Source organism: Hevea brasiliensis, chromosome 8 (assembly GCF_030052815.1).
Source record: "Hevea brasiliensis isolate MT/VB/25A 57/8 chromosome 8, ASM3005281v1, whole genome shotgun sequence".
Classification (NCBI taxonomy): Eukaryota; Viridiplantae; Streptophyta; class Magnoliopsida; order Malpighiales; family Euphorbiaceae; genus Hevea; species Hevea brasiliensis.
In genome coordinates, this window is record NC_079500.1 from 6301307 (window position 1) to 6373395 (window position 72089).

Below are 72089 nucleotides of genomic sequence, written 5' to 3' on the forward strand. Positions count from 1 at the left end.
CTTGATGCTATACACACAAATTAAACTAAAAATTTGAAGTTTGCCTTACTAACCTTAGGTGAAGTCTTTGATCTTCACTTCCTCTCAATTTTCTTCAATTCTTCTCCTTCTAATCTTCCTTCCAAGATTTGCTTATAATTTTTCTTCAAAAAAATTAAAGGATTTATGGTGAAATTAATGTTTAGAAAGCTTAAAAATAAGCTTTTATAGAGGAAAAATTTGAAAGAGAACTTGGGAGAGAGAGAGGCGGCAACAAGAAGGAAGAAGATGACCCTTTTTTTTTTTTCTTTTTTTTTTCTTTTATCTTTTTATGTCTTATGAAAGACCAAAAATCAATTTAATTAAATATATTAATTATATTCTTTTGATGTCATGCATGATGTCATCACCTTTTTAACTTTTTCATTTTCTTTTTTTTTTCTATTTATTTTTCTATTAGTTCTTTAATTTAATTCTCGATTCTGAAATTTTCTTTTCTCCTATTTTATTTAACAGTTAGGTCAGGAGTCAGCTCTCGGGGTCAATTGACCAAATTGCCCCTCGCCGGTTCAATCCGATTTGCAAATAATTCAATATTTCTTTTGGCTCCCTGACCTAATTATTTGACTGGCTCAACCGTTCTTTTTCGTAATTTTCTCTTTTCTACTGTGTTCGTAAGGGTCCTAAGGATCGCGGCATCACATTTTACGGTTCGAAATTTGACTTTAAATCGACTTCACAGTCATTCCCGAGGAGGTCACCCATCGCTATGACTCTCGGCTCGTTTAACTTCTTATGTTCTGTTTTTCTTATTTATACTTAACTAATTGGCAATTACTAATTATTTGTGTTTATAGGTTATCTAGTTGTCTTAAGTGTGGTTCTAATCCCCTTAATTGTCCTGACCGACACCGGTCACCGGAACAGTGAAATATACCAGGCTATGCAAATAAGGGTGTTACAATTCTCCCCCAATTAAATAAATTTCATTTTGAAATTTTACCTGGTATCAATCTCTGAACAGCTGTGGGTGTTGTCTCCTCATGTGCTCCTCTCGTTCCCAAGTAGCCTCCTGGCCCGAATGATGGTTCCACAGCACTTTTACCAACAGTATCTGCTTATTTTGTAGCTGCTTCACCTGATAAGCCAGAATCTCTATGGGTTCTTCTTCATATGTGAGGTCTAGACTCACTTCAATTTCTTCTACTGGTAGTACATGAGATAGGTCTGATCGATACCTCCTCAACATAGACACATGGAAGACATTATGTATCTTCTCCAACTCTGGAGGTAGTGCCAACAGATATGCCAAAGGACCCACTCTTTCCAAAACCTCATATGGCCCAATGAAACGAGGACTCAGTTTCCCCTTTCTGCCGAATCTCATAATTCTCTTCCAAGGAGAAACTTTGAGGAAAACTTTCTCACCCACTGCATACTCAATATCCCTTCTTTTCAAATCAATGTAGGACTTCTGACGGTCTGATGCAGTCTTAAATCGATCTCTGATCACCCTGATTTTCTCTTCAGTTTGCTGAACAATTTCGGGTCCAATTATCTTTCTTTCACCCACGTCATCCCAACACAACGGAGTTTTACATTTTCTGCCATACAAAGCTTCATATGGAGGCATCCCAATGCTTGATTGGTAGCTGTTGTTGTAAGCAAACTCAATCAAAGGCAAGTGTGTGTCCCAACTGCCCTCAAATTCAATCACACAAGCCCGTAACATGTCCTCCAAGATCTGAATTACCCTCTCAAACTGGCCATCTGTCTGTGAGTGGAATGCAGTACTGAAGTTTAATCTAGTTCCTAGGGCTCTCTGAAGACTACCCCAGAATCTAGAAGTGAACCTAGGATCTCTGCGACACGATGGATACCGCACTCCATGTAGTCTCACAATCTCATCTATATATAACTTGGCCAATCTTTTAAATCAGAATCCATCCGAATCGACAAAATAAGCGCACTTAGTCACCACAACAATGACCCATACTGCATCATGATTCTTCTGTGTTCTCGAAAGTCCCATCACAAAATCCATCGTTATTCTTTCCCATTTTCATTATGGTACTGGCAGTGGATGTAATAACCCAGCGGGTACTTAATGCTCTGCCTTTACTTGCTGACAAGTTAGGCATTTGGAAACAAACTCTACCACATCTCTTTTCATACCCATCCACCAGTAATGCTCCTTTATCCCTCTATACATTTTCGTACCACCAGGGTGCATGGCAAAAGGAGACTCATGTGCTTCCTTCAAAATGATCTGCCTCCAATCAACATCATTAGGAACACACATTCTGCCCTGGTGTAGCAGTAGACCATCATCTCTTATAGAGAATTCTGGTTTCTTGCCCTGCCAGACTTCTTCCAATAGCTTCTGATACCTTTCATCATTCTGAGTAGCCATTCTAATATGATCAATCAATACCGGCTGTACATGCCATGCAATTGCTGTCTACCCATCATCATTAATCTCTAAACTGGCATGCAATGATCTTAACTCATGTACCATAGACAAAGGAGTAACCCATAGACTTGCCATAGTCTTGCGACTTAAGGCATCAGCCACAATATTAGCTTTCCCTGGCTGATAGTCTATCAGACAATCATAGTCTTTTATCAACTCTAACCATCTCCTTTGTCTCAAATTCAACTCTTTCTGGGTACCCAAATACTTCAAATTCTTATGATCTGTGTAGATGTAGCATTTCTCCCCATACAAATAGTGTCTCTAGATCTTAAGAGCAAACACTATAGCTGTAAGCTCTAAGTCATGTGTCGGATAATTCCTCTCATGCGGTTTTAGCTGGCGTGATGCATAGGCAATGACATTTCGATCTTGCATTAACACACAGCCTAACCCATTGTGAGAAGTATCACTATAAACTGTGTATTCTGTACCCGGAGTAGGTAAAGTAAAGACTGGAGCTTCAGTTAAACATTTCTTCAATTCATCAAAACTCTGTTGGCATTTATCCGTCCACTGAAATTTCACATCTTTTCTAAGCAGCTTGGTTAATGGAGATGCCAACATGGAGAATCCCTTCACAAATCTACGGTAGTATCCGGCTAAACTCAGAAAATTGCAAATCTTTATGACATTTCTAGGTGGCCTCCAATTAAGGACAGCTTCAATCTTACTTAGATCTACCTTGATACCCTCTTCTGATACTACATGCCCCAAGAAAGATATTTCCTTCAGCCAAAATTCACACTTCGATAATTTGGCATATAGCTATTTCTCCCTCAAAGTTTGTAGTACAATCCGTAGATGTCTATCATGCTCTTCTGCACTCTTCGAATAGACCAATATATCATCTATGAATACCACAACAAACTGATCGAGGTATGGTCTGAAGATAGTGTTCATCAGATCTATAAAAGCAGCTGGAGCATTAGTTAAACCGAATGGCATAACCAAGAACTCATAATGGCCATAGCGGGTTCTGAAGGCAGTTTTAGAAATACTCTGCTCTTGTACTTTCAGCTGATAATAACCTGATCCCATGTCAATTTTGGAGAACACAGCTTCACCCCTCAACTGATCAAACAAGTCATCAATGCGGGGCAATGAATATCTATTCTTTATTGTCACCTTATTCAACTGCCGATAATCAATACATAAGCGGAGAGTGCCATCCTTCTTCTTTACAAACAACACTGGCACTCCCCAAAGTGACACACTAGGGCGGATAAAGCCCTTGTCAACTAATTCTTGCAACTGTACTTTCAACTCCTTCAATTCTGCAGGTGCCATTCTATATGGTGTTATAGAGATTGGGTCCACACCAAGCATAACATCAATCTCGAATTGCACCTCTCTTTCTAGAAGTAATCCTAGCAATTTATCAGGAAACACATCCGGAAAGTCACATACTGTAGGGATGTCCTTCAGTGCTGGACTCCCCACTTGGGTGTCTATCACATGTGCCAAGTATGCTTCACATCCCTTTCTGATCATCCTTCTGGCTAGTGCAGCCGAAATGATGTTTGTTGGCAGTAAATGCCTCTCCCCATGTATTACCATATCACCGTACAGAGGGAGACCAAAAGTGACCGTCTTCAGTCTACAGTCAATCATGGCGTGATGCCTGGCTAACCAATCTATGCCCAAGATAATATCATAATCTCTGAAGGGTATTTCAATCAAATCTGACAGAAAAACATGTCCTTGGATCACCAAAGGATAGTCTCTATAAATTCTATTGACCTGAACCTCTTGTCCTAACGGACTAATTACTAGCACTTCAAAACCCATTTGCACACATGGAACAGCAAATGAACTGACTATGCTAGCACTAACATATGAATGGGTTGAACCTGGATCAAACAATACAAATACTTCTTGATCAGAGATAGAAAATGTACCGGCTACCACATCGAAAGTCTTAGCCTCTTCTCGCTATCTCATTATGTAGACTCTGGTTGATGCACTTCTTTGTGCTGATTGACCAACCGTACCCTGACTGCCTGAAGCAGTGCCTCTACCTCTGCCTCTTCCTCTACCAACTGATTGTGAACCTCTGGGAGTAGGACTTTGAATAGATCCCTCGGCAATAGTAGGAGCTGGACCATATCTCGGAGCACTAGTGTAGTCTTTAGCTTTATGGCCCTTGCCTCCACAGTTAAAACAGGCTCCAGTGGCCCAATAACATTCCTCCCCATGAATCTTGCCATAAGTCTCACAGGGGCAGGCAGAATGTGAACCCCTGCTCGACTGCTGACCAGACCAAATCTTTCACTACCAAATCTTCCACCTCGACCCCTGCTAGGTCCATTAAATTTCTTCTTCTTTCCAGAGGTACTACCAAAACTCGGCTCTACTGAATTTTCTCCCTTGTTTTTCTCTGATTTCTCAGCTTTCTCTGATTTTTCTTTTATTGGGGTCGCTTCTGATTCAATCCTTTCTAGCTCAAGTGCTTGAGACATGAGTTCTGAAAAATTGTTGTGCCTGAATCCCACAACTTGCATTCTCAAACTGGGCTTCAAACCCGTCTCAAATCTCTTGCATCTTGCCTTGCTGGTAGTAAGGAGACTCCCTGCATAATGACTTAAGCGGGAGAACTCCCTCTCATACTCTGCCACTGTTCTGTTGCCTTATTTTAGACTCAGAAACTCTTATAACTTCTGATCCACATATGCGTCTAGGACATATTGCCTCAACTCTCGATGAAGTCATCCTGTGTCAAGATCTTGGTGGTTCAGCCAGGCTGTGGGGGATGGTCTTCCACCAATCATACGCATCCCCTTGCAGTAGCGACACCGAATATTCAAACTTCAGTTCATCTTGGCAGTGCAACTTCTTAAATACTCTATCCATCCTTTCAAGCCATTGCTCTACCTCTAAAAGGTCCACTGTACCCTTAAATTCTGTAGCCCCATACTTCAATAACTTATCATACTGTCTGGCTGGAGGCAGTGGTTGTGCCACAGGTGTCTAGGGTGGAGCTTGAGCAGGCACACCCCCAGCTATTTGTTGAAACATCGCAGCCATCTGCTATACGAATCAGGCAGAAATCGCAGATTTACAGTGGCCGATGCATCGACCCATCGACATTCTCGTAAAGTCGGGCTTCCCCTTGTGCCTCAGCTTCAACAGATTGCTCAACTGAGCGATCTCCTTCTTCCATTGCAGTCCGAAGTTAGGGTATCTCCTGAACAAATAACACATGGAGATTTCCCTCTGTTAGTTCATATTTATGATGTAATGCACTGTATGTAACAAATATGGACATTGAGCAGTTGTACTTAACAAGGAAAAGACACAAATTCTCAAGTTAAAACATACTTCAAAAATTTTGCTCTGATACCACTAAAACATGTCACACCTTACTCCTCTGTAAGGCATAACATGATCCCGTAGAATACCTAATGAACTACTGAACTTCACCTACCGATAACTCATTAAGTACCCTACAAGGGATTTTAAAACAATTTTCTTATTTTTAACAAGTGGTGAGCATTTTCTAATAGGTATTTAAAACATTTAGTTAAAATTAAAACTAGTTAAAATTTTTAGCCCATTTTATTTTTCCGCAAATTTTATAAAAATTTTGACAGAGTTTCGCCTGTATTTTGAAAAAACAGTTCTTCAAATACCTGAAATAAAAGCACTTCCAATAATTTTCCAACCACTACTTCAAATTCATACTCAATCTCAACCAATTTCTCAAGTTCAAAATTCAATAATCCTCAAGGTACTGTCAATCAATTTCATACATTCATATTTCTTTAAAGATAAACAATTTATATATACATCATACAAAAATTTACATTAAGAAAATCCAAACTAAAATTTATTACGAATTTTATACAGATTTTGTATAAGCTGCTCAAGACCCATTTTCACATGTCCATACATTTCTGTGCATTACATACATCAAAATAAATATTTACAATCAGGGTATAAATTATACCCGATAGCTTCAAAGCAGGAAGATCCTCAATCCTCAGCAGCTCAGCTCATCACGCTTCCTCTAGTCTCTATATCTGATGGCAATAAAAGCTATCGCTGAGTACTAGGAATCAGTGGTGCACAACATACTAAAATAATCTTTATGCAGAACTTAAATCACATTTATTCGAAGATTTGACTGAACATGAGAATTAAATACAAATCATGCATTATGAGATTTTAATCCCAAACAATTTCATTTTGAGGTATCAAATAATATTTCATAAAACCTATAGTTAGATCATGCCATTCGAAACAAATAGAATCTCAATAGCCAGAAGCTAAGGAGAAATCACATCACAAGTCTAGCTAGCTCAAATATATGGATATCCATTCACATCCTCTTCTACTGGCACACCTCAACACTTCTCCAGAGAAGGAATCAAAATTAGAAACTAATTACCCCCACTAGTCGTGCTAGTGAGGTGTTCAAATATATGGTCATAACACTGTGATTTCAAAACTTATCTTAACAATTTGCTAAACATTGTCATTTCAAATATACACAATAACTTTCACAATTTAAATCAAAACATCATAAATAAGGTCACAATAAACTTTCAACAATTCAAAGCAAAGGTAAAATGCATATTTCATTCACTTTATCAATGAATTTTAAAGCATAGTGATGTTGTGCACAAACCTCAAGCGAGTCGCCTCTTGGCCTTGACTTGGTTCCTCGGGTTCTTTCCCGGTATTCTTTTTAACTGAAACACACAATTTTACAGTGTTTCAGTACCATAACTTAGCATAAATCCAAAAATAAATTTAACTTCACTTTTACCTAGCTCTAACGTGCTAAACTCGACGTTCTTAAAATTTTGTGTTTCGGGGTTACTATTCACTATACTATTCAAGTCAAATTGTTAACTTTCTAAGGCTTAATAGGTGTGGGAATTCCAACTTCACCCACATACCATATTTTGGTCACTAAATTTGTTGGTTTTGGTTGTTTATTCAAATTCTAAGTCTTTTAGGAAAATTTGATAAATTTTTAGTTTTAGTGTGTAAGGTTGCACTGTTCCATTAGTCACTTTTCTGTTGGAATTTGACAAAACTTCCTTCGCAGAAAATGTTCCCTAATGTCTTAAGTTTATTCTCCTTTTTGAATCACTCCAATTGGAGTTTTGTAGCTCAAGTTATAGCCATTTGAACCATAGCTGCCGGATTGGATTCAACTCAAATTTTTTGGGCAATTTTTTCCAAACCATTTCATTTTAAGTTTATTTCTATGTTCTTGATGCTATACACACACAAATTAAACTAAAAATTTGAAGTTTTCCTTACTAACCTTAGGTGAAGTCTTTGATCTTCACTTCCTTTCAATTTTCTTCAATTCTTCTCCTTCTAATCTTCCTTCCAAGATTTGCTTATAATTTTTCTTCAAGAAAATTAAAGGATTTATGGTGGAATTAATATTTAGAAAGCTTAAAAATAAGCTTTCATAGAGGAAAATTTTGAGAGAGAACTTGGGAGAGAGAGAGGCGGCAACAAGAAGGAAGAAGATGACCCTTTTTATTTTTTTTTTCTTTTCTTTTCTTTTATCTTTTTATGTCTCATGAAAGACTAAAAATCAGTTTAATTAAATATATTAATTATATTCTTTATGGCATCATGCATGATGTCATGCATGATGTCATCACCTTTTTAACTTTTTCATTTTCTTTTTTTTTTCTATTTATTTTTCTATTAGTTCTTTAATTTAATTCTCGATTCTAAAATTTTCTTTTCTCCGATTTTATTTGACAGTTAGGTTAGGAGTCAGCTCTCGGGGTCAATTGACCAAATTGCCCCTCGCCGATTTAATCCGATTTGCAAATAATTCAATATTTCTTCCGGCTCCCTGACCTAATTATTTGACTGGCTTAACCATTTTCTTTCGTAATTTTCTCTTTTCCACTATGTTCGTAAGGGTCCTAAGGACCGCGGCGTCACATTTTACGGTTCGAAATTTGACTTTAAATCGACTTCATAGTCATTCCCGAGAAGGTCACCTATCGCTGTGACTCTCGGCTCGTTTAACTTCTTATGTTCTGTTTTTCTTATTTATACTTAACTAATTGGCAATTACTAATTATTTGTGTTTATAGGTTATCTAGTTGTCTTAAGTGTGGTTCTAATCCCCTTAATTGTCCGGACTGACACCGGTCACCGAAACAGTGAAATATACCAGGCTATGCAAATAGGGGTGTTACAGATAAGTATCATCTGACACATCATAAGTACCTGGCACCAACTTCTTAAAATTAATTATTTGTTTATAAGGTTCCCCTCTTGGTGTGGTGGATTACTGCTGCTGGGGAGGGTGGACCATATACTATGCCATCATATCGATGGTTCTCTAGAGTAGCTGCCATTGGGTCCATGGGACCCTGTGCCATAAAAGACTGATCCTGAACTGGTGGCAGCTGCTCTTCTACTTGAGCAGCTCTAGGCCTCCTCCTCGCCTCCTCGGGGCAGGCGCCTCATCTTGTGCCGACACCTCATCAAGCACATCTGGTTGTGGTGCAGTGGCAGCTCTTCTGCTTCTATGCATTTTCCTGAAATTTAGCAGCATTAGCCCACAAAAATGCAAAACGGCATGTTACACAGCTCTATAGACTCATAATTACACATAATTATATAAACCAGAAACTAGAAGCAAAGATGACAATGCAAGACGAATGTGGACCCTATTTTCTGCATGTGACTCCTAGTAGACTCTTCTCAACACTTTAGACAAATATTCCCTATAAATCTGGAGCCTAAGCTCTGATACCACATTTGTCACGACCTAACCTATGGGCCAAACCGACACTAGGACCTGGGCCAGCCTAAAGCCCCCGAGGCCCGTAGTAAGCCTAACTATTCCTCAACCTAACTCTAAAGCCCATTTGGGCCCAATTTCAAGAATTCAACTGGACAGAGTTCGGCCATAAAATGGACCTTTTAACGGGGAGTTTTTGACTCACCCAACCTGTAAACACAATATATAATCAATTGGGGAGCTCAGCTCACCCTCCACATACTCATAATAACATAAAGTCAAATGGGAGCTCAGCTCCCTCATCTAGTCAGCATACATGCATATAATAAGTTTACAGGTCCAACATGACAAATTATATTACAGACCCAAATCAAATAAATATTTCTAATAAATGCAAAAATTCTAGGAGTTAACAGAATTATACAAATATTATAGATATTAATAGATGACCTGCGAAGAAGAAAAATAGGTTAACCACAACAATAATCTTCCTGTAGCCTGAAAAAATAATGAACAGGAGTGAGCGTTCGACTCAGAGAGTAAAATATCAATTTTAACGATAATCTCTATAGCTATCTAAAACTAATGCACCCTGTGAAGTGAAATGCAACACCGTCATAAATTTCATACAAATCACATCAAAAAGGCAATTTGGAGCACTCACACACCCAACACTGTCAAACAATACATATATGGGAGTTGATCCCCTATACAGCCATTTTAATCCAACCTCTGCCAGTGAAGATCTCAAGCCGGACTTTCGCTTAATAAACCAACATGGGGTCCTAGTGAAGAACTCAAGCCGTGTCTACCCCGAAGGACTGGGTCCCAGCGAAGATCTCAAGTCGTGTCTACCCGTCCTGTCCATATCCAACACTATACTACACGCACGCCAACGCACACACACTACTCCAAATCACCACAAACAACATCCATGGCACTTCAACATTTATAAATGCAATGTAAAACATGCCTACTGTTTTACATAGATACATACATATAAGTGATGCATGGACATACTTGAACATATAATAATATCAAAATTACAATTAAAATTAATATTTTACTCACAGACTCAACCGAAGTCACTGTGGCGACTAGGTGGAGGAGGAAGGTTGTCCTGGCTTACCTGACAATTTTTATTACAATTATTTAGCACATTTGACTCAATACAAGCTAAGAAAAAGATCAAAGATGTCCTAAGTCGTGCCAAAAATCCGGAAGAGTCTCCTCTATACCTAGGACCTACCCAACTTGCAAAAGGGCTTAAAACGCACTTCTATATCCACAAACAATACACCCATAACTCAATCACATCACACAGCCCCTCCTGGGCCCATCCAAACAGTCATCAATCACAATATGTAAAATTATAGTTTAGTCCTCATAATTTAACCCTTTAGCAAAAACTACCCAAATGAGTTCTAAAAATTCTAAAACTTTGCCCCGCGGTCCTTAGCATCATTACTAGGCTAATGCAAAAGGAATTATAATTTTCTGAGCTAACTGGAATATTTTATGAATTTTTAATCCAATTCAAGCATTAGAAAATTACAAAAAAGCAAGGTTCGAGTTTACCTATGCCGATTCCGACTCCAGGGACGCACTTGGGACGTCTAACAATGGTGGGGTAGCTAAAATCTTGATCCAATTCCAAGACTTTTTCCGTAGCCTGTCTGTCTGGTCGGAAATTTGCAGACTTGGGCAACCGTCGAATTTCTGCGAATTGAAGGTACCTACACGAAGCCCACAACACGGGAGTTAGTACAAAATTTTTATGGAATTTTCTAAGCTCATTTAGTGCTGGAAAAAAATACTACGAAGTTTCATGGGACCCATCGAAAAACGGTGTCAAAAAATTTTGAAATTTATATTGCCACGAAACTCTCGACGAGTGGAGCGCTCTGGTACTCTCGGTTTTCTCGTGGGGTTCACGGTTTGCGAGAAATCTAGCCCAAAAGTCGAAATTGGCTAAAACTTTCCGAACAAAAATTAGGCAAACCGCTCGATGAATTTTGGTGTTATTAGTGTTTATGGAAAGCTCTCGAGGTGTAGATAAGTTTAGACACAAGAACCGACCCAAATGGTAGCCGGATCTGCCGGATTTTGGCCGGGAAGTCGAAAAGGCGCGCGCGCACAGGTGGGTCTTTGTGATCGTTTTCCCGCCGCCTGGGACGTTGGGTGGCCATGGGGAGGCACTGGGGCGATGCGCCGACGAGCTGGGGAGGGCTGGGTGGCGGCGACAGGACGTGGGGAGGAGGAAGGAGAGAGAAAATGGGAGAGAGAGAGGGCGACGGGAACGCACGAGGGAGAAGAAAAAGGAGAAGGTCGGTCCGATTCGATTGGTCCAATCCGGTTCGGTTCGATTTGGCCGGTCCGATTCAAGATACAAAATTTTTGTATTTTTACTCTGCCTTGGGACCGAAAACGAGGCCCAAAAATTTCAAAAAAATTCTAGAAAATTCAGAAAAATTTGTAGAGTCCAAATATATTTTTAGTTTTGCCACGTGGTCTTTAAATTAATTTGTAAAAATCATTAAAGTTTTATATTTTCAAAAAATCGAACCCGATTTCTAAAATCCAAAAATTTTCAAATAATTTCCTAAAATTTAAATAAAATAAAATATTAGTATCTACTCACAAAATAATAAATTTAAAAATTAGGGGTGTTACAATTTTGCTTTTTTTTTCTAAAAATAAAATTCTAAATCTAATGGATGAAATTAAATTTTCATGAAATTGATGATCAAAATTTTTCATTATTATTATTTTTTTTAAGAAACTAAAATTAAATTACAAATTATAATTAAAATGAAAAATGAATCCAATTAAAAAAACAAACTTAAATAAGCTAGAGAATTAGAATTAAAATTAAAATTACAACTAAAGTCAAAATATAAAATAAAATTAAAAATTAAATTAGAATTAAAGTAACAATGAAATAACAACTCAATTAATAAAATTATATATATATATATATATATTTTATTGATTTAATTAATTAATTTATTATTATTATTTTTATAGGTCCAGACAAAATATAGTGTCTATAAAAAAAATTTTATTGGCCCGGACAAAATATATATCTTCATGTTCCAAAGTATGCATACCTAAATATGCAAACTTAAAATACACTTATTCAAGGAAAATAACAATAGCAATTGCAAATCTAACCAGCAAAAGTAATTGATAAAAGAATTTTTATCTGATAAAACTAATATAAGACTCACTACAATCAACAATTATAATAAAATTATTATAAAAAATAGTTACTGGATCTTTCAAGATCCAGCTCTACTGAAAAATATTTCTATGATGTAACAAATATTTCTTAAAAGGATATCTATATAAAAAAATTTATTTATTTAATTTGTTCTCATTTTTGAATAATTGACAAGTATTCTCTGCTGGGAGTGTTTGGTATAAGATTAATAAAAGTAATTGTTGTCCTCTAACTTTTAACTCCTTATTAATATTGTTTAAATATTAAAAAAAATTAGGTTAATTTTTGTCATCTCATCAATATTTATATTTTTTTGAGAAATTAAATATAGGTTAATAATTACCATCTCTCAGCTGTCTGGTTAAGAGCATAGGATCGGCATAATGGTAGATCAAAAAGTCTTCAACCGAAAATGACATTAATGTTATCAAATTAAAGTGGTTTTAACATGACAATAAATGCATGGTATCTAAGAAGCAGTGTGAGTGTGGTTATATATACAACAAAAATTTTATAATAATTAATCTCATTATATATTTTCAAAACTATAGAAATATTTGATTTTTATTTTCTTCTTACCTTTTTTTTTCTTTTTACCTTTTTTTTTCTTTTTGTTTCTTCATCAGGCCAAGTCCAACCAATCTCAATCTAGCTATAATTTGATGGTACCCATTGATTTTCTTTTTTAATTTTCTTTGTAAAGTTGGATTTTGATGCAATCTGAATGATTTTATATTTTAATTGGAAAATGCCAAAACTTTGGATCATGCACTAACCTTACAAGATTGAATAATAGTATGTTCATATCTAAATTTTCATAGGTCTTATTGTGGCCGTCCTTACTGTTCACTTTGACATATTTGATGTTGTTCTAGCTACCAACCAGTAATACTTGCAAGTACCCAATGCTCTTGAAGAAAAAACAAATCTATTTTTACATTAGTATAATTTGTCAAAAGCTAACCTACATAACCTTCCAGATACCACAATTCAGCCAATCATTTTCACCTTTTTTTTTTCTTTTATTTAAAAAAAATTTGTAAAAGATAGATAATCTTGTGTGAAATTTTGCCAATGCAAATGCATATAAATAGGGCAAGATCCTATAGAAATTTCACTATCTCAATCTTCTTGCTTGCCCTAACTGCTACTTAACAAGCTACCATCTTCTTCAATCCCAAATAGCCTTTTAGTCAATATGGTTGAGCTTATTAACAAAGTATTATCCCAAACAGATGTCGAGTGTCGACTATCATTTCCAACTGCTAGTTTGTGGGCTATCCCAATCCCTCAGGGACAAAACGCTGTGGAGTTTCAAGCTACTAGTGCTGGTAATAATCAGGAAAATTGGAACTTCAGACTCTCCGTTCGCAGCAGCAATATTGATGATAAATATAAAAAACCTGAACTCACTGGGGATTGGCTTCGTTTTGTACGTGAAAAGAGTCTTCGGAAGGGTAACAAAATCATCTTGACAATGGAAGTTGAAGCTAACGGAGTCAGACATTACAACATTGGAGCTCAGATGAAACTAATGGGGTCTTGGATTCCAATTCCATGATGGCCTTTTCACAAAGTTCTAAAGAGATAGTGTTTGTGAGTTACTTTTCATTTCGAGTATTTTGGTTTGAATAAATGCCGATCTCAACAAGTTTGAGGTTAAGGCTTAGTTGTTGTTGTTATTATTTTGTTTGAGAAAGTCCATATTAGAATCTTTAGATGGACTTGGATCAGTTGATAGTTCATTTATTTATTACATGTTGATTTGTTATAATTAGCTTTGTGTTTGGATTGTAACCTTGTATGATAATGTATCATTAATAAATTAATAATAAAGAAAAACATTTTGTTTGTATTACAATTGTAATTTAATTCGTTTATTCTTTCATCATTGATTTTTCAATATTATATATATATATATATATATATATATATATATATATATATATATATATATATATATATATATATAATTCAGTTCATAGGTATTTTTGGTAAAAAAATGTGGTTGAAAAAATGTGAGATTACAAATATGAGAATGATAATGTTGTGACTAAACATTAATAATAAAATGAAATAATAGAAAGAAAATTAATAAGGGAGAAATTAAGATTCAAATGTGCAATAAAATTATTCCATCAGCAGCAAATTTCGGTAACATAACATTTATAATCCTTATAAATAAAACTAACAATAAAATAACATCAAAACAGTGCTTGGAAATTAAAATTGAAGTGGGATTTTGAAAATGAAACCCCAAGAATTGAATCTTATGATTAATTAATCACCAAACACAACATCAAGATTCATGGATTGGGACACAGAATGTCCAAGGACAAGATAATCATGGATTGGGAAAGAATGTAGAGATTGTCATGCATTGTGGGACTAGATAAAAACATTAGAAGATTGAAACATAAAGTTTTTTTTTGGATAATCAAGATCATTTTATTAGAAAATGAGGGGAAAAATCACTACAGAGAGCCCCAGGATCAACAATTCCAGTCTCAATACATCCAGATCTAACGAGCTAAGTATCTGTAGGCGATGAAAAAACCCCTATACACATTACACAGAAGATAAAAGCTGGACAAAATGAAGACTGAGACATAAAGCTAAATTTGAAAATTGGGACACAATGTTGAACTCGATCTAATAAAAAATATATAACAAATTTTGGACTCCGCATGATCTAATTATATATATATATAAAAAAAGATCCCTTATTTTTACATTATATTTTAAATTTTTTAGTATCTAAATATCTGAAAGTTTAATTATTTTATAATATTTGCAAAAAACAAAACTTATGAAGTCTAATACATACAAATATGTTCAACGAAACCCTAAAGGTAATTGATGTGTAGTCTCGGCCAACTTTTTAGGGTTATTAAGAAGAAAAAGTGAAAAAAAATTTCTTTAGAATTAGGTGTGGAGTTAATCAACCAGAGAAATTAAACCTGTTAAAAATTATATAAAAGAAAATTAGATCACTTTTTGTGCTTCATTGAATTGGCAATTGTAACCCAAATGATGATTTAGAAATTTAGATAGTTAAAAAATTGTAATACACCATGATGTAACGTTAAAAGAGAATCATCGGAATATAATATACGTAATTCTTATCATATAAATGAGGCTCTACACAGAAGCATATACGTTTGAATTTGCAACTATCTCATAAACCATAATTAATTAATCACAATGGAATATCAACACCATTCTCCGGCCAGCAGCCCAGAGAAGGTACGTCCCAGAGACCCAGAAAACCCAGTCGAGCAACCGTCCTCTCCTGCAGCCACTGATGAGCTCGTAGATAAAGATTGTTGCAAAATTATTGGCTATTTCGTTGCTGCCATTTGTCTCTCCGTTGTCATAATTGTTTTGATTATGGCTTTCAAAACTTACTAATGAAAGTGTCCCTTTGAAATATATTCCTACCATTTCATGGTTGGGATCATTTTGATATATCCTCATTAGTATTGTAATAACTTTGTTAATAATTTTGATGGGGCCACTTGCGCTCGATCGAGTTCCTGAGCTTTCTCAACAATAGTCAGAGATTGGAATGGCTGCCTTTGGGCTAGAATTGACCACTTTTCGCAGGCATATCTGAACCCTTGGTGCTTGAAACTATAGCTTGTATAGATGCATTTGTTCTAACACAAAGAAATGGCTTCCAACAGGTGCTAATAGAAGAGGACTCTCTTTCAGTTATCAAGGCCATTAATGGAGAGGTTAAAAATCTTTTTATTCGGAACATCATTTGTTTGGTTTCTTTGGTTGGCTCTCTTCCTGTCTATTTTTTTTTCTTGTTTTTGTTGTATCCTGCTTGTTTGGGTGGGATTCCTTCTGCAGGTTTGGTTGTATCTACTTATGAGTCTGGGTGTTCCTATCCCCTCTATGGATGTTCCTATCCCCTCTATGGGTCTTGCATGATCAATCTCTTTATGTTTAATCTTTGGTTTCATTGTGACATCTTTTATGCCAGAAAAAATTATATAATAAAATTGATATATATACCACAATTTATTATAAGTGTTGATCGTAGTGAATCCTATATGAGCCTCATTATAATCAATTATTATAATTAAATAATTATAGATGCACTAAATAAAATGTTATTTTGTGGATTGAAATTTTGGATATATTTTTCATAGACTCGAATTGTGATCTACCCGAAAGTTTCGCGCTGCGACTCGATTGAGATAAAAAGTGAATTCTGTGGTGGTAACGGAGGGCACAGGCCTAGATATTTTACTTTTTTATAATAGAGTTGTGAGATATTCAGAAAACATACTGAGGTTAGAGTTTGAGAGTTTCGACTGATTGTATCTTGTTCTTTTCATCATAGTAAAAATTTTTCTCTTATCTTAACGTAGACCTTACAGTTAAACCACGTTAAATCCTGTGTTATTCTTTTTCTCTTTTTAATACTGTGTGATTACGTGATTTACGTGTATTTCTTAAATTTACGTACTTGTTATAATATAAAAATTTCTTTAAAGGCCTTTCAATGAATTTTTATCTTAGTTAAAAAAATAGTTAATAATTTTTTAATTATTTTTCTCCTTCTTAAAGCAATAATAATAATAATAATAATAATAATAATAATAATAATAGCCTAATGATTAATGGGTGAATAAAAAAATTGGAATTAGTCAATGATTTTATGTGGGACATAAGCGGATAAGTGGTCCCACACCTAGAGAATCCCCAGATTCTTGGTTTGCTTGGGAATCAGATCAGCCAATGCCAAATGAGAATGATAGTTTCTCGACAATCACAAATTGCGGCTGTCACCGTCAGCAGAGCTCTGTACAAAGAAGACAACGTGCTTACGTAATGTATTTTACGTGATCTCGTTTACGTCACCTACACACACCAATATATATTTCTGTGATTGTGAGCTCAGCGCGTACAAATCACGATGCTTTCGTCAAGCATACACACAAACAATATAAAAATAAAGGTTTTCAACGGAGCCGTAATTTATCCGGTGAAGACAGCCGAAATTCAATCAATGTAATATTCATCATGTATAATATTTAATAAAAGTTCAATTTTAGTTATATAATTAATAATTAGGACTAAAAATAAATATTAAAAAATTGAATAAAATCATAATAAAAATATAGGATTGAAATAAAAATATAAATTATTAAGGTATCAAAACTAAATAATATAAAAAATATGAATGAAATTTACATGAAGATAAAAAAAAATATTGAAGGGGCAAACTGTAATTTTTTAAAAAATAAAATTTAGTGGTAAAATTTTAATTTTAAAAAATTTTAGAGACTAAACAGTAATTTTAATTAAAATTTTAATTTTCTAGGGAATAAAAAGTAATTTTATTTAAAAATAAATTAAAATTATGGATAAAATTTTAATTTTAAATTTTTTTTTTTGTAACTAATGCATAGTTCTATCCCTGTTTCACTTTTAATAAGGGATTGGGAAGCCGAGTTTATCAGATGAGTAATATTCTTTCAATTAAGGTTATGCATAATTTTTAGGGTTTCAAACTAAACTAAAGAGTCACACCGAACCAAATTTATTTTAATACTTTAATTCGGTTTCGATTCTTTACTAAAAACTGAAACAAGAACTGAATTTATACATATTTTTTTTTTGATTTTTTAGATGTATTATATACTTTCGATATAATTATATATATTTATATATGTATATATAATTATGAATTAAATACAACATATTATTATATTTTATTTTTCTATATATTTTTTTAATAATTTTAGTTATAAATGCATTGAATTACCTTCTAATTCTTAGTTGTATGCATATATGTTAATTTATAATTATATTTGTATCTTATAGTTAAATATTATATAATTAAAAAATAATTAAAATATATATTAGATGATATATTATGTATTAATAATCCAATTTAAAACTTAAATGCTAATTCAGATATGACTTTTTAAGGAAATAATTATATAAAATTGCTTTAAAAACCGAGAATCGAACTGAAATTGTATCAAACTGAATCAGAACCAAAATCTAAGAACCAAGAACCATAGAACCAAGAACCTTATAAAACTGGAATTGAAACATCAGAAAACCAAATCAAAACTATATTGAAATTTCGGTTCAATTTTAATTTTTAAACAGATCCCAAACTGAACTAGAACCGCACACCCCTACTTTCAGCAACTAAACTAAACCAAACTAGGCACCACCGGTTTCATTGTTGTTCCTTATAACTTAACATATAAAATATATCATTTTTTATTCATAACATAAATCATAACTTTCAAAATATAATTAAGTTGCATAATACATGATAATATAGTTTTATATTTTTTTTTCTACTAATAGGATTTTAGTATACAACTTCACTCACCTATCATCCTCCATTGATCACCATTCTCTAACTTTAATCAGATATGTAATTTTTTAAATTTTAAATACTTAAAAACTCAAATTAGTTTATAAGCATTTACCTAAACAACTTCACTCACCTATCGTCCTCCCTTGATTAAGTCATTCTCTTACTTTAATCAAATATGTAACTTTTTAAAAATTTGAAAAACTTGTAAGTTAAAATTAGCTTATAAACACTAAGTATTTAAAAGCTAATTTTTTTTAATTAGGTTAAATATATTTTAATTTATTTCTTTTGTATTTTTTCATACTTCATACATTAATTTGTAAATTATATTAAAAAAAGAAAAACACATCATGGAGAAGCCAACTTAAAAGTCCATGAGGAGGCCCCAAAAGAAGATGAAAATCAAAGAGAAATTTCATACTTAACTAACCCTAACCCACCCATACAGAAATTCACCTCTCGGTTTAATATTTTAAAAGTTAAATTTGAAACCAGGGAGATATATTAAAGTCTAAAAACTACTAATATATTCAATGATATCTTTCAGTAAACACAAGCAATGCCTCTGCACTTAAAAAGAGTAAAAAATCACTAATGTGTAGACATTTTTAGAACACAACTACAAGCAACAGTGAGAGAATCGCTATATAAGAACTAATGAACTTCCTGTAAGCATTATTGGGGAGCCTTGGGTAATCATCTGGTGGGGGCATGACACATTCATCACCATTAAATGAAATTTTTCTTGGGAAAGCCCATCCTTCTCTGAAAGTGAAAATCCCTGGATCTTTGCGTAGTAACATTTCAGTTTGTACATTTCCACTCTTACCTGCTTGGAGTAACATGTCATTGTAGTATTCAATCCCCCAAAACATTCCGGTATCATCTGTGAGAACACATAATTTAACAACATAAGTCTCAGCAGATTCAACTTCATTGAGATTAAACCAGTTTAATGCTTCTGAATTTGCTATGGCAATCAATGATTAATTGGGGTTCTATGGAACTTACTGATAATTCCGTACTGATTGAGGGGCGAATAGTTGAAGCTGAAAACCTGTGTCAAGCTTTTCAAGTTGGGATGAAGCACCACCAAGTTCCACTGAGAATAATTTTTCAAGATATTATGATTCGTTACTGTCATCTTAACCCTCCAATATTGCTTGTAACTTTCTTTCACATGCCAGTGCACCCGAATGGGGCACATGTGCTGCGAACACCTTACAATTGATGGTGGTTCTTCATTTGGATCGTGTACTTGTTCCAGCATTGATGGAATCTCCCCTGGCCTGACAGTTTTCATAAAGCTGATCAGGTTATAGTCAAAACAGAACTATGAAGTGCAAATAAAATTATAATCAAATGTAAGCTAGAGAAGGCTAATCTTCAACGGCATTGCACAAAGCTCCAATCATGTATGTCCTAAATAGAACATTTCAAGAGAAATCTCACAAAGCAGAAAGCCTTGTGCACTAAGAACAATCTTTTAAAGTAATTTGATTCAGAAACCTCTGCAAGAAGTTCTGAGAAAACCCTGAATTCATATTACAGGAAGAGAAAATTTGAGAGGTTTTACTTGACACATGTTGCCCCAGGTTGTCCTTGGCATCTGCAGCTGCATTTGGGACAGGGAACAATGGTGTCATTGTAAAATGCCGAAAGGGAAACACAACACTTTGGTGTTGCTGATGAAATAAACTGGGAATAGATACAGGTCACATTCCATGTCGCTGCATCAAATCAGCACAAAGCATGTTATATATCAAAATTCAGGTTGAAGAATAAACACTAGTAGGAAACCAATAAAATTAGTGTGCTTACAAAGAGCCTGAGTCCATCGGCGGCCTCCATCTGCAGGATACCTGCTTGGCTGCACCTCATATGCATTCCCACAAGTATAACCAGGAAGCCCAAGAGTAAAATTTTCTGGCATCACGAAATTGGAATAATCAGCATGACCACCAACATTCATCTGAAAAGTGGCACCAGATCTTGAAGGGTCTTGTTTCATGGATGACAGGACACCTCCCTTGCAGCAATTCTGGGACTGCATATTATATGGAGCTCCAGGCATAAGGTCAATAATCACCGGACTTTTTTCACAGCAATGAGGGAGTTGGCTTCCCCTGAATACTGAGCAGTTTCCTTGCTCGGTAGCCTCAGCTCCCCACATACCCCATATCACTTCATTGCCTACCCAATCCCAATTCAGTTTCCAGCCAGGCACCTCCACATGGCGATATAGTTGGAAGTTGTATAATGACACCCTTACCTGGAATTGTAGAAAACCTGAGTTAAGAACTTGATAATTCAACCAGAATGAAAGGTTAGGTTGTTACTTCTGAACTCAATGATCTCAGACGCTTGCAGTTGCCTGCCCAAAAGGATTTGTTTAGGCAATAGAAAGTAAGAAGGTGGTTTTTTTTTTTTTAAGTTTCACTATTTAAACATTATGCTGTTGGACTAATGAGCTTTATTCATTGGTGCTATTAGTAGAGTTAGTTTTAGGACTCTTGCATTTTTTTTTTTTCTTAATTGCAGAAAAAAAAAAATTAGCTTTTTGATGTGACGATCATGGCTCTCTTAGGTTGGCGCTCAGCTGTTAATAATCTTAATTTAACCCAACTATATAAGAATGGGCCTATTACAGAACTCAAGATGAATCTCAAAATGTTGATACTGTGGACAACCCACATACTATTAACAACTCACATATTTAATATCAATGTGTTAATTTTGAACAACTGACTGAGACAATATTTAATTTTAACGTGCAAATGCAAGAACTAAATTGAGATTGGATACATTCAACATCAAAAATTTACCACTAGACTATCATGCTCGGTGATTTAGATTGTGGGATTGAATTAACAGCCCAATAATTAAAAGTCTATTTCCTAATTTATGTGATTAAGAATCTAAATCTTTTCAACTTTTTTTCTCTTGAAAAATGCCTTAAGCAAAGGATTGGATTTGGGCTTAGCCTCAGCTATTTCACCCGACTGTTTGGGTTGTTTTGGATTATGCAAAAAGCAAACGCCCAAGCTAGACACAGGCTCTTGTCCATTCGTGGTTAAACACCCTGGCCAATCACAACATGCCATGCAATTAGTCACCCTAAATTACTAAAATATCCTTCCCCTAATAGACAATACTGCCCTTCTGTGTGATGAGATGATTGGTGAGCACTGGGCTGTGGTTGGACTAAGTTCAAAATAGAGGATTCAGTGGGGCCTAAACTACTACTGCTAAATCTAAACAGATACAGACAAACACACATTCTGCGAACCTCAGAAAAGAAATATCATGCACGGATCTCAGCTGTAAGCCGTTTTACACACTATTTCATAATTTTATAATATCGGAAAATGGATTGAAAAAAAAAAAAAAAAAAAACCCTAATCTGACTAATATGTTCATTGTCCATTGGGGATGCTTCAATTCATTCAATATGGTTTTTTGAATCATAATCGAATCTAAAGATTAGAAAATTATGCATATTAAGGAGATAACAGTGATAAGTACAATGAAATTATGCAAACTTACATCATTTGTACCAGAAACTGATTGCAAAAGATCCCATGTTATGGTAATATTGGCATGAGGATCCAATGGATCAAACCCATCTGTAATTCAGTAAAAATCACTATAATTATTAAAAATATAAGAGAAAAGAAAGAAAGATAAAAGGGTTGAATTAGAATTGAAAAATGAATCTCCATATTAGTTAGATAGAAAAAGGGTACTTACAAGAAGGTGAGATAGAACTGATGAGAGATAAGAAGAAGATCAAAATCAAGACCAAACCCATTGATCTATGACCAACAAACAAAAATGGGTTCATTTCAAAAAACAAAATTTCTTTATCCACTATTCTGAATTCAAACACTAAGCCTCACATGTAACAAAGAAAGTGCTCTTCTTTTGCTTCAATCCTGAAGTATGAGTGACAAGAGAGAGAGAGAGAGAGAGAGAGAGAGGTATGAGAAGAGACAACATATGTCTAGCGTTGGATAGGTTTAAAAGGTTGTTTCTGTCAAGGTGAAAATAAGAATTAATTTAATGGTAGGTCAGAGGACAGAGGATATATCTGAAAATTTTTCCAAATCAATATGCTTAGAATGCGTCCATAAGTGGACATTTTGGCATGTGAAACCATATATTTAAAGCTCACGCGTTAAGCTCCATGGCATTTGGGTGTCGTTTAGGCATTTATTCTTTCATTTCTAAATTAAAAAATATATAAAAATATTAACAAGCATTCAATTAGTGACATGGACTTATTCTCAAATAAATTTTGCCTATAAAGTTAAGAGTTCAAATACTATAATCATATTTATTGACAGAGTTTTACATAAATATCAAGCTCGAGCATAAATTAATCTCGTCTGTATATACGAGTGAAAATCCATCGTGATTAGTATATATATATATATAATTCAAAAAAAGAGGTGGATTATGCAAACCCTTTTGGCTTAATTAGGCAAAGAAAGAAATCAATATGAAGAATTGAAAAATAAATAATTTTGAGGGGTAAGTAGTGCAAAATGTTCTTTAATTATCCCTTTTTTTTTTTTTTTTTTGTTTACTTCTTTTAGTATCTGTGGTCTGTCACTTAGCAGCCTAAAGACAGCTGTGTGTTTCTGGGACTCCATGGAAATTTTCTTTGCGGATGAGATTAGATTCCCACCGTTTGAAATAGCCAAACAATCTCTTCAGCCCATCAACTTGTATTTTAACCTGTTGATCCATTAAATTACTTTTTATCAAACCAATGTCGACAAATTACCAATTTAAACATTCATTTTCTAAATCGAATCAGAAAATTATGCCATATCAATTAGAATCATATCAAATCAAATTTATATTACTATTTTGATTCAATTTTAATTTTTCACCCGGACTCATATCAAGTGAAAAATTGATCATATATATATAATTTTAGTAATATTCAAATATGTATAGTAATTGGATTACGAAAACAGTAGAACTAATAAGGCCATAGTTTAGAACAGATCAACTATGTTATATCTTGCCCATCAATCTTCTATAAACTAATAATATTACAGTTCCCACTGGATGCCAAAACTCGTCAACAAGTGCATCAAGTTTCAATTTTTCTTTTGTTGTCCTGCCAACAGGAATGCAAATATAATGTGCAGGAACAAGTTGAACCCTTCACAAGTTAATCAAGTTTACTTTTAGAATCATGAGTCAAGCAATCCACATACTCGTGAATCAATTTGTGGCATCCATAGAAAAAAGTATGCAAACTGTATCACTAAACAAACTACCAATAGAGTACTTCAAATTCTAGACATATACCGCACCAGGAATGACAAAAAAAAAAAAAAAAAAAAACTTTAGCTGCATTAACATCCACCATTTGGCTTCCCTGAAAGATAAGATCTCATAAGAAAAAGTGCAGATATATTGCAGCGCAAAATATGGCTAAAATCAAAGCACACTATCAAGAAGAACAGAATAAAATGAATGAGAGAGAGAGAGAGAGAGAGAGAGAGTTAACAGACTGTCAAATGTGTGATTTGATGATGTGTTTATGGCAACGGTAGTTCTTGTAATGAAAAGATATATTACTTTGAAAAATGTTTAAAGTTTTGATTTCACACCATCTGTTAAATCTTACTGATTGAATGAAACAACAGTGATATGTAGGCATCTGTGTGTTAAGGCATATAGGGAAGTAAATGTAATTCATCCAAAAAAAGAAAACAACAGGAAAGTAAACCAGTAAAAACAATAGTGCTTGAACCCTACACGCAATACACAGGTGGGGAGAAATTATAAGACATTGAAGAACAATTAAAAAAAAAAATCTGCCAAGTACATCTAACCTGCCATAAGTTACTGAATAATCATATACAGGTAGATGATTACTATTTAAAGGCTGATTTGGTCATCAGTTTGATGTACATAATAATCAAAATTCTGTATAATTGCCACTGTTCTGTAGTAATCAACTTAGATGACAATGTTTGTATCATCAATGATTAGAATTCAGTTAATATTGCAAATATTATTGAGGTGGGAACTGAGCTTAAGGAAATAAAAGAGGCAAGGAAATAAATTAAAAACAAATTCACAGTACCTCAAAAAGTGAATATTATAAGGAGGCAGCTTTAAGGTTTCCAAGCTTGTTAATGTCAATTATGCATGCCTACACCTTTCCGTATCGTCCTCGGCAAAGAATTCCCAGTTTGCATGATTCAGAGTGCTTAAATCGTCAAGTTAGCAATGGCAAGCAAGTATTGGGTGAGCTTCACAAGCTCCTGATCACTATCTCTATTTGCATGTGCCTTCCCAAAAGGCTTGATTGTCAAACCATTTTGTGGGTTCATCACAAAATTTCTTTGCAGATCATCGAACATTATAGTGTTTTCTGGATTGTAAAACTGAAACATGACCAAAAAAAATGTAAGTCTGTCAAATACTGAAACATGACCAAAAAAAATGTTAGTCTGTCAAAGGAAAGGTCCAATCATTTTCTTTAGTTTTCGCAACAACAATTAAAATAGATCTGCTGATCATATGAAATGGATAAGTTTTATATTTCATAGGAGTTGGAACAAGATCAAAGAGTGAAAGATTCATCAAGGATTTCAAAGAATGTCATATAGCAAGGAAAGTTAGTTGCCAATGTCATATAGCAAGGAAAGTTAGTTGCCACTTTCTCTGGCATCACTGCCTGAATTGTTAAACTATGCACAAGAGAATGAAGTGATTGTGTTTCTATTTGTTCTTTCATCTCTTTAAAGAACTTAAAAACAGAAGCAAACATACTAAAAAAAAATCATCTTAAAGGTCTGCACCTCGGGAAACTTAGCCCAAATCAATCCTATTGGCTTGCAGTAAAGGAATCCCCCGAGAATCTGATTGAACTGTAATCATTGCTAAATGGTCTAGAAGAGCTGTGACTTTATAGTTTGGATTGTTGAGCACTCCTAGTTGTCATATGTTCAATTCAACCCACTTCATGCTGCAGAAAGTATATAAATAAACGAATTCTTTCATATACAATAGTGATTGGTGCAATCAATGGTGACAGATGGATGATAGTGTTCAGAAATGTTTGGTGGACTGGTAGGCATGTGCTTACATAGTTGTCTTGTATATCCCTTTCATTTTTATGAGTTTGTGGAAAAATAGAAAATGGCTGCTAATTTCTTGAACATGACTCGGTCTCCCTATGGATAGGATAAATTTTATATTGACTTTTCTTTACATACCAAATATCAGAAATGTTTTTTGAGGAAATATTTTCAGCTAAACAAAATGGAGCCTCAGTTCACGTGCCATGTCATCAAATTGGGACAAGTGATAAATTTTCATGAACAAACCCTCGCATAACATAACTTGTGGTACAAATCCAAAGGTATAATTGAAATCTAACTGGGTTGCAGACCACATCATAATATCAGACTCTGCGTAAACAGCAGTGAGAAAGTTATGAAGATCTGCATGAGAAGAGAATGCAATTAGAAATTAATTTTACAAGAAATATAACAACTTTTTTCCATAACCAAACTATTTACAAGGTCGCATGAGTTCAAGTGGGTTCTCTGCTGTGGATTGGTGATCAAATAGAGTATAATCAATATCTAGAACAAGCAGCTTTTTCCATTCAAGACGTGGATTCCAAAGTTCAATCTAAGATTCAACATACAACCAAAGGAACATCAATAGCTAGCCGCGTGTATGGAAAGCATCAAATCATGGACATGTATCCATGCCACAAAAAAGTGCCAAGTCATATAATATATATAATACTTCACAGACGTAAATCCATAGCATACAATATTTCCCACCATGGTCCAATATTTTGTTGAAGGAGAAGTAAAATTAGGAAATAGGGAGTACATAATAGCTTGCAAATTTAATGGGATGAAGAGCAAGGTGCCCTCATAATATAAGCAGGGGCACATTCCAACCTAGAAGAATAAATGCTCTGCCATTGATGAAAAAACCTTCTACCAAAACACATTTTATGAAATGAATATAAAACACATAACCCTAGAAAAATTTTTTGAATCATGCTCCTCCCACCCCATCCCTCTTCTACCCTAACCTCCCAAGTACACACACAAACACTTTTATTCCATTCTGATCTTTCCCCTCAACAAATCCTTGGACTTTCTCAATTCTCCTCCTTTCAAAAACTTAATAGCAGACCTTATATTGATCTATGCACCTCCTTAGTTTTTGCCTATTAACTTCCTTACCTTCAATGTCAACAGCTTCATCTTGCCCAAGTTCAAAAACATCAACAATCTCAGAAGAGTCCACTTGATCCACAATTATGTCAAAAGTTCCGAAAACTCAGTTGGATTCAATATCAATTTCAATTAGATTCAAAATTTAAAGAGTTATGTTCATGTTACAAAAGAAGTCATGATTTTATTTCTATCAACTAGTTCTTCAACACATGCTACTGATATTACACATTCTCCACAAAACATTTGCTCCAAACAAATGACTAGGAACTAATTGATGAAGCTTTGAGTTGATGAGCAAAATGAAATGTCTATACAGCCCATACTAATAGCAAAAATACATTATAACTAATATTGTATATTTCCAAATACACCGCATTGCAGGAGATCAGCACCTCTGTATAAGGGCCTCAAGTGTAAAAATTCTAATATTTGTGTAAAAGTTATTGACTATTCCACAAAGAAAGGGGGGTGTTGGAATATATGGCTTGTGGGAACAAGTCCCACACTGTCAGACAGTTTACAAGAAAATTAAAGGGCAAGTGTTGGCAAACCAATCTGTTTCATTACACTACCTTCTTTCAATCTGTTTCATTCTTCCTTCCCCATTTTGATTATGCTCAGTTATTTTAATTATAAGGTCATCATGAGAACAAATAGTTGGCCATCAAGCCTTGAGCTAAAAACCTTGAGTCATCATACCTCCCACAACACCTAAAAAAAGAAAAATTCAGCAAGCAATCTCTCTATCATTTTATCATGATCATGATACGTCTATCAGTATCCTACACCAAAGGATTTTCTGCAATACATTATCCTTAATGCACCTGGGGGCTTCTTTAGATGGGCACAAAATGTTTCTCAATTTTCACTTTTTAGTCAATAACACACCCTCTTGGCCCTTTGATTAGATTTTTTTTTTTTATTTTTTCTTTCAGTTCATTAACCAATTAAATGCCAACTTTACTTAATCTAAGAATCAAAGGATTCATAAGGAGCAACATGTAGAAAGGACCAAACTTTATAAATACTTAAATGATAAACCACAATGCCCAATTTGCAGGTCTCTGTTTTTCAAGTTTAAGTTCTCTTTAAATATATAAAATCGTGAAACTTCCACTCTCAATATATAAATTGTTCAGCTCCAATCACAAACTCAACTTGACAGACCTAAACTAAACCCAATTATCAAAAACCCTTTATCCAAATTCAAAAAATAATTAATTGAGGAAGAACTTCAAAAAAAAAAAAAAACTAGTGAGCAACATATTTTTAACCTCAATATTGTCAAAAACAAGATGCAACCAACACATAGAACCCCAGCATAATAATAATAATAAAATAAAAATTAAACGAGTGGAGAGAATGGAACCCAATCATCGTCATCTTGAGAGAGGACTTGAGGGGAAGCTGGGAGAGCAAAACCGAGTCATCGGCAAGCTTATTTCCGATTTTGGGACAGAGAAGCTTTTGTCACTTTGGTAAAACATTAGTGAGTTCGCATATACGGCGCTTCAATTCGCCTGCATAATCGTCGCCGTGGACTCGGACATTGTACTCCTTGCCGCTCCACTTCACTGTGGGTGTAAGCTCCTCATTGGTGACCGACGAGGTTGATACCGAATTTAACCCAGCTCTCTCTTACTCTTGTTTGTATGGATTAGATAATACGGTAATAATTTAAAAATATTTATTTAAATAAAATATTAATTTATAAATAATATTATCATAAAATAATTAAAGACATCTTTTTAATTAATCAATAAATATGTTTATTTAATTTATTTTAATTAATGAAAAATATTTCTAGATTATATAAATAATAAAAAAATATTTTCGTAAAAATATTTTCTTAAAAACTAATTTCTGCAAAAAAATTTTCTCCAGCTTAGTGTTTGATGACTTCCTCATGGACAACTAACTGATCACCAACTCTTGCGTTCTTGAAACGAGCAAACTCAAGCCAATCCACAGAAAGAATACGTCCCATGTTTTCACCTTCTTTGATAAAGCAAGAAAAGATCCATTCCCGGCCACGGTCATTGTGGACGTACATGTTCACCGACTGCTCTTCGTCGAAGGGCAATTGGCCTAGAGAAGTAGAAATAAACAAATTACTCTCAATATCGTTTTCGGTGAGCAACTTTGAGAAAAGAACTAGTGTACGTGTAGCATTTGTCTTGGTATATTTCAGCTTGGAGAAAGAATCTATATGTGTTAGTCTCTTCGTTTTCTAGCATGATATCTATTTATATAATTGCGGTCTGTAATGATTAATCATTGATGAGAAGGATCAACCAGTCAGGAAAAGAGGAGACTCCCAAGTTCCAATGTCCGAGAAATTTCGGAGAATTTGCATACGCGTGTGTTGTGCTTTACAAGATGTTATACAGGCTCTGACGGAAATGAGGTTAAATACGTAATACACGCGTTTTCATACATAGGCAGGTGAACGCAGTTGCAGGAGATCTCCGGTCTTCTGTTTTTGTACATTGTTGGACGGTCACAATTGCCAACTAACCCTTTGTTTGGATTGAGAGAAATAGAGGGAAAAGAAAGAAAACAAATTTAATTTCTCTAAATTCACATCAAATAAAGAGAAGAGAAAAAGGAAGAGAAATGAAGAGAGAGAATGGCCTGGATGTATTTTTAACAAGGAAATCCTGTCATCCATAGCTGTGGAATTCACTAAGGTGAGTGCAAATACTCTATTAAAAGCAGCCTTTTTGAAAAAGGATGAGCTACAATGTGTTCATCCTCTACTCCTATGCAATATTTCAACTCTTCTTCCCTTCATATTTCGCAGGCCTTTTCTCATCAAGATTCCAATTATGGATTTTTTTTGGTCTTAAAGAAGCTATGATATCATGTCAAAAAATCATTTAACTTAAAAGCTTAAGCTTGTAGGTGAGATCTCAAGGATAGTTTATATCTCTAATAATTAACAGTGGTTCTCTAAGAAGGCCCAAAAATTTTCGCCACTGTATCTGCAAGACAGATCATTCCAATTCACTGGTCACCACTCAAGATTTTTTGATTTCTGATAATGAAAATTTATTTGCTAGTCCTTGAGAGTACACCTCATTCCCAGGGATGTATATTTGTGGTCTTCATTGGAAGTTTCTTATAAAATTTTGTTTATAATCATGAATAAGAAAAAAAATGTCAGCTCATTGGTGGGTCCATTACAGAACATGTTCGATTTTTTCAATCATTGTGGCCCTGAAAGAGTTATATGATCTTTTGTTCTGCTTTTCGCAGGCCAATAACGACTGAATCTCTGTTTTGTTCAGAATTTCTTTTCATGTTCAGTAAAAGCTCAGTGGGCTACTTGGTGAGTCCACATATAGAAAATAAATCATCATAGCCAAGAGGGTTAGTCCACTTGTTTAAGAATGGAAACTTACCCTTTTTAAAGATCAAAGTTTTTTTAAGAATGGAAATTTATATATATATATATATATATATATATATATATATATATATATATATATATATATATATATATATATATAATGTGTCATCAGACCTTTCCATACATTCAACCTAAAATGTTTATGATAAGTGAAAAAAGCTAGTGAAGATGGAAGAAACAAGAAGCAAGACCATACAATAAACAACTCACCTATGGTCAACAGACCTACAGACCCCAACTGAAATACTGACTCTACAACAAAGCACACAACGTACAGAAAATTAACAGGTGAAAATTGAGCAACCTGATGAGAACAGGATCAAGGGAAGATATGGTACATACAGGAAATTAACAAACGTAAAGCAAGCAAGCAAGCACATGACCTGGCAAAGCTCTGCTACACACAGCTTATACCTTACTCTTCAAACATGCAACACCATGGATTCTTGAGAAATTTTTGAACATCAACCTTTCCAATCACTTAGTTCTGCTGCTTAGAATACGTTGATCTTCGAATTTCCTTCCTGAGATCCACGCCAAGCAGCTTGCATTCATTTCTTTTCGCCTGGACTTTGAATCTAGTGCTGCTTGTTTCGCCTTCCTCTTCGTAAAAGATAACTTCATCATCTTCAACCAGCTGCTTTTCTTTGATGAAATCAATCCAACCCTTGCCGAACACAGGTTTATCATGCTGGCCTTTGTGGCGCTTGGTACAATTGAACTTCTTGACAGAATCATCCTCCATGTCAATAACAGGAACCTCTACAGAAAAATCACCTTCTGGTATTAGGAAAACTTCTCGGTACTTCTTCATTGGAACCGCCATTCGATACTTGACATCAGTCTTTCGCAACTTCTTTCTAAAGAGAAGCTTCATAGCTAATTAAGTTGATTTGCAGGTTCTTTGATCTTTCCAAGATTGTCTCTATTTAAGTTCATGGGTCAGCGATTTATCTTGGTCTTTGGGCCCACCTTAAATTTTATCCAAAGAAAGTTGATTTTTCAAGTCTACAGTACCATAAAGGCATGATATAGATGAATACATTTTTCTTGTTCCCAATATTTTCTGTTATTTTTATGGCTTAAATTTTTAATATATTTTACAATAGACTTGAGAATTATGATCCCATTCAAAAATTTTCGCGCTGCGATCTGATTGAGATAAAAAAGTGAGATTTATGGATTAGTATAAATATTATAATATTGACATATTTTACAGTAAAGCTGTGAGATATTCGAGAAACACATTAGGGTTAGGATTTGGGAGTTGTAATTGATTGTATCCGGATAAAATTATCATAGTGAAACTTTTTTTCTTATCTTGCCTGTGAAAGTAGATCTTATGATTGAACCAATCTTGTGTTATTCTTCTTCTTTTTTTTAATATCGTGTGATTGTGCGATTTATGCGTGTCTTAAAATTGCGTGCTTGTTATAACATTTTCTAAGTTTCAGAACCACTTGACTGAATCTTTCACGGTCCATAACCCATGAAAGAACAAATGAAAAATTGAGATTTCAGCGAAAAATTGAACACAACGCATTTGAATGGCGAGATATATGCTTTAAATTAAGATATGAACACACCTTTCCACCGACAATAGAATATACAAGTAGGGCCACTGAAAGATTACTGAGAAATCAAGAATGTTGACAATTTTACAGACCCCATAGACAAAGTAGCCCCTATTTGTTCTGATGACCAAGAAATAAAAGAAAAGAATAGAAAAGCGTTACTGAGATTATTACTGAGCTTAAGTGTTTGGATTTGCTTGCTTATGATATGTGTGAAATGAAAGTGACACATTGAAAGGTATCAAGATTCTAGATGATATTATGGAGTTTGAAAATTTATGCTGTAAATTAACATGCTCTTTTAATCAAAGGTTCTTTCTTTAATAATCATAATTGAATACTATATAGGTGGGTCTGATTTTGGTCATTTTCTTTTGGAAACCATTCAGATTTGTTCCTGTGAACTTTCTGAAATCTATTGCTAGCACCTGCAAACAAACAGAACATAAAGGAGATAAAATGCCCGTGCAAATCATTATCATAACCCGAAAAAAGAACAAAAACCAACCATGGTTTTCAGACAAATTAACCAATTAGCTAACTATCAACGAGACATTGAATGATTAAGGGTCATGACAAGCCCCGTGGCTGCCCAAAATGCACGGACTAATCAATATAATTATTGGTTTTTTTTTAATAAGATATAAGTAATGGGTTTGGCAGCTTGTCTTGTAGTTCATTTTTCTATGGAGTGATCCATTATTAGGATCCACATCAACAGGTGAACAACTTCTTGAAGTTGATTAACAAATGTCCAAAACTTCAAAAATTGATAATTACTTTATCATAACTAATAAACCAGTGAATGATACAGTTTATATTGAAAGCTTAATGAGAAAAGAATCCTTTTGGGAAAGGGATTTTAAGGTAATAACCTGCATAGTTATTATTGATTCAATTTTATGCATACTTTCTATTTTTAATCATATTTTAATGTATAAACTGTAAAAAATAAAACAAACACACAGATTCACCCTCTCCACACAAGGATATATCACAATGCGTGCTTCATCCTCCCCTCAAAAGAACCCTTACTTTTAAACTACTAAATATATTAGTCGGTCTTTTCAGTAAACTGCAAGGATGTTTAATACTAAAATAGGAGTTCTAACCCTTCATGCTATTGAGAATATTTATCTACTCAAATCAAATCAACTAGATTTTGGATCATAGATCTAACAATATTTATTAATAACAGGGAGTAACAGAGTAGGTAGCGAAGGAAACAGAGACCAGCAGGGTACTTTGAGCATTTGAATCTGTTTAATTTCAAGAATGTTTAAGCCAGCTACTTGTGTAATTAAGGCTCAGTGCTAAATGTACTCGATCAATCTTAACTAATAAAAGGAAGAAACATTATTAAGCAAAATGTACTTCTTATTCATAATCAGTAAGTAGTATTGTTACAGGTTACAAATCAAACGTTTCAGAATCCATAGCAGGCGAATTCCAACAGTATGTTTTCAAATAACTTCGACACCTTTTCTTCACTTCAATCTTGTACTGAGCTCCAGTGGCTTTATCCATCTCTTCATAGAAGGTGATCACGTCACCGGGCTTCAGATCTTTCCTGCGAACAAACTGAAACCAGTGCTCCCCAAAAACAACTGGTTTCGAAAAGCCGGTGGCAGGAATTCTGCAGCGAAATGTCCAGACAATACCAGCGTCATCTTTAACGTGCAAAATGATTTCATGGCCCTTTTGAGCTGGTGGGAAAGCTTTTATACTGTTTTCTGGGATAGACAATCTTCTCAAAAGATCACTGTTGGTAAGTATTTTTGAGAAGATTGCCATGGCTAACTGTTCTGCTTAAGTATGGAGAATTAGGCTAATGCGCTTTGAGGACTAAGGAGTGAGGTGTTAATTTCTCTTTGCCTGATGCATTTATAGTTATACAGAAACAGAGACAGAGACAAGGCAGACTCTTTCTCTTTCTAGTGGGAGAAAACTGAAAAATTCTGTGCCTGGATAGATTTTTCTGTGTTAAAGAAAGAAAGAGATTGACAGATAGGTGGTGGATTTTCAGAGGTCCACATGGTGACTCGAAATCTTTTTGTCGTTATCATCTGTGTACGTAGAAAATTGCACATCTCGCCATGAGTTGCCAAATTGTCGTGTATTTTTCTTTCAGAATGAATGCTTTTTCTAGGTAGATTGTTGCACTAAAACTGGTTGGTGGTACAGAAGAAGTTGCTTTTCTTTCGTACAAAATTCTGGAGCTGATGATAACTTTTTTTTTTTTTGAATTTATGTGTACCCTTTTTAACTTTATTTTCACATGAATCAGTACCCCACCATGAATTTATTATTATTATTATTATTAATGAATTATGACTGGTGACTGCTGACTAGTGAATTATGAGTAGATGCAGTGCAGAAAATAACTCTTAGCACTATGCGTTCTAAATTATTTTGCATATTCTTTGGTCATCCAACGTATGGCATAGGTATCTTCAAAAATTGAAGCATGTTGAAACTTCCAGCAAGATTCTTGCAGACTGATATACTCTATCCACATATGATGGATCAATTTATTGAAACACAGCAGGATTCTGAAGCACTGATCATTCAATAATTTGTGTCAGTACAGTATCTGTAAATGCCTTTCTGAGGAGGACTTCATTTGCTGAACAGACATATACAGGGATGGTAACCAGTAAAATAGGTGAAAATTATTTTACGAAGTTAAATTTAATTAATATTTTTAAAATTTGAATTCATTTTAAATTTGATTAAAATTTATTTTTAATTATTTAAACATATTTTAAATTCAATTATTATTATTCAGTGAAAACTTAAATTTGTTTAATTTTATATATTGTAATTAATAATTTATATGAAAATTAATTTTTATTAATAATTTATATTTTAAAAATTTAATAATTTCATAAAATATTTCAATTTTATTTCATATAAAATAAAATATATAAAAACTTTATAAATATTATAATAAAAAATATATATTTTATATTTAATTAAATATTTATATAAACAAATTCGAATAACGAATACTCAACGTATAAAAATCGAACTCGACCGAACCTGTAAAGAATATTAAATTTTAAACCCGAACCCACCCTAAATTCGATTATATACTAGCCAAACAGGATTCAATAGATATATAGCAGTTTTCTCCATTAGCATCTATTTTATAAAAGGATCAAACAATATTGATTGGTCTATGAGTTCTGTCAGTGAACTTAAAGCCAATCCCCAAAAATTCTGTTTGTCATTTGATGCAGCTAAATGTGAGGATCAAAGAGTTTCTATTATGCAGAAATTATTTATAGTGGGTGTCTGTGTGAGAAAGTTCAGTGCCTGGTGCCGGTGGCCGGGTCCTTAAAGCACACGCATCAATTCAATGATATGCTCTTGAGTTTGGCGCTAATAAAGAAACAGAGAGAAATGGAGTTTTTTTCTAATGAGTTGCCCAAATTTGTGGTGTATTTTTCTTGACCAGCGAACGCTTTCTTGTTAGATTCTTGCGCAAAATTGTTGCAAATCTTGAAGTTGTTGCTTTTATTCTAGAACAAAAATAAAATATGATAAGGTTGTTGACACATGATTGGTAGCCACTGATCAGAATTTTCTTTTCTTTTTTTTTTTTCACTTTATTAATACTTGAACTTCTATTCTTGAAGTATCAGACAAAATATCACTATTAGTATTACATGTCTTTTTTTCTTTTTTATCTGAGAAAAAAAAAGAACTATTTGAGTGTAACAGTTATTACTCTATAGGGCAGAGTTCCCAATTAAATGATTTTATTAACTTCTGATTAATATTATATGTCTATTCTTTAAATTATATGAATCTTTACACAAGAGGTGTAAACGTTATTTATTTGTAATATTATTTTCAATATAAAATTAATAAGCTTAATACTTAATTTTATCATATATTCATTGAAAAAGTTCAATTTAATCCATTTTCAACTTTTTACCTAAATTAATTCAAAAGTTTCAATTGCTATATTGAAAGTAATTTATTGTATTGATTATGTTTTTAGAAATGGCTCTAATTGTAGTTCGAATTCAACATCTTACAATCTTGAATAAAAGTCTAATACTACTGAAATAAAAATCAATAGTTGTTATGGGTATTCTTTAGAATTTCTTTTTGTATGGAATCAACATAGATTGGCCTCAGTATTAGATAGATTGGGATGTTAAAGCAGATTGACCCTACCACAAATTAAAGCATGAGGGGACAACAATTTCTTTCTTTTTTCTTTTTAACTATAATAAACTAATAAACAATTCCAAGTTTTGATAAAGAATTGTACCAACCTCATCATCTATTTTATATAAGATAGCATGATAAGTCAAGCAAGAATCAACATGAAAAATAGAATCATTAATGTGATACAAATCAAACCACCTTTATTTTTTCTTTTTCTAACCAAAAGAACAAATAAAAAAGTCTCATCAGTCATCACTGCCGTGTTTTTTCAACACGACCACAACTTGAGATGGTACACTAAGTACCATAATTAATGAGAATGTTGAAAATTGAAGCACATTGACCCTACCATTAACATTCAAAGCATAAGCTGATAATTGATTAATTAAATTATATTATTTCTATGTTGCAATCAACTTTTTAATTTTAAACGAAAACCACAAACCATCAAGTATTAATTATTGATTTTGGAGTTATTATAAGATCAAGGTGGACCATTCAATACCATCAAGTTTACCATAATTTCGGGGAATAGAACCATACAAGAAGACGTTGATCAATCATGGAACAGGAGCATATATTTTTATAAATCATAATTCCAAAAGTAGACAAGGAATAGAATAGAAGGTGAAGGTGCATGTATATATCTTGATTACCCTGTGGGGCTGCCAAGTTTTTCAGCAGAGTTTTTGTGCGGCCAATCGGCATAGCAGACAGATAGCCAACCCAGTGGCTGTGGGGCTACTTCAACGAGTGATCAACTGCTTGAAATTGGTTTGTGTTCAAAAAGTGAGATTTAACAGCCGACCAAGAACATTGAAAATTGATAATGACTTTATCAATGAAAGATACAGTTTGTATTGAAAGTTTAATGAGATAAGAATTCTTTTGGGCCAATGGCTAATATTGCAATGTTAAGTGGAAGTCTCATGACGTAGAATATCAGATATTATCAAAAAAAATTGGTTGTGCTTTTTTAAATCTAGCGTTAATCGCAAATATTATTATTCACGCGGCTTATATTATAGATGCATTTTTTATAAATTCTTATTATGATCTAGTCTGAAAAGTTTGGTATTACGATACGAATTATAAAATTATGTGAATTCTTTTTATCAATTTTTACGCTCTTCTCTTATTTGTATGTGCCTTAGACATGCATACCTAGTATAACACATTTTTATATGCATGGAAATTTTTTTTTTCATATAAACATTAGCAATTTTTTAGAGCAAGCATTTATTGGAATGGCTAATCTATAATTTTTATTTTCCCTTTTCATATTACAATTTCTAAAGAAAAAGGGACTTGATTATTGGGCAATTAAGATAATAACTTATAAAATTTTTTTTACTTAAATTTGATCATCATTTATCCGAATTAGGCAAGAATTTTCCTAAACAAAGTAGTTATTATGGATACAATTTTTTGCTTACATTGTCAATCATATTTTAATATGTGAACATAACCATCACCAGAGAATTCACCATCATCTCAAGATTGATTAACAACAGGGAAGGAAACAGAGTAGGCAGCAATAAAAACAGCGGAAAGCTGGGTACTCAGAGCATTTGAATCTGCTTAATTTCAAGAATGCTTAAGGCAGCTACTTGTGTAATTAAGGCTCAGAGCTAAATGTACTTGATCAATCTTAGCTAATCAAAGGAAGAAACATTATTAATCAAATATTTACTTCTTATTCATAATCAGTAAGCAGTATTGTCTATGTATAGAGAATTAAGCTGATAAGCTTTTGAGCACTACGGAGCGAGGTGTTTCTGTTCGCCTGATGCGTTTATGCTCAGAGTAGACTCTTTCATTTTCTAGTGGACGAAAACCTGAAAAGTTCTGTGTGTGGATTGATCTTTTGTATTAAAGTAGGAAAGAGATTGATAGAAGCCGGTGGATTTTCAGACGCCCACATGGTGGCTCGCAAAATTTTTTGTCCGAAATTGCACATCTCGCTATGAGTTGCCGAATTGTTGTGTATTATTTTTTTTTTCTAATATTTTATCTATTTATTTATTTATTTATTTTAATTAATTAATAATAATTTAATATATTTATTTAAAAATATATTTTTTAGATAATCCGTTTATTTATATATATATATATTAAAGTTATTTTATTTTATTATTATTTAATTTTTTTTATATTTTGTGTGTGTAGAAGATTCGAATATTTAATCTGTCAGTTAAAATTATCTCTCTTTTATTAAATCTAGCTATTATTTTGAAGGTTTCAGGTGAGTGGTAATTATAATACATGGCACCATTTTAGTCCATTTTAAAATTTCTTAGCATTAAATTTGTTATTAAATGAGATTTTAAATCAATATTTTAATAATTATTTTATATGTGACTTTCTAGAATTTTATTTTATTATTAAATTTTATTCCAATTTTAATTAAATAATTGATTTTGTTAATTATCTCTGCATTAGAACCATTAGAATTATGGAAACAGACCTTTAATGTCTTTATATTGATTGATATTTGACTATAAAATTTATCGATGCGTTACACTGAATTTATTTGAGATTGATTTGATCTTATTGACTCTCTGAAATTATTAAAATAAACTGTTAGAATTACACTATCAGTTATTATTTGCTATATAAAATTTTTATTGATTTTGATTGATTTGTATAAATTGATTTTTTATTTTGAATTAGTACTTATCCCCAGTATTTATATCTCTTATCTGGCTCCACCGTGTGGACTATCACGGTATTAGGTTGCATTGTTGAGTCATGCATCATTGCAATTTATGATTTGCATTAGTATCATATGCATTGATATATGTGAAGGAGGATGAAGGTATCTAATATCTGATAGCGCACTTACCATCTAGCCTTTAGTGATGTGGGGTATCATCACCCTGGTATACTATACCATAAAATTTTATTGAATGAATTTCTTTTATATATATGTTTTATGAAATTATTTTATTAATGATTTTGAGAGCGTGAGCATGATTTTATTGAATAGAAAATTTATTGTGAAATTAATCAAACATTTGTCTGTTCCTATTCCGTTGTGTGCTATAATTATCATTCATTGAGCATTAGGTCAAACCACATTTTCTCTGTTTGTTATCTATTTCATATCAGTAAAATTCTGCAGCTGATCCAAATATTCAGTTCATTTTCTGTAGAGGGATAATCTTTGATTTGTTCTCATGGTATACCCGAATTCATGTTTTCTCGGGTTAATAATTAGTTTAGTTTATTGAACAGTTTAAGTTTTTTATTTGAAATATGTAGAGACTCCACAGTTTACTTGTGGGATATTTATGTTATTTATTCAGTATTTTATTTATTTGGATTTTATCTATTTTTTTGGGGTTAGTAAGTAATAATATATTTATTCAAGATACTCTGATAAGGCTTGCATAATTTAAGAATACTTAAATTATGCGCGACTTGTGACACAAAATTTTGGGTCATGACAAAGTTGATATCGGAGCCCGGTTGAGGTTTAGTAAACTTGCGGAGCATAGGATCCTTAATATCTTTTTAGTTTATCATTGCTTTAGATATCTGCGTCCTTCGTACTTTTTCACCTGTCTTAATTTGGCTCACATTTTCAAATTTAATGCTTGTTTATTAACATGAATAGGTGCCTGTGTCTGTTAGACGTAAGAGGAGAACTAGGGCCAAGGGTCTTAATGGTGCAAACCTTGATCCAACAGGGGAGTTACCACCTCAAACTATTAATCAGACATCTGAACAGACGCCTATGGCTAAGACTAGGGCACAACCATTCCAATTAGCTACTGCAGCTCAAGCACCTAGAGCTGGTCAGGTTACTGTGGTAGATCTAACAGTGGGATTGCATGGAGTGAATCGTGTTGTTAATACTATAACTGAGTACCTTACAACTCAACCACAACAACCAGTGATTAGCCCTATTTCAGCACCAGCTTAGGATAAGGCTTGATTTCTTGACTCTACGGACTTTCTCAAGCTAAAACTAAAGGAGTTCATTAGAGAGGATGCATTAGTTGATCCCTTAGATTTTCTAGATGACATGGAGAGGTGTTATGACACTATGGGTTGTAGTAGTGCTAGGATGGTGATGTTGATAGGAAATCGGCTTAAGGGAGTTGCTCGTGAGTGGTATCTCTCTAAGAAGAATGGGCGACCCGAAGGTTCTATCCTCTGGCTTGAGTTTCACTCTCTCTTCTTAGAGCGATTTCTCCTTCCTAGTGTTCAAGAGGCTAAGGCTTTGGAGTTTGAAACCTTAAAGCAAGGCAACATGACAGTTACAGAGTATAAGATAAAGTTTACCAAATTATCCCGCTTTGGTAAACACTTGATTCCAAATGAGGAGAAGAAGGCTCACAAGTTTGAAAGGGGCTTACGAGACAAGCTAATTGATCATGTAACTCCTTTACGACTACCTAAATATGAGGAGGTGGTTGATCGGGCTAGATAGATGGAGATGTATGATGATGAACGTTGGGCTGGTGAGCAGCGCAAGCGGTTTAAGAAAGATGGTCAGGGTAATCAGTTTAATAGAGAACAGAGTCATCAGGGTTCTTATCAGGGTAATAAGCAGGGTTCTCAGTCTACAGTTGGCAATAGGGCACATCAATCTGGAGTTGGTCAGGGACGTGAGCAGAGGACTCATGCAGGGAATGCTCGGTATAGTCAGATTAGCATTGGGCCTATTTCCACTCCTTGTCAGCATTGTGGTAAGCTAAATAAGGGCACTTGTCATTGGGTCACTGGAGCATGCTTTGGTTGTAGACAGATGGGACACCGTAGACAGGACTGTCCTACTAGTGGGACAACTCAGGGTGCTGGTCAGGCAGCATATTCTACTCCCTCTCAAGTTCAGCCAGTTTCACAGTATAGTGGTAGAAGTCATGGTTCTGGTGGTCATGGTCAGGGTGGTAGAGGTTCTGGTGGTAGAGGATCTGCTCAAACTCAAAGACAGACATCTGGTGGTAGAGGTCAAGCTAGAGTTTTTGCTTTGACTGGGCAGGATGCTTAGGCATCTAATGCAGCAGTGACAGGTACACTTTCTATTTGTTCATTTGATGCTAGAGTACTGTTTGATCCTGGTTCCACTCATTCCTTTATTTCTCCATATTTTTTTATGAGATTTAGTACACCACCTACTTTGTTAAATTATTCTTTATCTGTATCAATACTAATGGGGAATGCAATAGACACTAACATGGTGTATAGGGGATGTATAGTTCACATTAGAGATAGGGAATTAACTGCAGATCTTGTTTCTTTGGATATGTTTGAGTTTGATGTGATTTTATTTATGGATTGGTTAGCCATTTATCACGTTTCATTGGATTGCCATAATAAAGTTGTATTCTTTAAAATTCCTGGGGAGGTAGAATTTCAATTTCAGGGAGATCGTAGTATAGCCTATAGTAATCTTATCTGAGCAATGAGTGCTAGTCGATTATTACGAAAGAGGTGTAAGGGGTATCTAGCTTATGTTAGAGACGTTCAGGCAGAACGTGCAAGTTTGGAGAATGTTATAGTGGTTAAGGAGTTCCCTGATGTGTTTCCAGAAGATTTATAAAGTTTACCCCCGGAGCGAGAGGTAGAGTTTAATACAGACTTAGTTCCTGGAGCTGAGCCCATATCTATGCCTCCTTATCTTATGGCACCTGTAGAACTTAAGGAGTTAAAGGAGCAGTTACAGGACCTACTAGATTAGGGTTTTATTAGCCTTAGTGTTTCTCCATGGGATGCTTCTGTGTTATTTGTGTGGAAGAAGAATGGGTCATTGAGAATGTGCATTGATTATAGGCAATTGAATAAGGTGACTGTGCGTAATAAGTATCATCTTCCATGCATAGATGACCTATTTGACCAATTTTAAGGTGCAAAGTATTTTTCCAAGATTGATCTTCGATCTGGGTATCATCAATTGAGGGTCAAGAAAGAAAACATACTCAAGACTGCCTTAGGACTAGTTATGAATTTCTTGTAATGCCTTTTGGTCTTACCAATGCTCCAGTCGCTTTTATGGATCTTATGAATAGAGTTTTCAAGCCTTTTTTAGATCAATTTGTTCTAGTGTTCATCGATGACATTCTAGTGTACTCAAAGACTAAAGAGGAGCATGAGCAACATTTGAGAATTATTCTTTAAACCTTATGGGAACACAAGTTATATGCCAAGTTCTCAAAATATGAGTTCTGATTAGATAGTGGGGCTTTCCTAGGCCATACAGTATCTAAGGATGGGGTGTGTGTTGATAAGAAGAAAGTTAAGGTAGTGTTTCATTGGCCTAGATTAAAAATTGTGTCAGAGATTCGTAGTTTCTTGGGTTTAACAGGGTATTATAGATAGTTTGTTCAAGACTTCTCTCGTATTGCAGCACCTTTAACTAAGTTGACACAGAAGAATGTGAAATTTCAGTGGTCTGAGGCTTGTGAGAAAAGTTTTTAGGAGCTTAAGACTCATTTGACTATAGCACCAGTGTTAACTCTTTCGTTTGGATTAAGGGGTTATGCAGTGTATTGTGATGCTTCTAGGATTGGTTTAGGATGTGTTTTGATGCAGCATGGACGGGTTATTGCACATGTTTCTCGTCAGTTGAAAAGGCACGAGCAGAATTATCTAACTCATGATTTGAAAATGGCTGCAATAATTTTTACTTTGAAAATCTGGAGGCACTATCTGTATATATGGTGAGACTTGTGAAATCTTCACTGACCACAAAAGTCTCAAATACATCTTTGACCAACGTGATCTCAATCTTAAGCAAAGGAGATAGGTAGAATTGCTAAATGATTATGATTGCACCATACAGTATCACCCTGGAAAAGCTAATGTGGTGGCTGATGCTCTAAGCAAGAAGTCTTCTGGTAGTTTAGCCTATGTATCTATCAAGAGAAGGCCTCTGATTGGTGAATTACAAGAGTTGCTAGATCAGGGAGTAGAGTTTGAAATCATATCTGGATCATTCTTGGCACATTTTTTAGTTAGGCCTATCTTGATTGATCGAATTAAGGCTACTCAAAAGAGGGATTCTCAATTGTGTAAGATTATAGATAATATCCATCAAGGCCAAGCTCGAGGGTTCACGTTAGATGATAATGGAGTTCTTCGTTATGGAGCTAGACTTTGTGTCCCTAGTGTTGATGAGTTAAGAAGAGAAATCATGGTGGAGACACACCATTCTGCTTACACAATACACCCAAGTTCAACTAAGATGTACCGTGATTTAATGGAGCATTATTGGTGGGGTGGCATGAAGAAGGATGTTACAGACTTTGTTACTAAATGTTTGACTTGTCAACAGGTTAAGGCAGAACATCAGAGACTATCTGGGTTACTTCACCCGTTACTTATTCCCGAGTGGAAGTGAGAGAACATTGCCATGGACTTTGTTGTGGGTTTACCTAGTACAGGAGGTGGTTACAATGCAATCTGGGTGATAGTGGACAGACTGACAAAATCTGCTCATTTCCTTCTTGTGAAGACTACATATGACTTTGCTAAACTTGCACATTTGTATATAGATAATATTGTTAGTCTTCATGGTGTTCCAGTTTCCATTATCTCTGATCGTGGTACTCAGTTTACTTCTCGATTTTGGAAGAAATTTCAAGAAGCTCTGGGAACACGAGTAGACTTTAGTATTTCTTTTCATCTTCAGACAAATGGACAGTCAGAAAGAACCATACAGACATTGGAGGACATGCTTCGTGCATGTGTTATGGATTTTGGTGGCTATTGGGATCATCATCTGCCTTTAGTGAAGTTTGCTTATAGTAACAGTTATCAGGCAAGTATAGATATGGCTCCATACGAGGCATTATATGGTCGAAGGTGTAGGTCACCAATTTGTTGGGATGAAGTTAGAGAAAGAAGGCTTACTAGACCAGAGTTGATACAGTTAACTTCAAAGAAGATTCAGCTAATTCGTGATAGACTTTTGACTACTCAAAGTCGACAGAGAAGTTATGCTAATCCTAAGTGTAAAGATGTAGAGTTTATGGTTGGTGATCATGTATTTCTGAGAGTTTCTCTTATGAACTGAATCATGAGGTTTGGGAGAAAAGGGAAGCTTAGCCCTCATTTTGTTGGTCCATTTGAAATTTTGGAGAGAATTGAAACAGTTACTTACCGTTTAGCCTTTCTACTTGGTTTTGCACATGTACATCCAGTTTTTCATATTTCTATGCTTAGAAAGTATGTACCAAGTCTATCTCATATTTTGCAATCTCAGACCATACAATTTAGAGATGATATGTCATATGAGGAGTAACCAGTAAAGATTTTAGATCAACAAATTAGGAAACTCTGATTTAAGGAAGTGGCTTTGGTCAAAGTCTTGTGGCATAATCACTCAAGTAGTGAGGCCACATGGGAGGCAGAATCTGAAATGCGAGTCAAATATCCTCACTTATTTGACTCTTCAAGTTATAATTTTGTCTGTTTAAATTCGAGGACCGAATTTCTTTTAAGGGGGGAAGTATGTGGAAACCCAATATTTTATATATTTATTTATTTTAATTAGTTAATAATAATTTAATATATTTATCTAAAAAAAAAGAGAAATATTTTAGTGGATGACTTACTTTTATATATATATATATATATATATATATATATATTAAAGTTATTTTATTTTATTTTATTATTATTTGATATTTTTCTTTTGTATTTTGAGTGTGTAGGAAATTCGAATATTCAATCTGTCAGTCGAAATTATCTCTCTTTTATTGAATCTAGCTATTATTTTGGAGGTTATTGTTGACTTCTTGAGCCGATAACTTTTTCTTTTTGAATTTTTAAATACCCTTTCTAACATTATTTTCATATGAATCACTAGTTCTAACAGTACCCCACCAAGAATTTTCTTTTAATTATTATTAATGAATGATGATTGGTGACTGCTGAGATGCACTGAATAAAATAACACTTAATACCATGTGGTCCAAATGCTTTTGCATATTCTTTAGTCATCCAACAACGAATGGCATAAGTATCTTGAAAAACTGAAGCATATGAACAACACATGGATTGTGTATGACAAGATATAGGGCCATTTTAAGGTACGTGTACGAGTGGACCGGGTTGGTCTCCAAGTGGTTCAAGGATCGGTTGTTATCATCTGCAAGATTTGAAAAGGTCACAAAGCTAATGAGTGTGTTTCTCTCTAACAACTAAGTTAGCGAGGATTATGATAAGAAGTTGACTGCAAAGAAATATTTTATAAAAGGTCACAAAGCCAATGAGCGTGTTTCTTTTTAATCACCATTGATATCTATTTTATACAAGGATCAAACAGTATTGATTGGTCTACGAGTTTTGCAAGTGAAGTTAAAACCAATCTCCAAAAATTCTGTTTGATTAAATGTGAGGATTAAGGAGTTTCTATTCTGTAGAAATTATACACAGTGGGTGAAAGTTCAGTGCCTGGTGCTGGTGGGTCCTTAAGCATGCGCATCAATTCAGTGATCTGCCCATGAGTGGACTGCTTTTCTATGTTTAGGGTCCTTTTCAGAGGTCCACAAGCATGCAATCGTTTAGAAAATAAAGCATCGCGATCGTACGATGAGTTGCCCAAATTTGTCGCATATCTTTCTTGACCAGCGAACGCTTGCTAGACTCTTGCCCAAAATTGGTACCCCTGAAGTATGATGATGGTGCTTTCTTGACACATGATTGCCAGCCAGTGATCAGACTTTTCTTTTCTTTTCTTATGATCAGATAAATATAATGGTTGAATGGTAAGTGCTTAATTTAAGCTTAATTTAGCATAAAAATTAAGAAAATAAAAATTTTAATTTTTTTCTATTTTTAGATTAAATAAAAAAACTAAGAAATTTAACTTAAAAATTAAATAAATTAAAAAATAAGAATTTTAACTTAAGAGTTTTAATTTTTCAATTAAATTGAAGTTACAAAATTAATTTGGATTAAAAATTAAAAACGGGTTAAATTAAAGACCCTAATATTAATATAGGTTGAAATTAAATATTTTGCCAAACATAATAATTCAAATTGTTATATTGAAAGTAATGTGCAAGGTTGATCATTTGATCCAAGTTTTTTTATCAAAAAGGGTGAGTCTTTAAAGAGAAAAGCTCAATGGGCTATTACATGATATATCTTGCTAGAAGCCCATTACAAGTAAGACACCCCTCCCAACTAACCAAACCCAACGGTAGCCCAAATTGAGAACCCTAACTAGGCCCTATGCGCAATGTCAATGCCATCTCTTGTCCACCACGCTGCCTGAAGCCAAGAGAAGCCCAACCTCATGGCCAGTAGAATGTACTCCTCCAGGTACAAGAAAACAAGGACATTTGGAGGCCATGAAGGAGAAGGATGACAAAGCTCTGGCCTCTCAATCTTTTATATCCTTTGGGTTATTGACGAGCGCCAACCAACCCGGTGCCAGACCCTAAAAACATCATCTCTTATCCATAGCTCAAAAAGACAAGAACACAACCTCATAGAAATAGAGTTGCACTAAACTTCACAAAGCAAAGAAAAGAGAATAGAAAGCATATCATAAAAACAAATCCTCACTAATCTCTGTAGATCTGTACTAACACCAAAAAAATATTTACAACCCAACTTATAGTTGGGGTGAGTAAACCCACTCTCCAGGTTCAGAAGGGACCTACCTTGCATGGGAGGGACAGAGAAAATCGATGAGCAGCAAATCCTTCGACTAATCTGAAGAGCGCGACCTCAACCAACCAGATTCAAGATGCTCTTGGGTGTTCTCTAGAATTTCTTTTGCGTAGAATCATCATAGATTGGCGATGGTACAGTATTAGCTAGATTGGGATGTTGAAGCAGATTGACCCTACCACAAATTACAGCATGAGAGGACAACAATTTCTTTCTTTTTTTTCTTTTTAACTATAATAAACTAATAAACAATTCCAAGTTTTGATAAAGAATTGTACCAACCTCATCATTTATTTTATATAAGATAGCCTGATAAGTCAAGCAAGAATCAACATGAACAAGAGAATCATTAATGTGAAACAAATCAAACAACCTTTAATTTTTCTTTTTCTAACCAAAAGAACAAATAAAAAAAAGTCTCATCAGTCATCACTGCTGTGTTTTTTCAACACGGCCACAGCTTAAGATGGTACACTACGTACCATAATTACTAATAATGTTGAAAATTGAAGCACATCGAGAGTTTCTAAACCCAAGATCACAATCATCAAATGCTTTTTTGCTAGATTATTGCGCAAAATTGGTACTTTTGAAGTTGTTGCTTTTGTTTGTTGTTGCTTTTGTTTAGAACAAAATAAAATATGATGGTGGTGATCTCTGGACACATGATTGAAAGCCAGTGATCAGAATTTTCTTTTCTTGTCTTTTTCACTTTATTTGATACTTAAACTTCTATTAATTCTTGGACTACGATCGGATAAATATAATTATTAGTATAATATCTTCATATCTTAATGCTAAACGTTTTTCTAATTTTATAATTTTATTTAAATATTTTAATTTTAAATTTTTTTAGCCTTTCGATAAAATTTAAAATTGAGTTAAAGAAATTTTAAGGTTATAATAATTAAACGCCGCATAAAAATTTTGCACTTTTGATGACTAAACTGATAAATTGTTTTAAAAAATTATAACAACATCAATTAAAAGAATAAAATTAACTTATTTAAATATATATATATATATATATATATATATATATATATATATATAGATTTTTATGAATTTAAATAATAAAATTTAAAATTTACAGATTACTCATTTCTTTATACTTGGAACAGAATTAAGGCTTCTTGTTCGTTTCTTGCTTTAGATATACTCAGCCATGTCTCAAGATCAATCAGACTGCTTTGCTAACATGCCAAAAAACATTATATAATGAGCTATCATTTACATTGATTGACATTTTATTGTGCAGATAATTTTTCAATTAGTTCAGTGATTTGCAGAAATTTTTTCCAGATTTTGGTTCTCTTCGATACAAAATTAATTTTGATAACTCAAAGGTATGGGAAGAGAACAAGAACCGAGATTCTGAGTCATCCAATCAGCAGCGTTTTTAAACAACAAGAGAGATAATTGTAACCTCTGCAGAGAAGAGGTGGAGATGGTGTTGGGGCAATTAGGACTTTTTGCAGCGCAGAAAGTGAGGAGCTTAAGGAGTCGATGGGTTCTAATGAGCTTTCGCAGCTATTTGATGAGAAGGAGCCAAGCTTAGAGAAAGTGAAGGAAGCTTTTGACGAAATCAAAATAAATGGGGTGTGTTTATAGAGAGCTTGAGCGCATATGAGAGTGAGATTATCAACCGTTAGATTAATTTTTTATATTTAGATTTATGCACTCTTTATATATGCTTTAATTTGTTCTACACATATCTCAATGCAGATGTCTAATCTAATGGTTGTTAAACTCATTCTCATATAAGTTCGAATTTATATTAGATGCATCCAAATAAATATATTGAATTATGTAATTAGGGTAGGAGACATGAATTAATTATCTGGAAAGTGGGAAACTCAAAGTCTCTTTATCCATCAAATATAAACCAAATTATTGAATGAAACAAGATTTAGATTAATGAAAAAATATATATAATTTATTATTAATTGTATTTAAATTATTATTATTATAATATAAAATAATTTTATTAGCTAGTAATTTATAAAATAATTTTATTAGCTAGTAATTTATCTTCAAAAAAGGTGGTAGATTATTAAGTTTAGATAAAAAAAAAATACACTACAATTTAATTATTGAGATTTGATTAAATTTATGATTTAGTCTTTATAATTTTAAAACTAAGCAATTTAATTTTTGATATTTTAATAAACCTATAAGTTAGTCATTATCTTTAAAATTTCAGTTAAATTACTATTAGTTTTAATAAAAATAATTAAAATACTCTTAAATTTATTTTCAACTTGAAAACAATTGCCCTTAAAATTTTATTATAGGCCCCGTAAGCAACAATACGCTTGATTTTAATGATAACAAAACTTAATAAATATATTTTAACCCTTTGTGCATGGTATTTGAAGTGATCTTACAAGTCATAATGTGCGAAAATATTGATAGAATGACTATTCTATTGAAATGACTGATCTAAAAGAAGATCATCATATTGTATAACATAAGATGAATCAAAGTCCATTAAAAAATAGGATAAAAAATAAATTCTTAGGTCAATTGTACAATATTAGAGAGATAATATCATTAAGACCTAAAATCAATTTTGTTTTTAGATTCAAGTGTTTAGAAAGTGTTTTTACATCATTCCTAAAGTTTTTGAATAATCAAAATAATTTTTATAACTTTCCTTCAAAAACTGAAATTTTCAAAATTCAAGTCAGACAGTAGCTAAATTAGCTAACTAGTTCTTTTGGCTAAATTTTCTATCTTACGAAACTAGTTAACCTGTAAAAATTTTAGTTAACTATTTTTATACTTTGACCTGACATAACTCTACTGCATAACTTTTAATGAACTAATGACTAGTTTTTTGAAATTTAATGAGTCATTAGACACACTATCTAGCAGATGTTTTTTGTCATGAAAAGCACCTATAAAAGGCCTCATTTACTATAATTTAACCTAATAAAAGTGCTTTTATTCATTAAAAATTTATTGTGCTAATTTTACAAAGCTTTCATTCAATACTGTTGAGCCTAAGTAGCAGATCTTTCATTCAATACTGCACGACTTTCAATGAACTAATGGCTAGTTTTTTAAAATTTAAAGAGTCATTAGACAAACTCTGTAGCAGATATTTTTGGTCATAAAAAGCACCTATAAAAGGCCTCATTTACTACAATTTAACCTAATAAAAGTGCTCTTATTCATTAAAAATTTATTGTGCTAATTTTATAAAGCTTTCATTCAATACTATTGAGCTTGAGTGGCAGATCTTCTCTCTCAATTTGTTAGTATTTATTTCTGTATTTGAGAGTAATTTCATCTATACCAAAACCTATTTAAGGTTGTATAAGTGTGAGGGCACGCTTATGAAAGGTTTTCAAGCACCTAGTGAAGCTTGTGGCCATTTGTAGGAAGCAAAGACATTGTAAAAGTTTTAAGCACCTTGGAAGCTTGCTGAGATTATAAAGGCTTTGAATCTTATCTGTTGAAAAAGATCAAATAGTAGAGTGACTTTCAAAGCGGAACTTTGGGGAGAGTCGATGTAGGCTAAGAAAGTTGAACCACTATAAACATTGCGTTTGATAATCTTCTTCCCTTAACTCTTTAATTTTCAACACTTTATTACTCTGTTGTGTATTGAATGTGTTGATAATTTAGTTTATTGAGTTAATATTGAGTTTGAACAATCTAACCTGCATATTTTGAATTATATGTGAATAGAAATACTTGATATTAAGTTATCATTTTGTGATTCAACCGTTGTTTGTGCATATCTTCTTAGGTCACTTAGATTGCACTTTGAAAATACAGTTATACACACATTTAGAAGTGTTTAACCATAATTTTTCACTAAGTCTTGAGCAAAGACTGAAAAATTACCTAAAATGTCCAATTCTCCCTCCTCTTGGTTACTTTCTTCGAGATAACATTTATTTGTTAACAATTTAGTGTCTAAGGTTTTATTTTATTAATAATTTAATCTCTCTAATTTTAAAATATAAATATCGTTAAACTAAAAAATATTAAAATTATTAGTGTATATATATAAAATTTAGTTTTAAATTTTGAAATATGTTAATTAATAAATTTTTAGTAATATTTCACGTATCAATTTTTGAAATATTATTATTAAATTAGATGACTTGTTTTTATAAATCATTTTTTGAATTTCATTTTTCATATATGTTCGTGTCATCTATTTCAAGCATATGTGAAATCTACATTCATGATATCAATTTATAGACAAAAAAGAAAATCGAAATTGCAGAAAATACAAATGATCACCATGAAATTTCTGCATACTTACTTTGAAAAAAAAAAAAAAAAAAAAGATATGCCATTTTCTTGGAAGCTCTTAAAACTTTTCTTCGCAGAGTAGGACACAAAACTAAACGCGTAAGAGTTTCTCTATAAATTATTCTGTTTAATTAAAGGAGCAAACCACTCATCAATTAATCAGCATCTAGTGCACGTACGTATAGTTTCTCAAAGCAACTCTCTTGTTTAACTCTCTTGAGCCCAAGCATGCAAATAGTGCTCTTCTCTAAGCTACTAACAACAACCGATCTAGGGAAAAGCTTATCGATTCCAACTACTTCTTTGGGTCTGCTACTATTAGAAGAAGGCCATTTGGAGATGAACCTGAATGTTCATGATGATTCTGGGCAAGAATGGATCTTTCCTTGCTCTATTCAGAGAAATGAAGACATGGAACATGTTCTTTCAATTGGGTGGCTTGGGTTTGCAAATCATAGAGACATTAGAGTCGGTGACAAGGTCAGTTTACTTGTAGAAACAGCCTTGAAAGATCAAGCTACTGCAGCAAGGATCAAAATTGAGGTTGAGAGGAAAATCAGATTATTTGGTAAAGATATTTGGGCTGGTGTTATGTATCTGCTGCTAGAGTGAGTCTTACCTATGCCGGAGCATATACATCTAACCAATTTAAACATGACACGCTGTACAAAATCATGGTAGAGCCTCCTTAAAATAATAATGTACTAATTTTCTATTTATTGGGTGTATATATACCCGGTTGCATATAAGAATTTTCCTAGCTGCTATATGCCATATAGTAGAAGTGGGCCAAGTGGCCAATTATTAATTGGTAGTTATTTAGTAATAAGAATTTTATAGGGTCTATTTTATAAATATATCATATTTATTTATTTATCATTTTATATAAGATATTTTATATGAAATCTTTGTATTATTTAATTATTTCTTTTATAAATATAAATATAATGGAACTTGTGCTAAACTTAAATAAGGAGGGATACTAAGTGGATTTGTTATTTATTTTATTTTTAGAATTTTAATTTATGTTTTTTTTTGAATTTCTTAATTTTGAGAAGATGAATTTAGTACATTATATGAAAATTAAGCCGTAATACAATCTCATAGCAAAAAAAATATATATATTTTACTTAACAAATTAAAAATTAAAAAAAAAATTATGTTACTTACCAAATTAAAAATAATCTATTAATTGAGTTTTTTTTTAGATTAGAATTTTCGTATTATTTTAAAATTAATTTACCTTTCACATCTCGGTTGTTATTTTATTTTTGTATTTAAAAAAAATTATAATTTTTATTGGATGCATCTAATATAAATTTGATCTTATATGAGAACCAATTAATTTAATAATTATTAAAATAAATATTTATATTAATATATGTGCAGAACATATTAAAGTATAAATTTTAATAAATCCACAAATTTTGCACGAAAGAAAGTGTTGACCCCATGAGCTCAAAGGAGCATAGATTTTGATGATAACAAAACTCAACTAGAATCAAACTAACATTGTTTTAAGTATTGTGCTTTTTTAAGGATAAAGAAAAAGATTCACGGAGTTGATGACGAACTTGTATTTTAAAGAAATGTTGGCATCCTAAGAATAACACAAGATGAATCAAAGACAAAGAAAAGAGAAAAGGTTACCTTCCAAGCTGCATTGAAGATTACATGTAGTGTAGAAGTAAGTTTGAACTTTTAGGATTGCTTGTGAAAAGAATTGAGGAATAGAAGTCAATGGTACTTATTTTTAATCTCTCAAATTCTTATCCTAAGTTTTCAAAACTTGTTTTTGAATTATCAATGGCCTAAAAGTATTTTATTATAATTTGGTATAAAGTTTTAAAGTGTTCAAAGTTATGCAGAAAAGTTTTCTTGGTATGCTAACTGGTTTGCTACTGGTTCTGACATGCTAACTATTTTAACTCTGCACAACATCGCAGAAAACAATAAAACAATGGCTATTTTCTTGAAATTTGAAATTGTAACGTTCAAATGAGTTCTCAAACAGTCAGAAACGTTCCAAAGCTATAAATACACATATCCTTAGCCATTTTGCACTAAATGAAAGTCTCTCTACTATTCCTAACTTTTTAAGATCATTAAAAGCTTTCATTCAAAGTGCTCAAATTGTTTTTATTGCTCATCATTGGCTTATCTACTCATCTCTTCTTTATAGATTCTATTGTATTGAGTGAGATTGAGTTTTAAATACCTTCTTAGCATTTATAAGAGGTCATACAAGCACCTATTGAAGCTTGGTTGTGAAAAGTGTTTAGGATAACACTTGGTAGAAGTGTGAAGCTACTTGTAAAAGCTTTGGTGTGAAGATTTATAAAGGGCTTTTGTCTCTTGCCTTTAAAATAGAAGACTAGTGGAGTGAAGACTCAAAGTGAGGTCTTTGAGAGAGTGAAAGTAGGCTTGTTAGGCTGAACCACTATAAAAATTCAGTGTTCAATTCTCTCAACCCTTACTCTTTAAATTTATGCACTTTAATTTTCTGATTGAAGTATTTTTGCTGAGTTGAAAATTAATACTGTTTACTGTTAATTCTGCTGCAAACTGAGAAAATTTGTTTACTGTTGAATCTGCTGATATCTAATATAATTTGCCTACTTGTATATCTGCTGTCAATTGATATATTTTGTTTACTACTCTGTTTGCTATGCTGTGATTTTATTCAGATTACTAAAATTTTTACTGACTGTTAATATATTATGTTAGATCAGTATACTGAATGCTTATAAGCCAACTCTACATAAATTGATTATTTGAGTAGTATCACACACATATTTCACATTAGAAAAATTAGGTTGAATTAAGCTGTAATTTTTTAAAGGTGTTGAGCAAGAACCGAAAAATTGTTTTAAGTCCAATTCACCCCCCCTCTTGGACATATTTTGGGACATCAATTTGGTATCAGAGCTTGTCTCTCTTGCTTGAGGATTAAACACCTTAGAGTGATCCATACACATGGCTGGTTCATCCAGTAACTCTACTGGTGTACCTGCTCCCTTAGTCGAAGGTTATTCAATCACTAGACTACCACTTTTTAATGGCATAAATTACTCTTTTTGGAAAACTATAATGAGAAACTTTATACAATCTATTGATATTGATGCTTGGAGAATAATTAAAGATGGTCCTTATATTCCTTATAAAACCAGTGAAGGAACTGTGCAAATTCCTAAAGTTGAAGTTGAATTTGATGATAATGATTGGAAAAAAATTTCTACAAATGCAAAAGCTATTAACATTCTTCATTGTGCTCTTGATATTAATGAGTACAATCATATTTCAGGTTGTAAAACTGCAAAAGAAATATGGGATAAACTAGAAGTCACATATGAAGGAACCGATGTGGTGAAAGAATCAAAGGCAAACCTCCTCATCCATGATTATGAGTTATTTGAGATGAAATCTGGTGAAACTATTGTTGAAATGAGTACCAGATTCATAGATCTTGTCAATCTTCTTAAGGCTCTTGAAAAGAAATTTGAGGAACAAGAACTTATAAAGAAAATTTTGAGATCTCTTCCAAAATCATGGGAAGCAAAGACTACTGTTATTCAAGACACCAAGGATTTCAGAAAATACACCTATGATGAGCTTATTGGTTCTCTCATTCACATGAGATGATCTACAAAAAAGATGAAAATGAAAGTGATCATAAGAAAAAGAAAGGTATAGCATTCATATCCGAAAAGGTTGATGAGAAAAAAAAAAGTGTTGCTTTCAAAGCTAGTTCAAGTGATGACTCAAGTGCTTCAAGTGATGATGATAAAGATATGGCTATGATAGTTAAGAGGTTCAAAAAGGCATTTAGAAAAGGTGGAAGTAAATACAAGAAGTCACAAAGAAATATGCCCCAAAAACTCTAAATCACTCAAGTGAAATTGTTTGTTATGAGTGTAACAAACTAGGCCACATCAAGCCGAAGTGTCCTACATTGAAGAAGAAAAATAAGTTTAGAAAGGATAAAAGTAAAAAGGCAATAGCGGCAACATGGAGTGATAGTGACTCTTCATCAAATAATGACACAAGTGACAAAGATGTGGCAAACACTTATATGATGGCAATTAAAGAAAAAGGTGAAAGCTTACACATTGAAGATAGTGATAATGAGGTAAATCTTGAACCTTCTAATGTTGATGAGTTAGAACTTGCATTTGTTAAGACATATGACAAATATAGATCTTTTAAAAAGAAATGCAAAATTTTGATATATGAAAATTGTGCTTTAAGATCAGAAAATATTTCCTTGAGTATGGTTTTAAAGGAAAATGAATTTTACAAATCTCAAATGAAGCTGTTTAAAGAAGTTAATAATGAGCTTCAAAGATCAAAAGAAGTTTGTGAATAACTTCTTGAGAAAAATAGAATTCTTGAAGCAAAAATTAAATTCTTGAAACACTTAATGTACTTCTTGGGAATCAAAGATCCACAAATGAAAAATTAGGAATTGGTTATGATGAATTTATGAAATATGGAAAATACAAACATTATTTTGTAAAAGCTTCTTCTTCCTCTCAACCAAATATTACAAGCTTTTATTACAATCATAAAGGTCATATGATTAATGCTTATTCTATTAGGAAATGAACCTTTAAGGTAAAGAAAGTGTGGGTGCCTAAAGGAACCCTACCTAATATTACTAACATACAAGGACCCAAAATTGCTTAGGTACCTAAGGACAGTTAACTGATTTCAGGTCTGCCTAAGGAGTATGCTGGAAATAGAATACTGGTTGTCGCAAGGGATTTTGCAGTCGCCTGGACGATCACTCACCGAAGTGGGAAAGAGTGAGGAGTCGCCACCTTAGTTTTGAGGGTAACTAAAGAAAACCATTTGTGAAGATGAATTGAAATAAAACCACTTCAAAACAGAGATTCTAGGTTCGGGGTCCGTAAACGGGTGGGGAAGGTGTTAGGCACCCCACCTCGTCCCTTAATAAGGGTAAGTAGATTTAACTTTGCATTAGTTAGAAGGGCTTGAATGGACATGTTGATCCTTTTGACTAAAGGAGCATTTGATTTTTCACTAAATTTGGATCACCCAGATACATAAGTAAATGAGACAACCTTAGTGAGTTACTGTTGCAGGTTAATCTTATCTAAAAGAACTATTTTATTAAAATTTAATTTAAGAGTTGTATAAGAACTCTTCTCCGAACTCTTTAATATTTATTAAAATTTTGAGTTGAGATCGGATAAGAACTCTCCTCCGATCTCTATTAAATCATTAAAAATTTTGAGTTGAGACCGGATAAGAACTCTCCTCCGATCTCTATTTAATGCTTATTAAAATTTTGAGTTGAGACCGGATAAGGACTCTCTTCCGATCTCTATTAAATATTTATTAAAATTTTGATTTGAGACCGGATAAGAACTCTCCTTCGATCTCTATTAAGTATTTATTTAAAATTTTGATTTGAGACCGGATAAGAACTCTCCTCCGATCTCTATTAAGTATTTATTTAAAATTTTGATTTGAGACCGGATAAGAACTCTCCTTCGATCTCTATTAAGTATTTATTTAAAATTTCGATTTGAGACCGGATAAGAACTCTCTTCCGATCTCTTTTAAATTAACAGGAACCTGAATGGGATCTTTCCGATTTCCCAAATTTTAATTTCAGCTACATGTCATAAGGTCCTAAAGCTAAGGATTCTGGCGTTCTAAGGTGCCGGGGATAAGGCTTCTTTTAACTAATTGATATTTTGTGACTAAATAAGAGAAGCTGGATTGAATTTTGCTGACTTCCCCTAAGGTCACTTTACCAGTACCTATTAATGTCCGATCTATTCTGTTTTGTTTACTTTGGTTTTATTCCACTTTATGGCATCTTGCCGAATTGCCATTTACGTTTTACTTTGGTTTTATTCCACTTTATGGCATCTTGCCGAATTGCCATTTACGTCAGCCCAATATTGTGGCTATTTTCCTGACGTGTTATTCAGGCTCTCTCTCTTAAAAGAGACCCTTAAGTTGCAGCTACCTACGTTTTTACCCAACCACTTACACGTTACTAGGAGATAGAAAACTTGCATTCAGAAATGACGAAGGTTAATGAAATGATGGACTGATCGCTAAAGAAATAAACTCGAGAGTAACATTCTTTAAGGTTCTTTGGCACTAAATAAACTTAGAGAAAATCACATACATAAAAAGAACAAAGAAAATGCAGAAAGTAAACGTAAATACTTAATAAAACGGCGATATGAGCTCTTACCTGTAAGGAGCCAAATCTATTGAAATAACTATGGGGTGACAAATAGTAATAAGACAGCGGACTGATTAGCTTGAGGGCTGATGTTCGTTGTGAAATGAAGGGTACTTAGCTAAAATGCAATCAAATTAAGATAAAAACCGAGTGAAATGAAGTTGAGCTTGGATAATGGGAATGAAGAAAGAGATGATAAAGGGCTGAAAGTGAGAGTGTGACCAGATAATGAACAAACTGAAAATGTAGAGTTCCAGATTCGAATCCTTTTCAAGAAAACTCTTTTGATAACTAGTTTCAAAATTCTTTCTAATCAAAACTTCAAAGTAGCGAGTAACAAATGAATCAAGTTTGAGTTCTTCCGCTATAATAACTACCTCTCTTTTTTTGCCCGTCCCTTGAACAGTTTTTCATGCAGGTATTTATAGAAATCGGGTGCTCCTCATGAAGGGTCAGGATTTATTTTGAGGGAGATGGAGGGTCAAGATTTCGAAGGACATGATCGGATATTCAGGAATTAAAGAGAATCAAAATGAATGGCTGAGATCACTCTTCAAAATATTTGTCCTTTTCTTCTTTCAATCTGACGGTCCCAAATCTTCTCGTCCGGAACGATCTGAGGGCTAAGAGCGAAAGACGCTGGTATTGTCGTCTTCTCTCTTGATCCAAGGGTTCGGGTTTGTCCTTACCGATGAGATCAACGGTGGGGATTGGGATGTACTGGGGTGTCATGACATACCACAGCACTGTCAGCATTGCGGGCGATTCTTAGGCGTGCGGTGGAGATCTCGTCTGCAATGCTTTAACTACCTCGGCTCTGATTCTGACGACGGTTATTGGGATTTGTCTTATTCTTTTTGCCTTCCGATCTTCCCTCTTTCTGATCTCTTTTACATGCTCTTTTCCGATCTTTCATGCTGGTCTCCCATCTTCCGATCTATTATTCCGATCTTTTCCTTTCTCGTCAGTCTGGTTAAAGCATTAATTTCCTCGATTCGCGAAGCGTTGCCGTTTTACGCTCAAAGAATAAATGTCCGTTTTCCCCTATATATACCCACGGCAGCAGACATTTCCTTCATCGATTTTCCTCTCTTCCTTCTTTCTTTTCGATTCTAATTTGCTCGTGATCGTTAAGCCATGATTGTGGTTTTTGATCCCTCTCCGATGGACTTCCTTATTCCTCGACTGAAAATTTACGACCCCGGTGATCGCATAACCTTGTCTGATGATGGTGAGAGGACTGGGTTAATTGACCGATCTGGATTGCGGACCTCGACCGTGCCGATCCCGAGTTGTTCAACTGGCATGATCGACAAACTGATTTTGGCCGAGCAAATTGCTGATGCTCGTGACCACTTGGCGTTGCTTCCTCAAGTTCATTCGGCTTCTCACCACATTGAGTGTTCCAACAGGTTTCCTTCCACATTGGGTGTTCGACAATGATTAAGCTCTGATCGGCGACACCCTTGGGATCAGTTATAAACCTGGGACTCTTTAGATAGGATGTTCCACCGGTCTCTAGAGATCGCCCAAATGATGTAATCCTTCAATGTAATCAGATCTCTAGAGATCGCCCAAATGATGTAGTTAGACCTTCATTGTAATCCGATCCCTAGAGATCGCCCAAATGATGTAATCCGATCTTTTGGAAATAAAAATCTTGTTTCTCCAATTATTATCTTATTGATTATTTTCCGATCTCTGATATATTTGTCCGATCTGGTTCCTAACAAAATGACTCTTAACTAATCCTTCATTCAAAATATTCAACTTATTATGCCGATCTCCATTTAACCGATCTCCTTGGAATGTTCGAGAGACGTGTCAGAACAGCTGGCGAATCTCGTTAACCGATGCACTGCCTGGAACCTCGTGAGCATTAAATGCTCGGACTAGTATAAATAGGGGTGGGGGGGTTAGCCAGTTGTTCTCTCATTCCATTTTCAGTCTCCTGCTCACAACTTCGAAGTTCTCTCGTTTTCTCAAGTTCTTCCGACGCCGATCAGACTCCGGTAAGGGCTTTGATCTTCTTTTTAGTTTAAGTTCTTTATTTCTTTTGAAAATGAGCGGTGCCGAAGGTCAAAGAGCGGCGAGTCCTCCTTCCATTCAGTTCTCGTGGTCATCTGACGAAGAAGAGGTGGTCGGGCCAAACGCGTAAACAGAACCTCCTAGGGCCTCTGTTCCAGCTCGGGGGCGGATCGGACCATCAAGGCACGTACCTTCTTCAGGGAGGGAGAATCTCCCTATGGACGAGCTGCCATCGATCTTACAAGAGTCCGATCTACAATCGTTTAGCCAGGAGTACAATATTCGCCCTGATTCGTACGAACTTATCCGGTGCCACGGCGATCACCGAGCCGATCACTTCTTTGAAGAGAATGACCTGGTTATGGTATACGAGGAACGCTTAAAGGTGGTCTTGATTCCCTGGATGACTTCTTCAAGGAGGTCCTAAAACTTCACCGGGTGTGCATTGCTCAAGTTCATCCTAACTCGTGGCGGATCTTAGTAGCCTTCCGAGGTCTATGCCGAGCTAAGGGAATCAGACCTACGGCTAAGGTGTTCGCGAATCAAGCAGGCTAACTCGCTGAAAGGACGACGAGCACTGGTTCTTTCAGGCGAAGCCTCATTGTGGGCTCTTCACCGATCTGCCCTCCTCCCTTTAAAATTGGAAGAACCGCTTCTTCATTCTGAGGAGCAAAAATCCGACCTGCTTTGAGGACCTCCACCGTAGCTGGTGGCACCAGGGGCCCCTGCTTTCGAAGCGCATTAACCTGAACCAGGAGGAAAGCTTAATAGTGATGGATCTGAAGAATCAGGCTGCCACTCAAAAGTATTCCTGTTTAGATGCAGTGACCGCCGAGCTGCACCATTGGACCATACAGCTGCTCACCGGCCAAGATAGCGAACTTCCGCTCTCTGACCTCGGCACTGGTATTTTCTACATCTCAGATCTCAGGACCTTAGCGATCTCACTGACCTCTTCTTTGTGCAGGTATGGCAGGTGATGAGGGTTCTAGGAAGCGGAAGAAAGAAAGAGAGATCTGCCGGAAAGTAAAGGAGATGAAGCGTTCGGAAATGCTTCGAACTCCCGGCCATGAACCAGGGGAGACGCAAGGAGGCCCGTCCCAACCTTCGGGGCCGCCAATCACTGAAGCTGTCCGATCTCCTCCTCAATAGGAAGAGCCGGCTCCACCCCCTCCAGTTGCTCCAAGCACAGAAAGGGGTCCTTCTCAATCTTCTGTGAGATCCTCTTCTCGTGGCGCTCAAACGTTGATTGAGTCCCTGAAGAATAACCGGACTGTTCGGGAGAACCCCGGTTTTGCCAAAGTCTTGGGGTCTTCCATCTGCCTTCGGGAGGATCGGGACAGGCTATCCCCGGACAGCCTTGACGATATCTTGACTCGCTCCATGAGCCTGAACGTGGAGTGCCTGGTGAACCAGACCATAGTTCGGGAAAAGGCTCATCGCCTGGGCAAGGAGGTCGAGAAGAAGAATCAGGAAATGGCTTCCCTCCGATCCCAACTCGCATCCCCTCAGGATTACATATCTCAAGTTGAGGGGCGGGCGAAGTTCTATGAAGACAGGCTGGCCGAACAGAATCATGTTCTGGCTGAAAGGGATCGTGCTCTCGGGGAAGTCCAGGCGCTCCGGGCCAACGAAGCTTCTCAGGTCGCTCAACTTATCGAGGAGCTTAAGGCGAAAGACGAAGAAATGGTGACAGGGATAGCTGGTGCCTATGTGAATGCTCACAAGGACCTCTTGGCCGAACTCCAGAAGCGTTATCCAGAAGAGGACTTCTCTTGGATGGCCGACCTTGCTCCCGGGGTCGTTGTTGAGGATAGTGAAGAGGAAGGAGAGGATGAGCAAAATGTAGATCAGGCTAGGGGTGATCCCTCAGCCGAATAACTTGTACAAATTTTGCAATGAAATGAAATAGAATGCCTTTTTGTTTGATGAATGGTTGTGATCGAAAAATTTCTAAACACTTGATTGTCTGAGTATATTGAAACAACTGAAAACTATTATTATCCTAAGTGTGAGAGATCGGAAAATACAACATGCATGAGATTGCTAAACGGAACTTAATTGAAAATTTTGGCTTGAACATCTAAGATCGGGATCTTCATTAAACCGGATTAGAACCTTGGCTTGGTTATTTCTAAACTTTTAAAAGAGAGGTCGATTATAAATATTGGCAGAAGGTTACGTGTTAATTCAATCTTGTCTGACAAGAGAGATCGGGAATACAGTTAACTGGTCAGGATATTCGACAATTGGCTTGAGAGATCGGTGAATGATTTGAGAGACCGGTAAGGCTTTAACGGATACGAGAGCTTAGCATTGACTCAACTCTCTGTGAAGAGAGATCGGAACTGTGATTAGATGGCAAGAAGAGACTTAGTGCTAGGGATCGGTTTCGAAGTTTATTGATTCTGGGGATCGGCCAAAATATGGTGTCGACAGCTGCCCCTCTTTACATAATTTTTATCAAAGGGAAAAGAATTTCCCGTGTAAGAATTATGTAAAGATTCAGACCCATATTTTGGACGATTAAGTGCTCGAAGTTAGGGAACTAAAGCATACCTAAACCAGTGACCTAGAGATAGGCAACAGAAGTTAAAAAGACTAGAAAATTAAAATCAACTTGGATCAAGGAACCAGAAGTTAATAACAGGAAATTTAAATGCAGGAAATTAAAATCAACTTAGATCAAGGAACCAGAGGTTGATAACGGAAAATTTAAATTGCAGGAAATTAAAATCAACTTAGATCAAGGAACCAGAGGTTGATAACAGGAAATGTAAATTGCAGGAAATTAAAATCAACTTAGATCAAGGAACCAGAGGTTGATAACAGGAAATTTAAATTGCAAGAAATTAAAATCAACTTAGATCAAGGAACCAGAGGTTGATAACAGAAATTTAAATGCAGGAAATTAAAATCAACTTAGATCAAAGAACCAGAGGTTGATAACAGGAAATTTAAATTGCAGGAAATTAAAATCAACTTAGATCAAGGAACCAGAGGTTGATAACAGGAAATGTAAATTGCAGGAAATTAAAATCAACTTAGATCAAGGAACCAGAGGTTGATAACAGGAAATTTAAATGCAGGAAATTAAAATCAACTTAGATCAAGGAACCAGAGGTTGATAACAGGAAATTAAAATCAACTTAGATCAAGGAACCAGAGGTTGATAACAGAAAATTTAAATTGCAGGAAAATTAAAATCAACTTAGATCAAGGAACCAGAGGTTGATAACAGAAAATGTAAATGCAGGAAATTAAAATCAACTTAGATCAAGGAACCAGAGGTTGATAACGGAAATTTAAATGCAGGAAATTAAAATCAACTTAGATCAAGGAACCAGAGGTTGATAACAGAAAATTTAAATTGCAGGAAAATTAAAATCAACTTAGATCAAGGAACCAGAGGTTGATAACGGAAAATTTAAATTGCAGGAAATTAAAAATTAGCAGGAAATTTAAATTGCACTCACAAAGCAAGCCTGATCCGGACATAAGAAGTTCTTCCCCAATGAAGTGTACTAAACAGAATCCCGAAGACCAATGACGAATGGAGGACGAGTTGCAAGACTTGACCTATGGCCTTGTTTCTTGAAATGCCCCATTTTGTTTTTCAGATTTTCCTCCGAAAAGCACCCTCGCGGGTCTTTACTTCCCCTTCGTCTATATGACCAGAAGCGCCTTTCCAGGTTTTCACCTCTAGTTAGTTTTTTTTTTTATTATTATTATTTTTTTTTTTTACATTCCCTGCAAATCTCATAGTAAAGTACGTGAGGTTATCAATTGTCAAATCTTAATCTTATGGCAAAAATTTTAACTGATTTAAATAGCGCATTAAATAACGAGATTGCAGAAAGATAAATATAAGGGAAAGATAGAAACATGGGGAATGAAGTGTGATTTTATTATAGTTTAACATAAACAAGAAAAAGTTTCAAAGAAGAAGGGTACAAGGATAGATCTCACATATTCCCTGTGGCTGATTTTGAAATCCCTTAACTGCCATTATTTCAAGTTCTCTGAAGTCTCATGCCGTGACAGTTTCCTCTTCATCCTGGTTTCATGCCCCTCATTCCTTATTTTTTGTTTTCGGGATGCCCTTTCGAGTTTTCACCCCTAGGTTTTTTTTTTTTTTTTTTTTTTAGGCATAGTATTTCTTGACGGTGTCAGCATTCACAGGTCTCGGACACTCTTCACCGTCCATGTGGGTCAAGATCAAGGCTCCTCCAGAAAATGCCTTCTTAACTACATAGGGCCCCTCGTAGGTTGGTGACCATTTGCCCCGAGGATCATTTTGATTCGGCAGTACTTTCTTCAGAACTAAGTCCCCGGGTTGGAATTCGCGCGGGCGAACATTTTTGTCAAATGCTCTAGCCATTCTCATCTGGTATAACTGCCCATGACATGCTGCTGCTAACCTTTTCTCATCAAGCAAGTTTAACTGATCCAACCTTGACTGGATCCATTCTGACTCATCAATTCCTGACTCCTTCAGAATCCTTAGGGAAGGAATTTCAACTTCAATAGGCAATACTGCTTCCATGCCGTAAACCAGCGAGTATGGAGTTGCCCCGGTTGAGGTTCTCACAGAAGTCCGGTATGCGTGGAGAGCGTAAGGAAGCATATCATGCCAATCCCTATACGTGACTGTCATTTTCCGGATTATCCTCTTGAGGTTTTTGTTTGCAGCTTCCACCGCTCCATTCATCTGGGGGCGGTATGGGGAAGAATTGAGGTGTCGGATTTTGTATTGATCACACAATTTCTGGATCTTCGGGCCATTCAGATTCTTAGCGTTATCGGTGACGATTTCATTAGGGAGGCCATGCCGGCAGATAATATTGCTTTTGAAAAATCTGAGAAACGTATTCTGTGTGATATGCGCATAGGATGTCGCCTCGACCCACTTGGAGAAATAGTCGATGGCCACAAGGATGAATCTGTGCCCATTGGATGCCTTGGGATTTACGGGACCAATCACATCGATGCCCCACATTGCGAAAGGCCATGGTGAGACGAGGTTGAACAACTTGTGAGGTGGCACATTGATCGGATCGGCATAGATTTGACACTTATGGCATTTTCGGAAATACTCGACGCAATCCTTTTCCATTGTGGTCCAAAAATACCCACGTCGCATGATTTGCTTAGCCATCATGTGCCCATTGGCATGGGTTGCACAATTTCCCTCATGAGTCTCAAAAAGGATTTTCTTCGCCTCCTTTGCATCCACACATCTCAATAATTCGCCGTTGGAGCTCCTCTTGTATAGGGTTTCTCCACTGGGGAAGTATCCCAATGCTAATCTTCGAATCATCTTCTTTTCATTCTTGCTCGCCCCCAAAGGGAATTCTCTGGTTCTACAGTAGACCAGGATGTCATGATACCAAGGCTTTCTATCGGGCTCTTCTTCAATCATGAAGCAATATGCTGGCTCACTTCTTGCTTTAATCTTCAATGTCTGAGCCATCTGACCCTCTTCGATTTGAGCCATAACAGCTAGAGTAGCTAAGGCATCAGCAAATTGATTCTTGTCCCTACTAAGGTGAGTGAAAGAGATTTCTTCGAATTTCTTGATCAGCTCCAATAGGTACTTCTGATACGGGATTAGCTTGGGATCCTTGGTTTGCCATTCTCCCTTGACTTGATAAATAATCAGGGCTGAGTCTCCGTATACCTCCAGCTTCCTGATTTTCATTTCGATGGCGGCCTGTAGACCCATCACACAAGCTTCATATTCCGCGACGTTGTTGGTGCAGTCGAATCTCAACTTAACAGCTATCGGGAAGTGCTTTCCATCTGGGGATATCAATACAGCTCCAATTCCATTCCCGGACAAATTGACAGCTCCGTCGAAATACATTTCCCATACATCGGCTGGCCCCTCCTCTTCGCAGTCCACTTCATTAATATGCTCATCAGGGAACTCAAAATCCAGAGCTTCATAATCCTGGATAGGATTTTCTGCTAGGAGGTCAGCAATCACGCTACCTTTCACCGCTTTCCGGGTCATATAGACTATGTCATATTGGGAGAGTATAACCTGCCACTTGGCTATCCTACCTGGCACGAATGGGCTTTCGAATACATATTTGATAGGATCCATCCTGGAGATGAGCCATGTCTGGTGATTCAACATGTAGTGCTTGAGGCGATTTGCTGTCCAGGCTAACGCGCAGCACGTCTTTTCTAAGAAAGAGTACCTTGACTCACAATCATTGAACTTCTTACTTAGGTAATAAATAGCCTTCTCCTTTCGCCCGGTATCATCATGTTGTCCCAAAACACATCCCATCGAGTTCTGCTGGACTGCCATATACAAGATAAGAGGCCTCCCTGCCACGGGTGGGACCAATACTGGTGGTCTTGACAAGTATTGCTTGATCTTCTCAAAAGCCTCTTGGCAAACTGAATCCCATTGGATGGAGTTGTTCTTCCGGAGTAGCCTGAAAATTGGCTCAGCTTTGGCAGTGAGATTGGAAATAAATCTCAAAATGTAGTTCAACTTTCCCAGAAAACTGCGCACCTCCCTTTCTGTTCTCGGGGATGGCATCTCTTGAATAGCTCAAACCTTGTCTGGATCAACCTCTATTCCCCTCTCGCTTACTATGAATCCCAACAACTTTCCCGATCTAGCTCTGAATATGCATTTGGCAGGGTTTAGTTTCAACTGGTATTTCCTGAGTCTCTTAAATACTTTCCTCAGTGCCTGCACATGACTTTCTTCTCCCCGGGATTTGATGATCATATCATCCACATATACTTCCACCTCTTTATGCATCATATCGTGGAATAATGTGACCATTGCACGCTGTTAGGTAGCACCAGCATTCTTCAACCCAAAAGGCATGACCCGATAGCAAAATACTCCCCATTGAGTGATGAAAACAGTTTTATCCTTATCTTCCTCGTCCATCGGGATCTGATTATACCCTGATGCCCCATCAATACACGAACACCTGCCCAATCTCGTAGCATTGTCAACTAACACATCAATGTGAGGGAGAGGGAAATCGTCTTTCAAGCTCGCTTTATTGAGATCCCTGTAATCGACGCACACCCGAACTCTCTCATCCTTCTTCATTACCGGGACCACATTAGCTATCCATTGGGGATATTTGACCACTTCCAGGAACCCAGCGTCATACTGTTTCTTAACTTCATCCCGAACTTTGAGCAGTGTGTCGGGATTCATTCTCCTTAACTTCTGCTTTACCGGGACTATCCCTGGAATTAGGGGAATTTTGTGTGTCACTATCTGAGGGTCCAAACCCACCATATCATCATAGCTCCAGGAAAATACGTCGAGGAATTCTTTAAGCAGATTGATCATATCTCCCAATTCTTCACTCTCCACTACCTTGAGTTCCCTTTTTACTTCTTCTGTGCCTAAATTTATGGTGCGCGTTTCGTCTCCACAAGGCACGAGGGAGGGCTCATCCTTTTCACTGTCTTCTTGTGTAGGGTCTTCCTCAGAATCATTTGAAGTAATGGCAGTTATGGGGATTTCAAAATTAACCAGAGGAATCTCTGAATCTATTGGATTATTAGGTGTTAATTGATGAATGGTCCTGAATGAATAAAAAAAATGTATTATAAGGATGGAATTCAAAAGAAAGAGAGAATTGGATTTAAAATGCGCTATTAATTCATTAACGTTTGTGCCATAAGAAAAGGTCCATTTACAGTATTACACTTGTCACTATGGACAAAATGATCAAGTGTAGATAACCAAAGGTACTTTACTCGAAATTGAGTACAGGGACGTCCTCGGTTGTCCAGTTGTTTAGCTTTTGCCCCTCAGTCAATGGCGAGACTAGGGCCTCATACAAGGAATCCAGTTGGATGACATCTATGGATGGATCATCGGGTGATTCTTCTGTGTTTGCCAAATGCTGAATGACCGGTTTAGTGAAGATCTCCGTAATTCTCGGGACTACTTTCATCTTTCCCATTTTCCGATCGAACCTTTGATCCCGGTGCATTTTCCTCATCCAGAAATGCCCATCCGTAAGGGCATCTTCCTCATAACCCAAACCGCAGCGGCCTACCTTCTAGATAGTTGGTATGGGTTCAACGATTCCCTGTAATGTGGCGCCTAGGCCTTTGCCTTCTTCGTACCCACTCCTTGTCATTATTTTGGCTACCATAGCCATAGCCCCTCCATTTTCTGAGATGGTTTCTTGTAACTCGAGGGCTTGGAAGGAGCTCTCTAATGACTCCTCAGCTGCCTCCACATAGGGCAGTGATTGCGGCTTGGTGACTAGCAAGGCCTCCTCTCCTTTTACTGTGACGATTTTGCCGTCCCTGATGTATTTTATTTTCTGGTGCAGAGTTGAGGGAACGGCGTTCGCAGAATGGATCCAAGGCCTCCCCAGCAGCATAGTATAGGCAGGCTCAATGTTCATCACCTGGAATGTGACGTTGAAAGTGCATGCGCCAATCTGAAGCGGCAAGTCAATATCTCCCAACACTTTTCTTCTGGTACCGTCAAAGGCTCTTACCACCATAGCACTTTGACGTATGTCCGATTGGTCAACTGGCAACCTAGCTAAGGTAGCGCTAGGGAGTACATTGAGAGCTGACCCATTATCAATAAGTACCTTGGCTACTATACAACCCTTACACTTCACTGTTACATGTAGAGCCTTAGTGTGCCTTAAACCCGCAGGGTCTATCTCGTCCTCCGAGAAAGTAACAAAGCTGGATGCCTGGATTTGTCCCACTATCTTCTCAAATTGCCCCGGAGTAATGTCGGGGTTTACAAAGGCCTGATCCAGAATTTTCTGCAGGGCTTGACGGTGCACTTCTGAGCTCAAGATCAGTGACAGCAGTGAAATCCGTGCAGGCCATCTTCCTCAACTGTTCCACCACATCATACTCACTTTGTTTCATTATTTGGAGTAACAACTCCTCCTCTGCTTTATGCTCAGCAGGCTCTGCTTCCTCTGTCTTCTCTACATCCTCGTCTGCATTTTTCCATGACTCTCCCACCTTTACTTTCCCTTTTCTCTTTTCTTTTTCTTCGTTACTGTAACACCTCCCACTTCGAGTTATGAACTCGACCTCTTGCTCAAGGGAGGAGGGCTTTGTGGTAGTGACGGGTTGGGGACCGATCTGGGGAGTAGCACTGGTGGTGGGTCCAGCATAAGTCATCCGAAAGTGTGCATGAGGAGTGAAACATGGCTTAGGAGGTGCTGGAGGTGAAGCAAGGCTTGGAGCCGGTGTACTGCTTGACGCTCCTTGAGTGAAGACTTGGAAATTGTAGTTCCAAGGTATGGCGTGGGTGTTGGTAACAGGGAGCTGAGATGGGGCTTGGATAACCGTTACTGGTGGTGAGGCTACCGGGGGTGAGAAAGTGATTCTGGGTTTAGGGGTGGGAGCATTTTGGCTATACCTAGTGGTATTGACTCCCTCTTCCATCTTCGTCCTCGTCTGGCATCTCAGAACCTTGAGAGACAATAAGTTCCGAACCTCTTACTTGAATCCCTCACAGCCCTGCAGCTCGTGATCAACTGCCCCTCCATGATAAGGACATCCCGTACTTTCTTCCAATCCTGCTACCTGAGGGCAGAGGTAGCCTTCCCTCATTGCCACAACAAAAATTTCGTTGAAGTAAGGAGCCAGCTTGTCTACTTCCAACGTTGATCCTTCTTCATCAAGCTCTATCATATTTACACCACTGCCTGCATTATGGTTAGGCAGTGGGTTGAGGTAACATTGGGGAGGGAACCATTTCCCTCAATCTTCAACCACCCGTTTCTGATTAAAGCATGCACTCTCCCTCTGAGTGCCCCGCAGTTATCGGTTGAGTGCCCTTGTGCCCCTCCATGATACTCACAACGGGCAGTAGCATCATACCACCTGGGGTATGGAGGCTGAATTGGATCTAGGGGAACTGGTACGATTTGATTTATACCGACAAGGTATCGGTATATTTCACTGAGTGGGAGGGGAAGAGGTGGATCAGGGTTTCGTGGGGGTCTTGGGTTGTTTTGTGGTGGTCTTGGTTGAGCAGGAGGAGGAGGCGGTCTTGGTTGGTAATTTGTAGGTGGGGGATATTGTGGGCATGGGTATGGATAATTAGGGAAAGGAGGTGGAATATTGGCGACTGTTTGGCCATGAGGGGGAGGATATGGCCGATAATTGTTTTGAGGGAATGGGGAGTAATTATTCTGCCGGGTGACTGAATGGACATCACCCTCCTTTTTCTTGCCAAAGTTGGCAGTTTTCTTTGCAGGGTTCTCAGCCAACTCCTGCAATCGTCCCATTCTTAGGTTGGCCTCTATCCTTTCGCCAGCCTGTATGATGTCAGAGAAGCTGTTGGAGGTGTTCCCAATCATCAAGTTGAAGTAAGGGGCCTTCAAAGTTTCGATGAACAGAGAGCATAGCTCATTGTCGGTCACCGGGGGATGCACTTCTGCCGCCTTTTCCCTCCATCTCTGGGCATATTCCTTAAAGCTTTCTTTGTCTTTCTGTACCAGGTTCTGGAGGTCCCTTCTCGTGGGGGCCACATCACAATTAAATTTGTACTGCCTTAAGAAGGCATCAGCTAAATCCTTCCAAGAGAGCAGTTTGCTCCTATCCAACTGAATGCACCAGCTCAAAGCTGCCCCTGAGAGGCTCTCATGAAAGAAGTGGACCAGCAGTCTATCGTCCTCTGTTAGAGCAGACATCTTGGCGATATAGGTGGCTAAGTGAATGCGAGGATCTGAATTCCCTGTGTACTTGTCGAAGTCAGGGACCTTAAACTTGGGTGGCACCACCACATCGGGCACTAATCTTAGTGATGCCACGTCGACCGAACCATACATATTCAGCCCTTCAATTGCTCTCAATCTCTCCTCTAGAGCAGATAGTTTCTCACTTTCTTTTGTCTTATTTTCCCCTCCCACTGCATGATATGCTCCCCCGGCCGGGAGCTGAGGGGTGGAGTAAACTGGAGGGATTAGGATTGAAGGGTGAGGCTCGGCATTTGAGACTGCCGGGTAATAGGAGAAAGACAGGTCATTAGTCATGACGACCGGATTGACAGTGACTGTCGGGTCCGGGATAGGTGATTGAAAGGTGAAAGAAGTTGAAGCTTGGTGAGGATCATTTGTTGGAGGTGGTGGAGGAGGTAATGGCAGGCTAGGCTCTGCTGTGGGTTTATTCTGGGACATTTCCCTCATTAGTCTCATAAGTTCTGAGACTTGATCTTTCAATTCGGAGACTTGCCCCTGTAGGTTCTGTACTTGTTCCTGATCTTCCATTATCTTCTTCGTCCGAGATCTTGTTAAGTACACTCGCTTGGGCTGAACCGTATGCTTGGTCAGACTTGCCTTGTTTGAAGCAATATTGATTTCCTGTAAGGAGTAAAAAAGAAAATTTTAAATGAACTTTGAATTTTGCAAAGGAATTAAAAGTCCTGGTCTGGACGAAGGATACAGTGGCATTTGAGAGCCAGGTTGAAATCTGTAAAAGGATAATCGCACCAATTTTATCATGGCATCGTTCGATAGTCTGACTGTGAATGACTGGATTGAATGCGCATTTATGATACCTGTCCATATAGCGCATTCAATTTTTCACATAACCCTAGCGAGGGAGTTCCTACGGGAGTCATATTATTCATTCACAAATTTACTAAACAATGGTCCAGAAATCACTTCATTAACTGAATAATTTGTACATCGTATCCTCTACATTGGCCTAGGCTCTGGAAGGATCTTTATAATGAGATGACATTTTCTCGAGATACTCATATAACCTTTCTTCTTGTTTGGCGTGGTCGAATGCTTTCAGAGCGCACTTGATTCGTGTAATAATTCTTGTTTTCCCGTATATCGTTCTTTCCACTGGTCAACATTCTCTTTCACCTTGATAGAGAGCAAATTTTGTTTTTCTTTCTCTTTCCTTTCCTTAGCACACTCTTTCAAGATATCGTTGATGAGTAGTGCCTGCTCTTTTAATTCGAGCTTCTTCTTTTGTTTTCCTGCTTATACTCTTCAACGAGCACCTCTTGGTATTTCATCTTTTCCAAGCTTACTATTCTCAGACTTTCACTTCTTTTACCTCAGCTTGGGGAGAGTCTTTTTCCTTTTCCCACTGTTCCTCTTGCTCTTCGAACCCCATTCTTTCGGCCCTTGCCTCTTCCTTGAGCCTTCTCACTTTTCTTTTAAGTTTCTGCTGTTGGTCCTCCAACTGTTTTATTTGTTCTTGCAGTTGTGAGTTCTCGGTGTTTGCTTTTTGTAGTGAGTCAAGCAGACGATTATCAGCTTCTTCTAATAGGATGTTTTGGCGAGGGTTGTTGTCCTCGACTCGTAGTTGAGTGTTCTCGCCCCCGCGCCTCCATTTAAGATAATCGCCCGAGGCACTTGGGCCTTTAGGCGATTTCTCCATCAGAGTAATGTTTTCCCAAGACTTGTGAGCCAGTTTCAATCCTTCCTCTTCCTTGAGCTCATGGTAGAAGTGACCTTGGTGGTATTCTTCAATGTTGATCATGGACTGCGTTGAGCCAAACTGCCTCATTACCAAGGCCGGAGTGTAACTTGTATATCCGGTTACTCCGATTAGGGATACCGACTGATTACCTCCCGTACCGATCAAAACGGGTTGGCCTGACGTCCACAGCTTCCTCCAACAGTAATTATGGCTATTGAAACTCAAAATCCGTTCCCACCACTGCTGTTCTTTCTTCTGACCGACATTAACCGGTCATCTTCTCGATGGGAGGCTGGTCAAGGTACCAAGTTAATCCCTTTGTCTCCACAGACACATGTGA

The 72089-nt window shown here is 35.7% G+C and overlaps 2 protein-coding genes and 1 pseudogene across 2 annotated transcripts; 1 reads left to right on the forward strand and 2 right to left on the reverse strand.

Annotated features, from left to right (window-relative positions):
• Positions 1-19267: 19267 nt before the first annotated feature.
• LOC110643421 (COBRA-like protein 6) lies at positions 19268-23036 on the reverse strand. Its single transcript, XM_058152024.1, has 6 exons — positions 22514-23036; positions 22310-22389; positions 20585-21035; positions 20340-20493; positions 19775-20052; positions 19268-19649 (listed from the first exon to the last, which is right to left on the reverse strand). The coding sequence occupies exons 1-6, from the start codon at positions 22605-22607 to the stop codon at positions 19372-19374; spliced, it is 1335 nt and encodes a 444-aa protein (XP_058008007.1). The 5' UTR covers positions 22608-23036; the 3' UTR covers positions 19268-19371.
• A 695-nt stretch (positions 23037-23731) lies between these two features.
• LOC110653874 (ubiquitin-like domain-containing CTD phosphatase) lies at positions 23732-31286 on the reverse strand (annotated as a pseudogene).
• A 9317-nt stretch (positions 31287-40603) lies between these two features.
• Positions 40604-41164, forward strand: LOC131181994 (uncharacterized). The gene has a single exon (XM_058150616.1). It carries the CDS (start codon positions 40604-40606, stop codon positions 41162-41164), a length of 561 nt encoding a protein of 186 aa, XP_058006599.1.
• Positions 41165-72089: the final 30925 nt, after the last annotated feature.

Excerpts from the sequence above, each read along its gene's own strand:
- LOC110643421 (XM_058152024.1), bottom strand. The coding sequence starts at position 22,607 with ATGAACCCATTTTTGTTTGTTGGTCATAGATCAATGGGTTTGGTCTTG. Across the intron at positions 20,053-20,339 it reads CCTGGGGCAACATGTGTCAA|GCCAGGGGAGATTCCATCAA; the intron begins GTAAAACCTCTC and ends GAAAACTGTCAG. Across the intron at positions 19,650-19,774 it reads CAATCAGTACGGAATTATCA|ATGATACCGGAATGTTTTGG; the intron begins GTAAGTTCCATA and ends GTGTTCTCACAG.
- LOC131181994 (XM_058150616.1), top strand. The coding sequence starts at position 40,604 with ATGGAGATGTATGATGATGAACGTTGGGCTGGTGAGCAGCGCAAGCGG.